At 44.2% G+C, this 72,089-nt stretch overlaps 1 protein-coding gene across 1 annotated transcript; it reads right to left on the bottom strand.

Annotated features, from left to right (window-relative positions):
• Positions 1-14,605: 14,605 nt before the first annotated feature.
• LOC140206437 (calcium-activated chloride channel regulator 1-like) lies at positions 14,606-67,018 on the bottom strand. The gene is given in 18 exon segments (XM_072274805.1): positions 14,606-14,773; positions 15,313-15,428; positions 15,463-15,708; positions 19,640-19,867; positions 27,027-27,194; positions 27,663-27,902; positions 30,404-30,410; positions 37,439-37,660; positions 37,747-37,853; positions 53,060-53,141; positions 55,260-55,481; positions 56,296-56,461; positions 61,735-61,843; positions 64,108-64,131; positions 64,134-64,254; positions 66,537-66,680; positions 66,855-66,925; positions 66,928-67,018. Coding segments are annotated over 18 exon segments (2,532 nt in total).
• Positions 67,019-72,089: the final 5,071 nt, after the last annotated feature.

The following is a 72,089-nucleotide window of genomic DNA, read 5'->3' as shown; positions in this document are numbered from 1 at the left end:
GGAAATTACGCCATTAAAAAGAAATAACGTAGGGTTGAACAGTGTTGAAATGCTGTCTACAAATTACATTGAGAGAATGAAAATGCAAAAGGGAAATGTTACAAGAGCCATGTGGAATTTCAGTATGCACAATAGATTGGGAAAATTAGGTTGGTGCTGAATCCTGAGAGGGGAAATTTCTAGAATCTCTATCAGAATTCTTTTGAGAACAGGTTGTAGTTGAGCCGAATTGGGAATCAGCTATTCTGGATTGGATATTGTGCAATGAACAAAATTGATTAAAGATTTTAAGGTAAAAGAACCCTTTGGGACGAGTGATCATAATATGACGGAATTCACCCTGAATTTGAGAAGGAGAAGCTAAAGTCAGATGCATCAGTATTACATTGGAGTAAAACATATTACAGGGGCATGAGAGAGGAGTTGGCCAAAATATATTGGAAAATAACACTGGCAGGAATGTCAGCAAATCAGCAATGGCTGAAATTTCTGGAAGCAATTCAGAAGGCACAGGATATATACATCCCAAAAAGGAAGAAGTATTCTAAAGGCAAGATGACACAACCGTAGCTAACAAGAGAAGTCAAAGCCAACCTAAAAGCCAAAGAGAGGGCATATCACAAAGCAATAATTAGAGAATTGGGAAGCTTTTAAAAACCAAAAGAAGGTAACTAAATAAAAAGTCACTGAGGAGAAAAAGATGGAATACAAAAGTAAGCCAATAATATTAAAGAAGATAACAAAAAATTTCTTCAGATGCATAATGTGTAAAAAGAGAAGTGAGAGTGGATATCTGACCACTAGAAAGCATTGCTGGAGGGGTAGTAATGAGAGACAAGGAAATGGCAAAGAACTTTTTTGCATCAGTCTTCACTGTGGAAGACACCTACAGTGTGGTGGAAATTCTAGAGTGTCCAGGGCCAGAATTGTGTGAAATTGCCATCACTAAGGAGAAAGTTCTCGGGAAACTGAAAAGTCTGAAGGTAGATAAGCCACCTGGACTAGATGGTGTGCATCCCATAGTTCTGAAACAGGTGGCTGAAGAGATTGCAGAGGAATTAGTAATGATCTTTCAAAAGTCACTGAATTCTGGAATGGTTCCAGGAGAGTGGAAAATTCCAAATGTCTCTCCACGTTGTAAAAAGGGAGAGAGATAGAAAAAAGGAAATTATAGGCCACTTAGTCTGACCTTAGTAGTTGGGAAAATGTTGGATTCGATTGTTAAGGATTTGGCTTCAGGATACTTGGAGGCACATAATAAAATAGGCTGTAGTCAGCATGGTTTTCTCAAGGGAAAATCGTGCCTGACAAATCTGTTGGAATTCTGTGAAGAAATAACAAGCAAGATAGACAAAGGAGAATTGGCTGATGTAGAGTACTTGGATTTTGATAGGCATTTAACAAGGTGCCACACATGAGACTACTTAACAATTTACAAGCATATGATATTACAGGAAAGACGCAGCAAAGAATTTTCTGTTTATAATGTCATGTGAGTGCTCAAAAAAATTTAAGACTTCAGAGGTTTTTGGATTATGACATAAGGTGTACTCAACTTGCAGAACCACCAATCAAGTGAGGAGCATTGTAGTATCTCTACCCATTTGGCGAACTTACATTCAGTTCCACACAAGGAAATGATGGGTAAGTTCATAGCTGGAAACACTGTAAACCAGGGATGGCCAAGATATGGCACATGCGCCCAAAGTAGCACATTGGATGATTAGAAGTGGCGCATTGCAACCCAGTGATAATAATAAAAAAGTAAGCCTACTCATACAAAAAGTATTAACCAAAAACCGATTTGTAGAAAAAAATCTATAACAGGAATTCAAGTAGCTTAGAGATAGAAATGGGTTTTACTGAGAATAAATCTAAAACTTAGCAATTGTTTTTAATGATTTTATTATTTTGTGCACATCTTTTGGCAAATGTTATCTTCTTTCACATCAGCTGTTTTCAATTTTTAAAAAAATGTTCAATGAGTCAAACTAGGAAAGAAGGACTTTTGTTCTGCAGTTGTTCCATAACTATTCAATACACATTTGATACTTGTTTGATCGTGAGGTGCCAGGCGTCTGCACCAGCGGTGCGTCGCAGGTTTTTGCCAGTTTACAATTGACACTCGTGCGCTACGGAGTTGTGCTTTGTTCGTCCTTTGCGAACATTCGCAGTTTTGTACTTTTTTGAAAATTAAGCCTTGTTTTTACATTCAGTTACCCATCACAAAAGAAAATAAGCAAAAGAAAAGCAGAAAGTGATAGTAAGTATGAATTCAATGAACAGTGGGAAAATGAGTTCTTATTTATAGTGGGTACGTCAGGAAAACCATTGTGCATTGTTTGTGAAAACACTTCCTCGATGATCTTAATAGACACTATAAAACACAACATCAGACTGAAATAGAAGGAAAACTGAAGCTAGTGCTCGGGTCTGAGTTACGGAAAGAATATATGATTGCAAAAAAGGAAGAAATCAAAAGAAGACAAAATATATGTGTTAAGTCTCATTAAGGTAAGTAATGTTTATCTTGTTTTTATATTAAATCAATATATCAAGTAAAAATGCTAAATATGTCTATATTAACATATTTTTACAAGAACTGAATGGGGGTACAAGAGTTGTATGGCGCATCTGAACTAGTGCGTGAAAAATTGACGCATGGAATATAAAAGGTTGGCCACCCCTGCCATAAACCATCATGTGGACGGTTATCTAGGATTGCAAAGGCAATGGATTTTGTCACTTGTAGACCTCAGTCAGTTCAGATTGACAGAATCGTCTCCTCCACAATCTTCATTGACATAGGAGCACTGCGGGAATGTGTACTTAGTCCCCTGCTCTACTCGCTTTACACCTATGACTGTGTGGCTAAGTACAGCTCCAATACCATCTCCCAGTTTGCTGATGACGACACTGCTGTGAGCTGTATGAAAGGCGGCAATGAATCAGCATACAGGAGGGAGTTTGAAAACTTGGCTGAGTGAACCTCTCAGTTAATGTCAATAAGACCAAGGAACTGATTATAGACTTCAGGAGAGGGAAACCAGAGGTCCATGAGCGAGTAATCATCAGAGGATCAGAGGTGGAGAGGGTCACTAACTTTAAATTTGTGGGTGTTGCTATTTCAGAGGACCTGTCCTGGACCCATCATATAAATATTATAGCAAAGAAAGCACAATAGTGCCTTTACTTCATCAGGAGTCTGCAGAGGTTCAGCATGTCATTGAAATCCTTGGCAAACTTTTATAGATGTGTGATAACTGGCTGCCTTACTGCCTGATATGGGAACACCAAGGCCTTTGAGTGGAAAATCCTACAAAATGTAGTGGATTCAGCCCAGCACTTCACGGGTAACACCCTCGCAACCATTAAGCACATCTACATGAAATGTTGCCATAGAGAAGCAGCGCCAATCATCCAGGATCCTCATAACACAGGCAATATTCTTTTCTCACTGCTGCCATTGGGTAGAAAGTACAGTAGCCTCAGGACTCGCACCACCAGGTTTGAGAACAGTTACTACCCCTCAGCCATCAGGCTCTGGAACAAAAGGGGATAGCTACACTCATTTAAGAACTTTGTTATATTGTTATCAATTGCAGCTTGTAATTTAAGAATGTATTTTTGTGCAGACTGAACAAATTGTTTGGGAGATGTGTGCAGGTGTCATTGCACAAAGGTTGTCTATTACCTGGAGAAAAACAACGTCATCGACTCACATGTGCAGAAGGCAGGTTTGCCGGGTTTCTCTGGCTGCTTGGAACATACAAGTATAATTTGACATAAACCGCTAAAAGGGAAAGGCGAGACTTTGTATTTTTGGACCTCACCAATGCCTTTGGGTCGGTCTCACATAACCGCCTGTGGCGTCATTTGAATTCTCCCATGTATCAGTATGTGTTACTACCCTGGTCAAAACCTACTTTTGAGATCTTCAGTTCTCACTGATAACCATAGAGTACGACAGAGCCTGGAAGCCTGTGGAGGTAGGCCTAATGGCAGGTTGCACCATCTCTCCACTGGCATTTTCCACGGCAATGGAAACAATCATTAAAGCTTCTAAATGAGTAGTTGGAGGAAAACAACCGAAGTCAGGACTGTGCCTGCCACCAATCCGGGCATTTATAGATGATTGAACCCATCCGGGCATTTATAGATGATTGAATCATCCCATGTACCAAATGAGAACCACCATTCAAACATCAAATGGGCCCAAATGACAAATAAAACAACGAAGTCCAGGAGCATTTCTATAGTCAAGGGAAGGCTGGTTGAAAGTAATTCCTACTGTGCCAGAAATGCCAGTTAAAAGCTTGGTGCATTGGTATGATGTAAACCTCAGTTATACAAATCAAGTGAAGCATCTGAGAGAAGAAATCATCAAAGGGCTTAAAGCCATCTTTAAGACCTTGCTGCCAGGTATCCTCAAGCTCTGGTGCCTTCAGTTTGGATTGCACCCTTGGGTGTCGTGGCCACTGACTCTGTATGAACTCCCCATCACTCATGTTGAAACGTTGGACAGGACAGTTAGTTCCTTCATTAAGAAGTGGCTGGGCCTACCAAGATCACGAAGTAACATCCACCTGTATGGCAAGGGAGCTCTGGAGTTGTCTGTCAAGGGGCTGACTGAAGAGTTCAAGTGTGCCAAGGTGAGGCTTGAGATGCTTCTCTCGGAATCTGTGACAGTGTTGTCTAGGATACTGCATCCAGGAGCTTAACAGGGAGAAAGTGGTGTCCAGCAGAGTCAGCAAATCAGGCAAAAGCAGCACTCATGTTTGCAGACATGGTGGGCTAGGTACAATCTGGAAGAAGGGGCCTTGGCATAGGCTCAGATAGGCCCATTTGGCAAAGGTGACAACATAAGAGCAAAGGTGAACTATGGTGCTGGAGGAAGTACAGCCACAGGAGCAGCAGATGAGGTTTGCAAGAGCAGTGTCTCAGGCAAAATAGGGACAATGGGCAGGAGGGAAAACTTCGAGAAAAGAAAAATCAGCTGGAAAGACTTATTGGAAAAGTAAGGAAGAAAGATTAGCTACCTTATAAAAGCAGTTTATGATGTTCTCCCATCTCCAGAAAATCCGAACCAGTAGCTCGGTGAAGACCCAGCTTGTCCACTCTGTGAAAGAACAGCAAACCTCAAGCACGTCCTCTCATCTTGCAAAGTCAGACTCACTCAAGGAAGATGGACTTGGAGGCACAACCAGGTCCTCAGATGCTTGGCATCCATTGTGGAGAAGTAAAGGCTGAACAACAAGTCTAACCCCATATGAGTGGAAGAGCCATCATCCCCTTGGCCACAGATGCTGGGCAGCGTAGATGGAAGGTGTTGATTTTCCCAATAGAGTTGGCTGCAGAGAATTTGTGGCTACCTCCATGGCTACATTACTGAAGGGATTGGGTCTCCGGGGCCAGGGCCTGCGGCTTGTATAAAATAACTCTCAGAGGTAGCCGAGTGAAGCAGACACTGGTTATGGATGAAGAGAAGTGATGGCAGCTGGGCCCTAAAATGACCCATGGGTTGCCAGATGTGAAGGGAGGTACATCTGGGATGCTGGGTTGCATTGTTGAGCCCTCTGGAGATGCAGTGGGCTTAAATTGACAAAACATCTAAGGTGGGGTGCCCACCTGATGACCCCTGGGTAGTGTTTACCACCCACCAAGTGTCACCTCAAGATGTCTATGCCGTAACCCGAATTAGGATCTGCCTTTCAAAGGGATAGAATCATCTAGCCCTATGAGCTAGAAGTAATTCTTCTAAGATTTTATCACTTCCTCTGCCTCAAATTCTATTTTTCTCTTTTAGGAAAATAGCAAATATTTGAGGTTACCCTTTCTCTACTTTCTACTCTATTCTTAGAGATATGGAGAAGAATGTACTTATGCATAACCTTTGCTTAGAGAATGTTTAGTTATTAATCCTCAACAATAATAACCAATAAGGCACTATGAGAATCTCTATTACCTGACAAGTTAACAAGCACATGAAGCTATAAAACTAAATAACTGTGCATACCATCTTTGGCAAGATGCACCAGTGACCAATGGAGACATCTTGAAGACAGCTTTCAAAACTGCTGGATATTGTTCTCTTTCTTCAAAATATAATTCTAACTTGTCAGCTGGGATAAGTTGCAGCCTATAATTTAAGAACGTATATTTGTGTGGACTGAACAAATTGATCGAGGGAAGTGCACCAACACAATAGCTTGTCATCGTGCAAGGCTGCTGAGAAGATTTTAAAAGCAAGGAGTTTCTTTCAGCAGGTGATTTGTTTAGGAGAAGAGGGAGCCGTTGCTGAATAGAGTGGTCTTTGGAGTAGCGAGAGTCAGAGTAGTAGGGCTTTGGCTTATCGGGGCTTCAGCAAGGATGGGTTGAGGCGAGGCAAGGAGGTAAGTTACTTTAATGTCTCTTTTTCCCTCTAACTTAAGAATAGTGGGTATGATGGCAAGGCCAGTTTTCTGCTCTGGGTGTCAGTTGTGGGATATCCGGGAGACTTCCAGCCTAACTGATGGCCACACCTGTGCCAGGTGCATCGAGCTGTAGCTCCTTAGAGGCCGAGTTGAGGAATAGCGGCTGCAGCTCAATGACTTTTGTCTTGTTAGGGAAAGTGAGGAGGTGATCGATAGCAGCTGCAAGCAGGTTGTCACATTGGGGCCACAGGAGACAGCTAAGTGGGTGACTGTCAGGTGAGGGAAGGGAGAGCAACACACACAAAATGCTGGAGGAACTCAGCAAGTCAGGCAGCCTCCAGGAACAGAGTACAGATGACGTTTTGGACCAAAACCCATTGGCAGGACTGATAAAGGGTTTCGGCCTGAAACGTCGTCAGTACCCTTTTCCTAGATGTGGACTGGCCTGCTGACTTCCTTCAGTATTTTGTGTATGTTGCTCAGATTTCCAGCATCTGTAGATTTTCTCTTGTTAGGGAAGGGAGGGCATTAGGAAATGGAAAACACCCCAATGGCTGACCCCCTTAACAATAAGTACTCCATTTTGAGTACTGTTGGAGGGGACGACCTGCCTGGTGGAAGCAACAGTGGCCATGCCTCTGGCACTGTGTCTGGACCTGTGGCTCAGAAGGGTATGGAATGGAAGAGGATGGCAGCAGTAATTGGGGACAGAAAGGCGATTTTGTAGGCATGAAAAATAAACACCTTCCAGGTGCCCAGGTTCATGATGTTTCTGAAAGCATCCACAATACGTATCCTGAAAAGGGAGGGTGAGCAGCCAGAGACCGTGGTACATATTGGTACCAACGACATAGGTAGAAAAAGGGAGGAGGTCCTGAAAACAGATTACAAGGAGTTAGGAAGGAAGCTAAGAAGCAGGACCTCAAGAGTAGTAACCTCGGGATTGCTGCCTGTGCCACGCGACAGTGAGTATAGGCATAGAATGAGGTGGAGGATATATATGTGCCTGAGGGATTAGAGCGTGGGCAGGGATTCAGATTTCTGGATAACTGGGACCTCTTCTGGGGCAGATATGACCTACTCAAAAAGGATGGGTTGCACTTGAATCGAAGAATGAACCAATATCTTGGTAGGGAGGTTTGCGAATGCTATTGGGGAGGGTTTAACCTAGATTTGCAAGGGGCTGAGAAGTGAAGTGAAGAGGCAGAGGATGGGGTGGTTGGCACACAAGTAGAAACAGCTTATAGGACGTTTGTGAGGAAGGATAGGCAGGGGATAGAGCAAAGATGCACTCAGCCTGATGGTTTGCAATGTGTCTATTTTAATGCAAGGAGTATCAGAAACAAGGCAAATTAACTTAGAGTGTGTATTAATATGTGGAAATATGATATTGTGGCCATTACAGAGACTTGGATGTCTCAGGGGTAGCAATGGCTTCTTAAAGTGCCAGGCTTTAGATATTTCAAAAAGGACAGGGAGGGAGACAAAAGAGGTGGGGGCATGGCATTGATAATCAGGGATAGCGTTACGGCTGCTGAAAAGGAGGAAGTCATTGTGGGATTGTCTAGTAAGTCAGTGTGGGTGGAAGTCAGAAACAGAAAGGGTCAATAACTATACTGGGAGTTTTTTATGGATCCCACAGTAGTCACAGAGACTTCAAGGAGCAGATAGGAAGGCAGATTCTGGATGATGCAATAATTATAGGGTTGTTGTGATGGGAGATTTTAACTTTCCTAATATTGACTGGCAGCTCCTTAGAGCAAGGGATTTCAATGGGGTGGAGTTTGTTCGATGTGCTCTGGAAGGTTTCCTGAGGCAATATGTAGATAAACAAACGAGAGGAGATGCTGTACATAGAACATATAACATAGAATAGTACAGCACAGTACAGGCTCTTCGGCCCACAATGTTGTGCCAACCCTCAAACCCTGCCCCCCCATATAAGCCCCCACCTTAGATTCCTCCATATACCTGTCTAGTAGTCTCTTCAACTTCACTTGTGTATCTGCCTCCACCACTGACTCAGGCAGTGTATTCCATGCACCAACCACTCTCTGAGTAAAAAACCTTCTTCTAATATCCCCCTTGAACTTCCCACCCCCTACCTTAAAGCCATGTCCTCTTGTATTGAGCAGTGGTGCCCTGGGGAAGAGGTACTGGCTATCCACTCTATCTATTCCTCTTACTATCTTGTACACCTCTATCATGTCTCCTCACATCCATCTTCTCTCCAAAGAGTAAAGCCCTAGCTCCCTTAATCTCTGATCATAATGCATACTTTCTAAACCAGGCAGCATCCTGGTAAATCTCCTCTGTACCCTTTCCAATGCTTCCACATCCTTCCTATAGTGAGGTGACCAGAACTGGACACAGTACTCCAAGTGTGGCCTAACCAGAGTTTTATAGAGCTGCATCATTACATCGCGACTCTTAAACTCGATCCCTCGACTTATGAAAGCTAACACCCCATAAGCTTTCTTAACTACCCTATCCACCTGTGAGGCAACTTTCAGGGATCGGTGAACATGTACCCCGAGATCCCTCTGCTCCTCCACACTACCAAGTATCCTGCCATTTACTTTGTACTCTGCCTTAGAGTTTGTCCTTACAAAGTGTACCACCTCACACTTCTCCGGGTTGAACTCCATCTGCCACTTCTCAGCCCACTTCTGCATCCTATCAATGTCTCTCTGCAATCTTTGACAATCCTCTACACTATCTACAACACCACCAACCTTTGTGTCATCTGCAAACTTGCCAACCCACCCTTCTACCCCCACATCCAGGTCGTTAATAAAAATCACGAAAAATAGAGGTCCCAGAACAGATCCTTGTGGGACACCACTAGTCACAATCCTCCAATCTGAATGTACTTCCTCCACCACCACCCTCTGCTTTCTGCAGGCAAGCCAATTCTGAATCCACCTGGCCAAACTTCCCTGGATCCCATGCCTTCTAACTTTCTGAATAAGCCTACCATGTGGAACCTTGTCAAATGCCTTACTAAAATCCATATAGATCACATCCACCGCACTACCCTCATCTATATACCTGGTCACCTCCTCAAAGAACTCTATCAGGCTTGTTACACACGATCTGCCCTTCACAAAGCCATGCTGACTGTCCCTGATCAGACCATGATTCTCTAAATGCCTATAGATCCTATCTCTAAGAATCTTTTCCAACAGCTTTCCCACCACAGACGTAAGGCTCACTGGTCTATAATTACCCGGACTATCCCTACTACTTTTTTTGAACAAGGGAACAACATTCGCCTCCCTCCAATCCTCCGGTACCATTCCCGTGGACAACGAGGACATGAAGATCCTAGCCAGAGGCTCAGCAATCTCTTCTTTTTTGTATTTTAACAACTCCAACACCTCCTCTCCCTTAATATCAACATACTCCAGAACATCAACCTTTCTCATATTGTCCTCACCATCATCAAGTTCCCTCTCATTGGTGAATACCAAAAAGTAGTATTCATTGAGGACCTCGCTCACTTCCACAGCCTCCAGGCACATCTTCCCACCTTTTTCTCTAATCGGTCCTACCTTCACTCCTGTCATCCTTTTTTTCTTCACATAATTGAAGAATGCCTTGGGGTTTTCCTGTACCCTACTCGCCAAGGCCTTCTCATGCCCCCTTCTTGCTCTTCTCAGCCCCCCTTCTTGCTCTTCTCAGCCCCTTCTTAAGCTCCTTTCTTGCTTCCCTATATTCCTCAATAGACCCATCTGATCCTTGCTTCCTAAACTTCATGTATGCTGCCTTCTTCCACCTGACTATATTTTCCACCTCACTTGTCACCCATGGTTCCTTCACCCTACCATTCTTTATCTTCCTTACCAGGACAAATTTATCCCTTACATCCCGCAAGAGATCTCTAAACATCGACCACATGTCCATAGTACATTTCCTTGCAAAAACATCATCCCAATTCACACCTGCAAGTTCTAGCCTTATAGTTTTATAATTTGCCTTTCCCCAATTAAAAATTTTCCTGTCCTCTTTGATTCTATCCTTTTCCATGATAGTTATAAAGGCCAGGGAGCGGTGGTCACTGTCCCCCAGATGCTCACCCACTGAGAGATCTGTTACCTGTCCCACTTCATTACCTAGTACTAGATCTAGTATGGCATTCCCCCTGGTCAGCCTGTCCACATACTGTGACAGGAATCCGTCCTGGACACACTTAACAAACTCTGCCCCATCTAAACCCTTGGAACTAATCAGGTGCCAATCAATATTAGGGAAGATAAAGTCACCCATGATAACAACCCTGTTATTTTTGCACCTTTCCAAAATCTGCCTCCCAATCTGCTCCTCTGTATCTCTGCTGCTGCCAGGGGGCCTATAGAATACCCCCAATAGAGTAACTGCTCCCTTCCTGTTCCTGACTTCCACCCATACTGACTCAAAAGAGGATCCTGCTACATTACCCTCCCTTTCTGTAGCTGTAATAATATCCCTGACCAGTAATGCCACCCCTCCTCCCCTTTTTCCGCCCTCTCTATCCCTTTTAAAGCACTGAAATCCAGGAATATTGAGAATCCATTCCTGCTCTGGTGCCAGCCAAGTCTCTGTAATGGCCACTACATCATAATTCCATGTATGTATCCAAGCTCTCAGTTCATCACCTTTGTTCCTGATGCTTCTTGCATTGAGGTACACACATTTCAGCCCTTCTACCTTACTGTCTTTACACCGTTTATTCTGTTTCCCTTTCCTCAAAGCCTCTCTGTATGTTAGATCTGGCTTTACTCCATGCACTTCTTTCACTGCTCTATCGCTCTGGGTCCCATCCCCCTCGCAAATTAGTTTAAACCCTCCCGAACCATGCTAGCAAACCTACCTGCAAGGATATTGCTCCCCCTCGAGTTCAGGTGCAACCCATCCAATCTGTACAGGTCCCACCTTCCCCAGAAGAGATCCCAATGATTTAAAAGTCTAAAACCCGGCTCCCTGCACCAACTCCTCAGCCACGCATTCAACTGCCATCTCCTCCAATTCTTAACATCACTGTCACGTAGCACTGGCAGCAATCCTGAGAACGTCACCCTTGAGGTCCTGTTCTTCAGTCTTCTGCCTAATTCCCGAAACTCACACTTCAGGACCTCATCCCTCTTCCTACCTATGTCGTTGGTCCCAACATGTATCACGACTTCTGGTTGCTTTCCCTCTCGTACCAGGATGTCATGCACCCAGTCAGAGACATCCTGGACCCTGGCACCCGGGAGGCAACAAACCATGCGGGTGTCCTTCTCACGTCCATAAAATCTCCTGTCTGCTCCCCTGACTATAGAGTCTCCAATGACGACAGCTCTCCTCTTCTCTGTCCCACCCTTCTGCACCACAGGGTCAGACTCAGTGCCGGAGGCCCTGCTACCGTGGCTCACACCTGATCGGTCGTCCCCACCAACAGTATCCAGGACAGTAAACTTATTATTCAGGGAAATGGCTACAGGGGTGCTCTGCACTACCTGTCTGCTCACCTTCGCTTTCTCCCCTCTGACTGTCACCCAATGACCTGCTTCCAACAGCCTAGGTGTGACTACCTCCCTGTAGCTCTCACCTATGACTGCCTCATTCTCCCTTATGAGTCGAAGGTCATCCAGCTGCTACTCCAGATTCCTTACACGGTCTTCCAGATCGCCCAGCCGTATGCACTTCTGGCAGATGTGACTCTGCGGGAGAGGGGCGTTCTCCCAAGACTGCCACATCTCACATGAGAGGCACATCACCATCTCAGGACACATTGTAAAAACTAATTGCGAGCTAGCTTGTCCTCCGCCTCTTCTCGTCAAAGCCTCAAAGCTCCACTCCTTCACTGGCCCATTCATGCTCTGGCCACTTTCCACTGGCTGCTTCACTTGAGCTATCCCTCTACTTATCTGTTTGAGCTTTTCAAAATGTTTGGTCACCTGTCCTCGACTGCCCAATCAGCTGCTTTCTGCTGAGTCTGAGCTATTCAAATCTTGATTGTCTAATCAACGGCTTTCTGCTGATCTATTCAAATCTTGATTGCACAGACCAACTGCCAAAACTGCCAGAATCTCTCGATCAAAGCCTCAAAGCTCCACTCCTTCACTGGCCCACTCACGCACTGGCTGTACTTGACTTGGTATTGGTAAATGAACCTGGTCAGGTGTCAGGTCTCTCAATGGGAGAGCATTTTGGAGATCGTGGTCAAACTCTATCTCCTTTACCATAGCGCTGGAGAGGGATAGGAGCAGAAGATTTGGGCATCTATTTAATTAGGGTAGGGGGAAATATGATGCTATTAGGCAGGAACTTGGGAGTATAAATTTGGAGCAGGTATTCTCAGGGAAATGCACGGCAAAAATGTGGCAAATGTACATGGTGTACAAAGGATGTGGAAAATATAGTTTAAAAAAAAGAAAAGCTTACAAAAAGTTCAATTATCTATGTACTAATAGAATTCCAGAAAATTACAAGGTTGCCAGAAAGGAGCTTACGAATTAAGTTAGGAGAGAAGGGACCATGAGAAGGCTATAGTGAGCAGGATTAAGGAAGACCACAAAGCATTCTACAAGTATAGAAACAAAGAAACATAGAAAACCTACAGCACAATACTTACCCTTTGGCCCACAACGTTGTGCCGAACATGTATTTACATTAGAAATTATCATGGCCCTCTATTTTTCTAAGCTCCATGTACCTGTCCAGGAGTCTCCTAAAAGACCCTGTTGTATCCGCCTCCACCACCATCGCTGGCAGCCCATTCTACGCACTCACCACTCTCTGCGTAAAAAACTTACCCCTGATATATCCTCTGTACCTACTTCCAAGCACCTTAAAACTCTGCCGCCTCATGCTAGCCATTTCCGCCCTGGGAAAAAGCCTCTGACTGTCCAAATGATCAATGCCTCTCATCATCTTATACACCTCTATCAGGTCACTTCTCATCCTGCGTTGCTCCAAGGAGAAAAGGAGGGACATGTTTGGCTCAACTTTGTGGGACAAAGGGCCTGTATTGTGCTGTAGGTTTTCTATGTTTCTATGTTTCACTCTACCTATTCTCATAAGTCATGCTCCAGAATCCAGGCAACATCCTTGTAAATCTGCTCTGCACACTTTCTATAATTTCCACATCCTTTCTGTAGTGAGGTGACCAGAAATGAGCACAATATTCCAAGTGGGGTCTGACCAGGGTTCTACGTAGCTGCAACATTACCTCTCGGCTCTTAAACTCAATCTCACAGATGATGAAGACCAATGCACCATATTCCTTCTTAACCACACAATCAACCTGTGTAGCAGCTTTGAGTGTCCCCTGGACTCAGACCCCAAGATCCCTCTGATCGTTCACACTGCCAAGAGTTTTACCATTAATGCTATATTTTGCCATCATATTTGACCTACCAAAATGAACCACCTCACACTTATCTGTGTTGAACTCCATCTGCCACTTCTCAGCCCTGTTTTGCATCATATTAATGTCCTGCTGTTGCCTCTGACAGCCCTCCACACTATCAACAACACCCCCAACCTTTGTATCAACAACAAATATATTAACTGATCCCTTCACTTCCTCATTCAGGTCATTTATAAAAATCACGAAGAATAGAGGTCCTAGAACAGATCCCTGAGGCACACCACTGGTCACCAACATCCGTGCAGAATATGACCCATCTACAACCACTCTTTCCTTTCTGTGGGAAAGCCAATTCTGGATCCACAAAGCAAGGTCCCCTTGATCCCATGCCTCCTTACTTTCTCATTAAGCCTTGAATGGGGTACCTTATCAAATGCCTTGCTGAAATCCATACACACTACATCTACTGCTCTACCTTCATCAATGTATTTAGTCATATCCTCAAAAAATTCAATCAGGCTTGTAAGGAACATAAGTATGTGAAGAGCAAGAGAATGAGCTATGTGAGAATATTGGAGGTGTGTACATGGAGCCAGAGGAGGTAGCAGAGGTACTTAATGAATGCTTTGCTTCAGTATTCCCCTTTGATTAGAACCTAGGCAATTGTGGGGATGACTTACAGCAGACTTACTTCAGAACTTCAAAAACATTCGCCCATCAGCATCGAGGAGAACAGCTGAATAAACATAGAGCTTTCATGAAGAGCGACCATCATGCTGGGTCCAAACTCTGCTAACCTGGCTATGCCATCATCCCCGTGGCTGCTGTAGCGAGTGAACACTGAACTCCCCTGCATTCACCTTGATGCTTCAGTCTTTCTTGACATTTCAAAATGGACGATCATGGTCCTGCGCCTGATCTCTAGTCTTCTCCACGAAGCAGCTCGCACTCTCAGTGCTCTCCAGGGAGTATAGAGCGCTAAATCATTTGAACAAATTCCAAACTGCACAAGCTTCAACAATTTCTGAAACACAATCAAGACAAAAAGAACAAGCAGAAGATGTAGAGAAAGTTAAATACTTGAAGAGATTGGCTATCTGCAAAATGTCACTCAAGGAATTGTTGTTCTCTGGCTCCATCTTGTCCAGATATCTGAAGTTTCTAAGGAAACTAAGGAGACTATGATGACGCCAAAAAATAACCTCCATTACAAACTCTTAAAAGGTGGTATCATAAAATAAAGTGATGCAGCCATTCCAGAAAATATTCATTTTATTGGTACAGAGCTACATCAAGATTATGCAATTTTACAGATTCTACCTCAGGAAAAACACCACAACATCCTCCAAAAACAGTGGCACCAATCTAAAGCATGCAATCTTCTGGTCAACCCCAATAGGCTAAGCAACTAACTTGGACTGAATTTCCAAAGAAGGTCTTCCAGTTGTCTGGAAATGACTACAGATGTCTCAGAAAATCTTCACTCTGCAACAATAAAAACTCAGAATAAAGTAAATGTTCAGATTAGTGAACTCAGCAATTGCATTGTCTATATTCTGATACTGCCTCTGGCAACCTCTTCTTGCATTTCTTCTTCACAACATAATCAGTAATCCCAATAATCAAACATACAATTACTCCCACTAACACTGCAATCCAAATACTGTGCAGAACCTGTACTTCATTGTCCTCTGGTTCGTTAGGCAAAGGCACAAAGAAAGAAAGAAACGCTGGCAACATTGGACATCTCAGAAGACTGGTCCTTTTCATCATAAGCGTGTAAAGCGAAATAGAGCGTGGTTGTGTTTTTAAGTCCTGTACTTCCAATGGTAATTGTAAATGTTTCTTTGGAGCCAAATGGTTGTGGTTTCAAATTTGTCAAATTAACCTGTTCAGCTCCTGAGAAACTGTCCCGTAGCTGCAGCAGTTTCTCACTCATTCTCATCTCATAGTAGGACGCTGATAAAGAAAGGAAATAAGTGAATGCATTGACATATTGAACGACATTGGATCAATTGTGAGAATGTGGTGAGTGCACATGCAACAGGTCAATCATGTGATGAATTGCTTGGGCCTCCTGTGTTCAGAAGGCTCTGTCTATTCATGCGAGCTTTTGAGTGCATATGTTTCCATCTCAGTGGGCCCAGTTCATCACTCCTTAAGACCATAAGACATAGGAGCAGAAGGTAGGCCATTCAGCCCATCGAGTTCACTCTGCCATTCTATCATGGCTGATCCCAGGTCTCATTCGACCCCATACATCTGCCCTCTCACCATACCCCTTGATACCGTGACCAATTAGGACCTGATGATCTGATGAAGGGTCTCAGACTGTAATGTTGACTGGTTACTCTTTTCTAGAGATGCTGCATGTCTGCTGAGTTCCTCTAGCATATTCGGATATTTTACATTCAACTGAAGTTGTTATTACAAACCAAAACAATGTAATGCATTTTAATGTTGAAACCTTATCTGTTCAATTATTTTTATTCCAGTTCAATAGATTCAGATTAGATTAGCTTTATTTGTCATATGTATAATGAAATACCAAAACATACAGTGAAATGTGTCATTTGTGTCAAATCAAATCAGGAAGGATTGTGCTGGGTTGTCTGTAAATGTCGTCACGTTTCAGGCACCAACATCGCATGCCCACAACTCCCTAACCCTAATCATATGTCTTCTGAATGTGGGAGGAAACAGGTGCAGCCAAAAGAAACCCACGCAGTCACAGGGAATACATGCACAATCCCTACAGACAGGACTGGGAACTGAACCTTGATCAGTGACCGCTTGCACTGTGAACTGATGGGCTACCTGCTGCACCACAACACAGGGAGGATTCCCTGCCTGTAACAATTCCTGCAGAAAGAGAGGCCAACTGTACCTACCTTAACTCCAGCAACGACCATGGACACCTTCAAAGCGATTGCGCAACCACCAACTGCGACTCCAGCCTTGAACTCCAGGCCGGGTCTTTATGTGCTGCTATTGTGACTCCCGTCTCCCCTTCCCCCACCACCACTCCGCAGCCCCGTCTTCCTCAGATCCCATCGTCAGCTCCTGGGCCCTCAGAGGCTCCATCTTCCTCTCACCCCAACCCTCCCCTCTCCATTGACACCCCCAGCCTCCCCCTCCCCCCTCTGATCCCAGCTCTCATCCGTGCCGGGTCTTTACCATCCCCTCCGACCTTCAACTGTCGGAGGCAGAGCGCTCTGTCCTCAGTAAGGGCCTCACGTTTGTCCCCCTTCGCCACACCTCAGCGAGTTCCGTGTTCGCCATGATGCGGAACTCTCCTTCCGCCGTCTCCGTCTCTGAGCCTACTTCTTTGGCAAGGACTCTTCCACCCCCACCGATGACCCCTTCTCCCGTCTTCAACCCTCCTCTTCTTCATGGACACCCCGCTCTGGTCTTCTGCCTGCTCTGGATCTCTTTATTGCTAACTGCCGACGGGACATAAGCCGTCTCGACTTCACCGTACCTTGTCCCCATTCCAACCTCACTCCTTCCGAACGCTCTGCTCTCCACTCCCTCCGCACTAATCCTAACCTTATTATTAAACCCGCCGATAAGGGGGGTGCTGTTGTAGTCTGGCGTACTGACCTCTACCTTGCCGAGGCACAGCGACAACTCGCGGATACCTCCTCTTATTTACCCCTCGATCGTGACCCCACTAAGGAGCACCAGGCCATTGTCTCCCACACCATCACCGACTTTATCCACTCAGGGGATCTCCCATTCACTGCTACCAACCTTATAGTTCCCACACCCCGCACTTCCCGTTTCTACCTCCTACCCAAGGTCCACAAACCTGCCTGTCCTGGCCGACCTATTGTCTCAGCTTGCTCCTGCCCACCGAACTCGTTTCTGCATACCTCGACACTGTTTTATCACCCCTTGTTCAATCGCTTCCGACCTATGTTCGTGACACTTCTCACGCTCTTAAACTTTTCGATGATTTTAAGTTCCCTGGCCCCCACCGCTTTATTTTCACCGTGGATGTCCAGTCCTTATATACTTCCATCCCCTATCAGGATGGTCTCAAAGCTCTACGCTTCTTTTTGGATTCCAGACCTAATCAGTTCCCCTCTACCACCACCCTGCTCCGTCTAGCGGAATTAGTCCTTACTCTTAATAATTTCTCCTTTGGCTCCTCCCACTTCCTCCAAACTAAAGGTGTAGCTATAGGCACCCGTATGGGTACTAGCTATGCCTGCCTTTTTGTTGGGTTTGTGGAACAATCTATGTTCCGTGCCTATTCTGGTATCTGTCCCCCACTTTTCCTTCGCTACATCGACGACTGCATTGGCACTGCTTCCTGCACGCATGCAGAACTCGTTAACTTTATTAACTTTGCCTCCAACTTTCACCCTGCCCTCAAGTTTACCTGGTCCATTTCCAACACCTCCCTCCCCTTTCTAGATCTTTCTGTCTCTGTCTCTGGAGACAGCTTATCCGCTGATGTCTACTATAAGCCTACTGACTCTCACAGCTATCTGGACTATTCCTCTTCTCACCCTGTCTCTTGCAAAATCGCCATCCCCTTCTCGCAATTCCTCCGTCTCCGCCGCAACTGCTCTCAGGATGAGGCTTTTCATTCCAGGATGAGGGAGATGTCTTCCTTTTTTAAAGAAAGGGGCTTCCCTTCCTCCACTATCAACCCTGCTCTTAAACGCATCTCCCCCATTTCACGTACATCTGCTCTCACTCCATCCTCCCGCCACCCCACTAGGAATAGGGTTCCCCTGGTCCTCACCTACCACCCCACCAGCCTCCGGGTCCAACATATTATTCTCCGTAACTTCCGCCACCTCCAACGGGATCCCACCACTAAGCACTTCTTTCCCTCCCCCCCTTCTCTGCATTCCGCAGGGATCGCTCCCTACGCAACTCCCTTGTCCATTCGTCCCCCCCATTCCTCCCCACTGATCTCCCTCCTGGCACTTATCCGTGTAAGCGGAACAAGTGCTACACATGCCCTTACACTTCCTCCCTTACCACCATTCAGGGCCCCAAACAGTTCTTCCAGATGAGGCAACACTTCACCTGTGAGTCGACTGGGGTGATATACTGCGTCTGGTGCTCCCGATGTGGCCTTTTATATATTGGCGAGACCCGACGCAGACTGGGAGACCGTTTCGCTGAACACCTACACTCTGTCCGCCAGAGAAAGCAGGATCTCCCAGTGGCCACACATTTTAATTCCACATCCCATTCCCATTCTGACATGTCTATCCACGGCCTCCTCTACTGTAAAGATGAAGCCACACTCAGGTTGGAGGAACAACACCTTACATTCCATCTGGGTAGCCTCCAACCTGACGGCATGAACATCGACTTCTCTAACTTCCGCTAAGGCCCCACCTCCCCCTCGTACCCCATCTGTTACTTATTTTTATGCACACATTCTTTCGCTCACTCTCCTTTTTCTCCCTCTGTCCCTCTGAATATACCTCTTGCCCATCCTCTGGGTCCCCCCCCCTTGTCTTTCTTCCCGGACCTCCTGTCCCATGATCCTCTCGTATCCCCTTTTGCCTATCACCTGTCCAGCTCCTGGCTCCATCCCTCCCCCTCCTGTCTTCTCCTTTCATTTTGGATCTCCCCCTCACCCTCCAACTTTCAAATCCCTTACTTTCTCTTCCTTCAGTTAATCCTGGCGAAGGGTCTCGGCCTGAAACATCGACTGCACCTCTTCCTACAGATGCTGCCTGGCCTGTTGCGTTCACCAGCAACTTTGATGTGTGTTACAGATTTTAATTGTTCTTGTTCTTTCTTCCTGGGGAATGTGTTTTAGTTGTGTCAACTGGTCAGCAGATTTCCCAACTATCGAATCACTTCATTGCTGGGAAGAAAAATTCCATGTAAGTTATTAAAACACAGGAACATTTACCTGTTCCTTGATCCATGTCTGCTCCTGGTGCTGTCCACTGCAGCTCAATTTTGTCCTGATCTATGGTTGCATGAAAGTCTGTGACTTTGCACGGTGGAAAGTTGATGGTGGGTGTATCTGGGGGAATAGAAAGTGCTCCTCCTGATTTCACCCTGCTGAAGATTCCTACCTGAGCTGCAGAATGTCTTTTACTAACTGGAGGCCTTGGTGGATTTGTGTGGATAACACCTATGTGGAAAGAAAGGAACTCAAATTGAAATTCGAATTGGTTTATTCTCATCACGTGCTGAGCTACAGTGAAAACCTTGTTCATACAGATCAATTCATTACACAGAGCGTTGAGGTAGAACAAGGTAAAATAATGCCAATGCAGAATAAAGTGTAACTGCTACTGAGCAAGTGCAGTGCAGATAAACAATAAAGTGCAAAATTCTTCCAGAATTTTCTAAACGTCAGCCAACCCAAGTCTTAGGTCATCTTTGACCTGCACAAGCTGTGACCTGAGCTTCCTTACTGGTTATGGGTGGTATAAATCTTGGTATTTTTTCAGGAACTTAGTGATCCTTCCAGAAACTGTGAAAACATATGAATGACAAGTGGTAGCGACAGGTTCCTCCTTGTTATTAGGTTTCCTGGTTTTTCTGTTAATTGAGGGCCCAATTGATTTCCTTCACCTTGTAGCTATTCTGTAGGAACATTTTGCATAATTGTCTTATTTCCTCAGGAAAACTCTCCAGGTCCTAAATAGTTTTTTCATGGTTAATCAAAGTTCTTCCTAACAACAATAAGGAACCCACTGCCTGTCTTCTCTATATTTCCACAGTTACTGGAAGGATCACCAGGATCCTGAAGAAATACCAGATTACAGGTGTCCCCCGCTTTTCGAACGTTCGCTTTACGAAACCTCACTGTTATGAAAGACCTACATTAGTACCCTGTTTTTGCTTTCAGAAGGTGTTTTCACTGTTACGAAAAAAAATTCAGCACGCAAAAAAATCAGCACGTGATAAAAGGCAGCGCGCGCCCCGAGCAGCCGCTCTCCCCCGGATTGTGAACTGCTTTGCTTTAACACGTGCCTGTGAGCTGCCGTTTGCAAGATGAGTTCTGTGGTATCGGAAAAGCCTGAAAGAGCTCGTAAGGGTGTTACACTTACAGTAAAACTGGACATAATTAAGCATTTTGATCGTGGTGAAGGAAGTAAGGACAACGTGAGTTTGGCTTGTGGAAGCTGACGAACATGATGTTGAAGAGGTTTTGGCATCCCATCACCAAGGACTGACAGATGAAGAGCTGATGAAATTGGAAGAAAAAAGGATAACAATCAAAACCAAATGAGTAATGATAAAGTACGACTTTAATTTTGAAAGGATACGTCAGTTTAGGAGATATTTGCAGGATGGTTTGAGTCCTAATTAAAGAACTGTGTGATAGAAAAATACGCGAGGCTCAGCAGTCAAGCAAGCCTTCCACATCAGCCACAGCAGACGACGAACCTCAACCTTCGACATCGAAGCAGGCAGTCACAGGAGAAGATGAGCTGCCTGCTCTAATGGAAACAGACAACGAGATGACACCCCAGTGTCCCACCGCCCCAACCCCCAGGCCACGGACAGATACCGATTCGAGGAGAATGCAACGGTAGCCGGGACGCACACAGCACATCTTTAAGAAAAAAGCAGCAATAAACATGCTAATTAATTAGGTGCCGCCAACATGTAATTGTCAGAGATGACGCAATCGGAAATCGGCACTGATCTGGGCGGACAATTACGTGTCAGGCGGCACCTAACTAATTAGCTTGTTTATTTCGGCTTTTTTCTTAAAGATGTGCTGCGTACCTCCCAGCTACCACTGCATTCCTGCATACTTCACAGCAATTTATCGCTCGGCGGCCTGGAGGGTGGGGGCCACTGCACCACCCAACCTGTGACGACTCAGTCTAACACACCATCATCAGTGTGCTCGGCAAGCTGTCTTCCCGATTCCCGTAAGTGATACTACACTGTACATACATTATTTCTACTTTATATATTTCTACTTGGTATGGACCAAGTATGTCCAGAGGGGCAGATAGTCAGACAGTGTATACATCTTTTGCAAACCCTTCAGTAGTTGTATAGACACCTGAAGAGCAGACTATCTGTTGGATGGAAGTGACTGGTAGAGGCAGATGCCAAGTTTTTAAGCTCACCAGTGGGAGGTTGTGCTTTAGCACTGCTGGCCCACCACCCCGAGGGAGTCTTGATCATAAGCGGGCCGAAACTCCTGAGGAAAGGTGGCGGATAAACTGATGATCCCACTGGTGATAGCACAGGACAGTTAACATCTTAGTCCACGTGTATTCTGTAACTCTAGGCTGCGTATTTTTACGTGTTATTTGGTATGATTTGACAGCTTCATAGCTTAAAGGTTACTGGAGAGAGTGTTCTTGCCAACAGCGCTTGTGTGAGATTTTCACTATGGAGAACAGTTCAGTAATGATTGTGGGAAAGTATTTCTACTTTATATAGGCTGTGTATTTATCATATCATTCTTGCTTTTACTATATGTTACTGTTATTTTAGGTTTTATGTGTTATTTGGCATGATCTGGTAGGTTATTTTTGGGTCTGCGAACGCTCACCAAATTTTCCCATATAAATAAATGGTAATTGCTTCTTCGCTTTACGACATTTCGGCTTACGAACCATTTCATAGGAACGCTCTACCTTCGGATGGCGGGGGAAACCTGTAATACCATCCACGAATCCGTAAGGAAGCTCAAGTCACAGCTTATGCGGGTCAAAGATGACCCGTGATTCAGGTCGGCTGGAGTTCACATGATTCCTTATGAATGCTGAGCACCATACATGGGCCAGGTGGGACACACAGTGGAAGGCCATATGAAGGAACACAGGGGATGTATCCTTTTGGGTTACCCGGAAAAACTGGCGGTAGCAGAACACGGCATTCACAATAGCTTTGGATTGAATTAGGTGGCACAAACTAAATTTTCCTGTCCTCGTTGATTCTATCCTTTTCCATGATAATTATAAAGGCCAGGGAGCGGTGGTCACTGTCCCTCAGATGCTCACCCACTGAGGGGGATGGGACCCAGAGCGATAGAGCAGTGAAAGAGGTGCATGGAGTAAAGCCAGATCTAACATACAGAGAGGCTTTGAGGAAAGAGAAGCAGAATAAATGGTGTAAAGACACTAAGGTAGAAGGGCTGAAGTGTGTGTACCTCAACGCAAGAAGCATCAGGAACAAAGGTGATGAACTGAGAACTTGGATACATACATGGAATTATGATGTAGTGGCCATTACAGAGACTTGGCTGGCACCAGGGCAGGAATGGATTCTCAATATTCCTGGATTTCAGTGCTTTAAAAGGGATAGAGAGGGTGGAAAAAGGGGAGGAGAGGTGGCATTACTGGTCAGGGATACCATTACAGCTACAGAAAGGGTGGGTAATGTAGCAGGATCCTCTTTTGAGTCAATATGGGTGGAAGTCAGGAACAGGAAGGGAGCAGTTACTCTACTGGGGGTGTTCTATAGGCCCCCTGGTAGTAGCAGAGATACAGAGGAGCAGATTAGGAGGCAGATTTTGGAAAGGTGCAAAAATAACAGGGTTGTTATCATGGGTGACTTTAACTTCCCTAATATTGATTGGCACCTGATTAGTTCCAAGGGTTTAGATGGGGCAGAATTTGTTAAGTGTGTCCAGGATGGATTCCTGCCACAGTATGTGGACAGGCCAACCGGGGGGAATGCCATACTAGATCTAGTGCTATGTAATGAACCGGGTCAGGTCACAGGTCTCTCAGTGGGTGAACATCTGGGGGACAGTGACCACCGCTCCCTGGCCTTTATAATTATCATGGAAAAGGATAGAATCAAAAAGGACAGGAAAATTTTTAATTGGGGAAAGGCAAATTATGAGGCTGTAAGGCTAGAACTTGCGGGTGTGAATTGGGATGATGTTTTTGCAGGGAAATGTACTATGGACATGTGGTCGATGTTTAGGGATCTCTTGCGGGATGTAAGGGATAAATTTGTCCCGGTGAGGAAGATAAAGAATGGTAGGGTGAAGGAACCATGGGTGACAAGTGAGGTGGAAAATCTAGTCAGGAGGAAGAAGGCAGCATACATGAGGTTTAGGAAGCAAGGATCAAATGGGTCTATTGAGGAATATAGGGAAGCAAGAAAGGAGCTTAAGAAGGGGCTGAGAAGAGCAAGAAGGGGGCATGAGAAGGCCTTGGTGAGTAGGGTAAAGGAAAACCCCAGGCCATTCTTCAATTATGTGAAGAAAAAAAGGATGACAGGAGTGAAGGTAGGACTGATTAGAGATAAAGGTAGGAAGATGTGCCTGGAGGCTGTGGAAGTGAGCGAGGTCCTCAATGAATACTTTTCTTCGGTATTCACCAATGAGAGGGAACTTGATGATGGTGAGGACAATATGAATGAGGTTGATGTTCTGGAGCATGCTGATATTAAGGGAGAGGAGGTGTTGGAGTTGTTAAAATACATTAGGACAGATAACTCCCCGGGGCCTGACGGAATATTCCCCAGGCTGCTCCACGAGGTGAGAGAAGAGATTGTTGAGCCTCTGGCTAGGATCCTTATGTCCTCGTTGTCCACGGGAATGGTACCGGAGGATTGGAGGGAGGCGAATGTTGTCCCCTTGTTCAAAAAAGGTAGTAGGGATAGTCCGGGTAATTATAGACCAGTGAGCCTTACGTCTGTGGTGGGAAAGCTGTTGGAAAAGATTCCTAGAGATAGGATCTATAGGCATTTAGAGAATCATGGTCTGATCAGGGACAGTCAGCATGGCTTTGTGAAGGGCAGATCATGTCTAACAAGCCTGACAGAGTTCTTTGAGGAGGTGACCAGACATATAGATGAGGGTAGTGCAGTGGATGTGATCTATATGGATTTTAGTAAGGCATTTGACAAGGTTCCACACGGTAGGCTTATTCAGAAAGTTAGAAGGCATGGGATCCAGGGAAGTTTGGTCAGGTGGATTCAGAATTGGCTTGCCTGCAGAAGGCAGAGGGTGGTGGTGGAGGGAGTACATTCAGATTGGAGGATTGTGGCTAGTGGTGTCCCACAAGGATCTGTTCTGTGACCTCTACTTTTCGTGATTTTTATTAACGACCTGGATGTGGGGGTAGAAGGGTGGGTTAGCAAGTTTGCAGACGACACAGAGGATGGTGGTGTTGTAGATAGTGTAGAGGATTGTCAAAGATTTCAGAGAGACATTGATAGGATGCAGAAGTGGGCTGAGAAATGGCAGATGGAGTTCAACCCAGAGAAGTGTGAGGTGGTACACTTTGGAAGGACAAACTCCAAGGCAGAGTACAAAGTAAATGGCAGGATACTTGGTAGTGTGGAGGAGCAGAGGGATCTCGGAGTACATGTCCACAGATCCCTGAAAATTGCCTCACAGGTGGATAGGGTAGTTAAGAAAGCTTATGGGGTGTTAGCTTTCATAAGTAGAGGGATAGGGTTTAAGAGTCACGATGTAATGATGCAGCTCTATAAAACTCTGGTTAGACCACACTTGGAGTATTGTGTCCAGTTCTGGTCACGTCACTATAGGAAGAATGTGGAAGCATTGGAAAGGGTACAAAGGAGATTTACCAGGATGCTGCCCAGTTTAGAAAGTATGCATTATGATCAGAGATTAAGGGAGCTAGGGCTTTACTCTTTGGAGAGAAGGAGGATGTGAGGAGACATGATAGAGGTGTACAAGATATTAAGAGGAATAGATAGCGTGGATAGCCAGCGCCTTTTTCCCAGGGCACCACTGCTCAATACAAGAGGACATGGCTTTAAGGTAAGGGGTGGGAAGTTCAAGGGGGATATTAGAGGAAGGTTTTTTACTCAGAGAGTGGTTGGTGCGTGGAATGCACTGCCTGAGTCAGTGGTGGAGGCAGATACACTAGTGAAGTTTAAGGGACTACTAGACAGGCATGTGGAGGAATCTAAGGTGGGGGCTTATATGGGAGGCAGTGTTTGAGGGTCGGCACAACATTGTGGGCCAAAGGGCCTGTACTGTGCTGTACTATTCTACGTTCTATGTTCTATATTCTAAAATTACTGTGCCACTTTGGGACTGCCTGGTAAAGGAACCATTGAAATAAAACTAGAGGAAAAGAATTTTTGACAAAGATGAAGGTCCCGCTCTAAGTAAGAACTGGAATTTGATTGTAAACAAGATGGGAGAGCAGAAACCTGATTGGATGATGTCAAACTAATCAGGAGGGATGAACTATGGGGGTATAATTACCTCCGGACTAGACATACCTAAGCACCATACCTGAAGAAGATGACAGAGTCTGTTATTGAAACGCTGGTTATAATCGATACGTGTACCAGGCTGGAAGCCTGAGAAGTGTCTATTCATCAGGACCAGATGAGTTTGAAGGGATCATGCCAGTCAGTGCCCGAGTAAGCGGATGGAGAACATGATATCTGTCATCGAGTGAGTCCAATACGGGACCACTGGCATTTCCAATTAGACCAATAGCAGATTTTCAGAGTTTTACTTTTGGATCCAAAGTCTGGGTAACATAGCCTTCACAATGTACAACTTTGGAGTGAATGAGGATGAAGGGATGACTTTGACAAAGGTTTACAAGTTGATAAGAATTATAGATTGAGTGGATAGCCAGAGACTTTTTCACAGGATGCAAGCAGCTAATACAAAGGGGCATAATTTTAAGGTAACTGGCCTAAAGTTCAGGGGGGATATCAGAGTTAAGTTTTTGACACAGAGAGTGATAGATGCTTGGAACCCCTGCCAGGGGTGGTATTAGAGGCAGATACATTCGGAATATTACAAAACTCTTAGATAGGCACATGGATGATAGAAAACTGGAGGGTTATATAAGAGGGAAAGGTACATTCATTTTAGAATAATTTAAAAGGTCAGCACAGCGTCGTAGCCCAAAGGACCTGTACTGTGCTGTAACGTTCCATGTTTGATGTTTGAAAACACCAGACAGTAATTCACAGCAGCCCACATATTGTAAGCAGGCAGCGAGTAATCTGAAAACTATCCCATTAAGCAGGGCAGATGGAGGTGTGGGGTTTTGCTCTTCCTGATGATAAGTGATTGGACAAACACAGGTAAAAATGCTGGGGGAATGGGCACCAGTTCACAAAGTAAGCATACAACTCAATGGCTCACCCTGACATTACATCACAAGAAAGGAAAGGTTTAGATGGATGTAAACCAATGAAGACAAAAGGCATTAGCCCAGTCAGACAATTGGGATAGCATGGACAAGTTGGGCCTAAGGGCCTATTTCCATCCTGTATTGCTCATGATTCTCTAACTGTAACCACTGCAATGACAAAAGAAACCTATGTTGTCTTATTATGAAATGCCAAATATTTATTACCATTTTCTGTGTATCCTGGTATGTACATGGCGCTCCCATCTGTTCTGTTTTTCGTCGTGGTAGACCCTTCCTTTCCCTCTACCCGCACCTTGAAGTTGTATCTTCCATGTTCAGTAATGTTCAGGAAACACTTAGAGTAAATCCCATCATTGCTGACAATATCAGCACCTAAAAGTAAGTAAAGGTCAATGATTTTCAGCCCAGGAGAGAATGCAACACTAATAATACAATTTGGTTAAAAGCTGACTATAGACGCTTCCTAATCTCATCTCATTGGTAGTCCATTACGATATCATCAGTGAATGATCAGGTCAAGAACAAACTTCAAATTTTAAATGTTTTCATTGCTGTGTACGCTGACAAATGTGAGATATGTTGAGCAGGAACACTTCTGCGGCAGCATTCAGGAATGGCAACTTTTCCATTAATTGGTCTGTTCCGTCACATCCACTGAAGGTGTGACCTCTGAATGGGTCACAAAAAAATCCCAGACAGACACTGAATGCATACAGCACAAAGCCCTATGGCTGCCTTGAATATTCATCATCGGTCAAGTTCAATACCAAACTTATTTTACATGGTTATGATGTACATGTGAGAAATTCTATTTCTCAAAGAGAATTTTATATGACTTACCTGATCCATTATCTAAAAGCACTTCTTCTGTATGACCCGTGGCTGCTTCAACAATGATCATCACTCTCGCAGATAAGACTGGTAAAAATTCTTGGGAGAGTTTCACATAAATGACCACTGGACTAGTGAGATCCTTTCTGGTGACTGTGACAGGGGGAACGTTCTCATTCACTGCTCGGGATGTTACTGCAACTGTTACTTGCTGCTTATTTCCAGTATTCATGATATTGTAAGTCCATCCTGGAAGATGATTATGGTTAGTTTTATGAAAACCAAAGGCAGGAATAACTTCTCAGTGATATTTAAAATCATTAATACTGGACACGTGGTTTGACTGATATCTCTTTGATGGGGACCATTGAGAAAGTAGTAGTGAGTCATTATCTTCAGTGCTGTAAAGATACTATAAGATCATAGGACATAGGAGAAGAATTAGGCCATTTGGACCATCAATTCTGTTCCCCTATTCCATTATGGCTGATTTATTATCTTTTCTTGCACTCCTCCCGTAACTTTTGATGCCTTTGGTAATCAAGAACCTATCAAACTCTGTTTTAAATATACTCAATAACTTGGCCTTCACATCCATCTGTGACAACAAATTCCACAGATTCACCCTCCTCTGGCTAAAGAAATTCCTACTCATCGCTGTACCAACGGGACGTTCTAATGTCATGGTTTTGAAGGGAATTAATGCAAATAAGTGTAGTTCGGTAACCTAACCCAAATATATTAACCAGCATTCTGCTGAATCCAGGCCCATTTCCTACCACTGGAAGATTACTCTAGTCAGTTTGTAATTTAAGAGAGGTAATGGCTGGTAATGATACCAAGAATGCATCATGTTGGAAGAGCAATATTGCATGAAAGAATCACAAAGTGATACAGCTCAGAAACAGCATCTTTGACCCATCAAATCCAAACCAACCATCAAGCAACCATTTAACACTAACCTCAAACCCTATTTTATCTTCTTCACGTTCCCAACAACCTCTCAAAGTCTAACCCTATGACCGTGCTGTGAGAGGTGGGAACATGTAAGGCTGGACAACAGGGCTCTGGTGAAGCTGTACAGGACAATCCCCTGTACAGTGGATACAATGGATTACAGAAACAGGTAGAAAGGTAGAATGTTGTGCCGACCCTCAAACCCTGCCTCCCATATAACCCCTCAGCTTAAATTTCTCCATATACCTGTCTAGTAGTCTCTTAAATTTCACTAGTGTATCTGTCTCCACCACTGACTCAGGCAGTGCATTCCACGCACCAACCACTCTCTGAGTAAAAAACCTTCCTCTAATATCCCTCTTGAACTTCCCACCCCTTAGCTTAAAGCCATGTCCCCTTGTATTGAGCAGTGGTGCCCTGGGGAAGAGGCACTGGCTATCTACTCTATCTATTCCTCTTAATATCTTGTACACCTCTATCATGTCTCCTCTCATTCTCCTTCTCTCCAAAGAGTAAAGCCCTAGCTCCCTTAATCTCTGATCATAATGCATACTCTCTAAACCAGGCAGCATCCTGGTAAGTCTCCTCTATACCCTTTCCAATGCTTCCACATCCTTCCTATAGTGAGGCGACCAGAACTAGACATAGTACTCCAAGTGTGGCCTAACCAAAGTTTGATAGAGCTGCATCATTACCTTGCGACTCTTAAACTCTGTCCCTCGATTTATGAAAACTAATACCCCAGAAGCATTCTTAACTACCCTATCTACCTGTGAGGCAACTTTCAGGCATCTGTGGACATGTACCCCCAGACTAGATTTTCCACCTCACTTGTCACCCATGTTTCCTTCACCCTACCATTCCTTATCTTCCTCACCGGGACAAATTTATCCCTAACATCCTGCAAGAGATCCCTAATCATCGACCACATGTCCACAGTACATCTCCCTGCAAAAACATCATCCCAATTCACACCCGCAAGTTCTAGCCTTATAGCCTCATAATTTGCCCTTCCCCACTTAAAAATTTTCCTGTCCTGTCCGATTCTCTCCTCTTCCGTGATAATGCTAAAGGCCAGGGAGCGGTGGTCACTGTCCCCCAGATGCTCACCCACTGAGAGATCTGTGACCTGACCCGGTTCGTTACCTAATACTAGATCTAGTATGGCATTCCCTCTAGTCGGCCTGTCAACATACTGTGACAAGAATCCGTCCTGGACACACTTAACAAACTCTGCCCCATCTAAACCCTTGGAACTAATCAGGTGCCAATCAATATTAGGGAAGTTAAAGTCACCCATGATAACAACCCTGTTATTTTTGCACCTTTCCAAAATCTGTTTCCCAATCTGCCCCTCGTTATCTCTGCAGCTACCAGGAGGCCTATAGAAAAACTGTAGGCTTCATCAACCAGTGGCTGAGAAGGATCCTAAACATCACATGGACTGACAAAGTAACCAACCAGACACCGTGGGAAAACATCAACCAGGAATCCACAGAGGAACAAAGACGCAAACAGAAATGGACGTGGATTATTCACACCTTGAGGAAGACAACAGCATTAGGAGGCATTCATTAAAAAGGAATCCATGGAGGAGAGACATAAAGACCAAAAGTCGGCAATGAGGACATTCTTGGTCCACCCACAAAGAACAATGGAGACAGGAGGTTATCAATGGTCTATGCTCCACTGGGAGATAATGACCCAAGAAGTAGAATAAGACATTCCCATTAACTTTGTCCTGATACTCATATTCACCTACATACAAGGGCGATTTGCACTGGCCAAATCACTACCATTCTGTGCGTGGGATGTGGGAGGAAAGTGGAGCATCCAGAGGAAACCTACACAGTCACAGGGAATGTTATTGAGCCACAGAGAAGAGGAACACAGAACTAGGTCCTTGGGCACAACTCGTACTGCTTGTCAGCATTAAGACCATATTTCTCTAGTTTTTTTCTATCCAAGTACCTGTCCAAATGCCTCTTAAGGCAAGGAAGGAGAGGGCAGTTGTGATAGGGGACTCTATAGTAAGGGGGTCAGATAGGCGATTCTGTGGACACAGTCCAGAGACCCGGATGGTAGTTTGCCTCCCTGGTGCCAGGGTCCGGGATATTTCTGATCGTGTCCAAGATATCCTGAAGTGGGAGGGTAAGGAGCCAGAGGTCGTGGTACATATAGGTACCAATGACATAGGTAGGAAAAGGGATGAGGTCCTGAAAGGAGAACATAGGGAGCTAGGAAGGGAGTTGAGAAAAAGGACCGCAAAGGTAGTAATCTCGGGATTACTGCCTGTGCCACGCGACAGTGAGAGTAGGAATGCGATGAGGTGGAGGATAAATGCGTGGCTGAGGGATTGGAGCAGGGGGCAGGGATTGAAGTTTTTGGATCATTGGGACCTCTTTTGGCGCAGGCGTGACCTGTACAAAAAGGACGGGTTGCACTTGAATCCTAGGGGGACCAATATCCTGGCAGGGAGATTTGCGGGGGCTACTGAGGTGACTTTAAACTAGAATGGTTGGGGGGTGGGAATCAAATTAAAGAGGCTAGGTGTGAGAAGGTTAGTTCACTACAGGGGGATGGGAACCAGTGCAGAGAGACAGAGGGGTGTAAAGTGAGGGTAGAAACAAAAAGTACTATGGAGAAAAGTAAAAGTGGCAGGCCGACAAATCCAGGGCAAGCATTAAAAAGGGCCACTTTTCAGCATAATTGTATAAGGGCTAAGAGAGTTGTAAAAGAGCGCCTGAAGGCTTTGTGTGTCAATGCAAGGAGCATTCGTAATAAGGTGGATGAATTGAAAGTGCAGATTGTTATTAATGATTATGATATAGTTGGGATCACAGAGACATGGCTCCAGGGTGACTAAGGATGGGAGCTCAACGTTCAGGGATATTCAATATTCAGGAGGGATAGACATGAAGGAAGGGGAGGTGGGGTGGCGTTGCTGGTTAAAGAAGAGATTAACGCAATAGAAAGGAAGGACATAAGCCGAGAAGATGTGGAATCGATATGGGTAGAGCTGCGTAACACTAAGGGGCAGAAGACGCTGGTGGGAGTTGTGTACAGGCCACCTAACAGTAGTAGTGAGGTCGGAGATGGTATTAAACAGGAAATTAGAAATGTGTGCAATAAAGGAACAGCAGTTATAATGGGTGACTTCAATCTACATGTAGATTGGGTGAACCAAATTGGTAAAGGTGCTGAGGAAGAGGATTTCTTGGAATGTATGCGGGATGGTTTTTTGAACCAACATGTCGAGGAACCAACTAGAGAGCAGGCTATTCTGGACCGGGTTTTGAGCAATGAGGAAGGGTTAATTAGCAATCTTGTCGTGAGAGGCCCCTAAGAGTGACCATAATTTGGTGGAATTCTTCATTAAGATGGAGAGTGACATAGTTAATTCAGAAACAAAGGTTCTGAACTTAAAGAGGGGTAACTTTGAAGGTATGAGACGTGAATTAGCTAAGATAGACTGGCAAATGACACTTAAAGGATTGACGGTGGATATGCAATGGCAAGCATTTAAAGGTTGCATGGATGAACTACAACAATTGTTCATCCCAGTTTGGCAAAAGAATAAATCAAGGAAGGTAGTGCACCCGTGGCTGACAAGAGAAATTAGGGATAGTATCAATTCCAAAGAAGAAGCATACAAATTAGCCAGAGAAAGTGGCTCACCTGAGGACTGGGAGAAATTCAGAGTTCAGCAGAGGAGGACAAAGGGCTTAATCAGGAAGGGGAAAAAAGATTATGAGAGAAAACTGGCAGGAAACATAAAAACGGACTGTAAAAGCTTTTATAGATATGTAAAAAGGAAAAGACTGGTAAAGACAAATGTAGGTCCCCTACAGACAGAAACAGGTGAATTGATTATGGGGAGAAAGGACATGGCAGACCAATTGAATAATTACTTTGGTTCTGTCCTCACTAAGGAGGACATAAATAATCTTCCAGAAATAGTAAGGGATAGAGGGTCCAGTGAGATGGAGGAACTGATCGAAATACATGTTAGTAGGGAAGTGGTGTTAGGTAAATTGAAGGGATTGAAGGCAGATAAATCCCTAGGGCCAGATGGTCTGCATCCCAGGGTGCTTAAGGAATTAGCCTAAGAAATAGTGGATGCATTAGTGATAATTTTTCAAAACTCGTTAGATTCTGGACTAGTTCCTGAGGATTGGAGGGTGGCAAATGGAACTCCACTTTTTAAAAAAGGAGGGAGAGAGAAACCAGGGAATTATAGACTGGTTAGCCTAACATCGGTGATGGGGAAACTGCTGGAGTCAGTTATCAAGGATGTGATAACAGCACATTTGGAAAGTGGTGAAATCATCGGACAAAGTCAGCATGGATTTGTGAAAGGAAAATCATGTCTGACGAATCTCATAGAATTTTTTGAGGATGTAACTAGTAGAGTGGATAGGGGAGAACCAGTGGATGTGGTATATTTGGATTTTCAGAAGGCTTTTGACAAGGTCCCACACAGGAGATTAGTGTGCAAACTTAAAGCACACGGTATTAGGGGTAAGGTATTGGTGTGGGTGGAGAGTTGGTTAGCAGACAGAAAGCAAAGAGTGGGAATAAACAGGACCTTTTCAGAATGGCAGGCGGTGACTAGTGGGGTACCGCAAGGCTCAGTGCTGGGACCCCAGTTGTTTACAATATATATTAATGACTTGGATGAGGGAATTAAATGCAGCATCTCCAAGTTTGCGGATGACACGAAGCTGGGTGGCAGTGTTAGCTGTGAGGAGGATGCTAAGAGGATGCAGGGTGACTTGGATAGGTTGGGTGAGTCGGCAAATTCATGGCAGATGCAATTTAATGTGGATAAATGTGAAGTTATCCACTTTGGTGGCAAAAATAGGAAAACAGATTATTATCTGAATGGTGGCCGATTAGGAAAAGGGGAGGTGCAACGAGACCTGGGTGTCATTATACACCAGTCATTGAAAGTGGGCATGCAGGTACAGCAGGTGGTGAAAAAGGCGAATGGTATGCTGGCATTTATAGCGAGAGGATTCGAGTACAGGAGCAGGGAGGTACTACTGCAGTTGTACAAGGCCTTGGTGAGACCACACCTGGAGTATTGTGTGCAGTTTTGGTCCCCTAATCTGAGGAAAGACATCCTTGCCATAGAGGGAGTACAAAGAAGGTTCACCAGATTGATTCCTGGGATGGCAGGACTTTCATATGAAGAAAGACTGGATGAACTGGGCTTGTACTCGTTGGAATTTAGAAGATTGAGGGGGGATCTGATTGAAACGTATAAAATCCTAAAGGGATTGGACAGGCTAGATGCAGGAAGATTGTTTCCGATGTTGGGGAAGTCCAGAATGAGGGGTCACAGTTTGAGGATAGAGGGGAAGCCTTTTAGGACCGAGATTAGGAAAAACTTCTTCACACAGAGAGTGGTGAATCTGTGGAATTCTCTGCCACAGGAAACAGTTGAGGCTAGTTCATTGGCTATATTTAAGAGGGAGTTAGGTATGGCCCTTGTGGCTACGGGGATCAGGGGGTATGGAGGGAAGGCTGGGGCGGGGTTCTGAATTGGATGATCAGCCATGATCATAATAAATGGCGGGCAGGCTCGAAGGGCCGAATGGCCTACTCCTGCACCTATTTTCTATGTTTCTATGTTAAATGCTGCAACTGTATCGGTTTCTTACCATCTCTTCTGACAGATTGTTCCAGACATTTACCACCACTTGTGTGAAAGCATGCTCCTCAGATCTCCATGAGACTATAAAATGGGCCATCTGGGCCATCAAGTCTGCCCAGTGAATTTTCCAAAAACCTGTCTTCTCCCTATAACCTTCGACACCCTTAGTGATGAAAAAATATTAATCTCCACTTTAGACAAGCGCAATAATTTAGAATCTACAGCTGTCTGTGACAATGTGTTCCACAGATTCACCACCCTCTGTCTAAAGAAGTCCTCCTCATCTCCATTCCAAACGGACAACCTTGTATTTTGAGTGTGCCCTCTGGTCGTTGTCTCCCCCACTGTTGAAAACATTCTCTCCAAGTCCTCTCTAAATAGGCCTTTCAATATTCAGTATTTTTAGTGAGATCCCTCCTGATTCTTCTGAACTCCGGTGAGTACAGACCCAGAGCCATCGAATGTTCCTCATATAGCCTTAGACTCTCCCAACATAGGAAACATCCTCTCCACATCCATTTGGCAAGCATCAAGTTAGGTAAGTCACCGGGACCGGATGAGATGTACCCAGGCTACTATGAGGGGTGAGGCTGCAGATTGTTGATCCTCTGGCAATGATCTTTGCATCATCAATGGGGACACGAGAGGTTCCAGAGGATTGGAGGGTTGTGGATGTTGTTCCATTATTCAAGAAATGGAGTAAAGATAGCCCAGGAAATTATAGACCAGTGGTTGGTAAGTTAACGGAAAAGATCCTGAGAGACAGGATTTATGAACATTAGGAGAAGTATGATATGATTAAGAATAGTCAGTATGGCTTTGTGAAAGGCAGGTCGTGCCTTATGTATCTGACTGAATTCTTTGAGGATCTGGCTAAACACATTGATGAAGTTAGAGCAATAGATATAGTATATACAGATTTCAGTAAGGCCTTTGACAAGGTACCTCATACAAGGCTTATCAAGAAAGTGAGGAGGCATGGGATTGAAGGGGACATTGCTTTGTGGATCCAGAACTGGCTTGCCTTCAGAAGGCATGGACTGGCTATAGATGGGTCATATTTTGCATGGAGGTCGCTGACCAGTGGTGTGCCTCAGGGATCTGTTCCGGGACCCCTACTCTTCATGATTTTTATAAATGACCTGGATGAGAAAGTGGAAGGATGGGTGATAAATTTCCTGATGATACAATGGTTGGAGGTGTTATGGATAGTGTTGAGGGCTGTCAGAGGTTACAGTGGGACATTGATAGGATGCAAAACTGGGCTGAGAAGTGGCAGATGGTGTTCGACCTAGAAACGTGTGAAGTGGTTCATTTTGGTAGGTCAAATATGATGGCAGAATATAGTATTAATGGTAATACTCTTGGCAGTGTGAAGGAGCAGAGGGATCTTGGGGTCTGAGTCCATAGGACTCTCAAAGCTGCTGCACAGGTCGACTCTGTGATTAAGAAAGCATACGGTGCATTGGCCTTCATCAATCATGGGATTGAGTTTTGGAGCCAAGAGGTAATGTTACAGCTATATAGGAACCTGGTCAGACCCCACTTGGAGTACTGTGCTCAGTTCTGGTCACACCACTACAGGAAGGATGTTAAAACTATAGTAAGGGTGCACAGGAGATTTACAAGGATGTTGCCTGGATTGGGAAGCATGCCTTATGAGAATAGGTTAAGTGAACTCGGCCTTTATTCCTTGGAGCGACGGAGGATGAGAGGAGACCTGATAGAGGTGTATAACGTGATGAGAGGCACTGATCTTGTGGATAGTCAGAGGCTTTTTCCCAGGACTGAAATGGCTAGCACGAGAGGGCACAGATTTAAGCTGCTTGGAAGTAGGTACAGAGGAGATGTCAGGGGTAAGTTTTTTACGCAGAGAGTGGTGAGTGCGTGGAATGGGCTGCCGGCGACGGTGGTGGAAGCGGATATGATAGGGTCTTTTAAGAGATTCCTGGACAGGTACATGGAGCTCAGAAAAATAGATGTCTATGTGTAACCCTGGGAAATTTCTACGGTAACGTTATGTTTGGTACAGCTTTGTGGGCCGAAGGGCCTGAATTATGCTGTAGGTTTTCTATGTTTCTATGTTTCATTGTTCAAAAGAGTACAAAATGTGCAAATATAATAGAGAAAAAAAACATGAGCAACAAATATCAAGGACATGAGATAAAGAGTCCTTGGAATTGAATTCATAGGTTGTGGCAACAGTTCAATGATGGGGTAAGTGATGTTGAGTGGAGTTATTGCATCTGGTTCAAGATCCTGATGGTTGAGGGGTAATAATTGTTTCTGAACCTGGTGCTGTGGGTCCTGAGGATCTTGTATTTTCATCTTGATGGCAGCAGAAAGCCTGGCATGCGTGGTTGGTGTCCCTAATGATGCTGAATTCCTGTGAGAGCGTTCTGTGTAAATTTGCTCAAACTGGGGAGGGCTTTACCTGTGATGGAATGAGCCATATCCACTACTTTTTGTACGAATGCCTGTTCAGGGGTGTTTTGTTTTCATGATACAACCAGTCAATATACTCTCATATAATCTATCAAGATTTCTCCAAGTTTTTGATGTCATGCCAAATCTTTGCAAACTTCTAAGGAAGTAGATTTACTGCACTTACCTGCTGGGCCCCGGACAAATCCTCTGAAATGCTAACCAAGGAATTTAACATTGCTGTGCCTCTCCACTATGATTCCCTGATGAGGACTGGCTCATGGACATCCAGTTTCCTCCTCCTGAAGTCAATAATCAACTCTTTGCTACCTGACATTGAGCGAGAGGTTGTTGTGGCACCACTGAGCCAGATTTTAATCTCCCTCCTCTCTGCTGATTCGTCACGACCTCTGATCTGGCCAATAGTGATATCATCAGCAAACATCAGTATGGTACAGGCATTGTACTTAGCTTCACTGTCATAAGTGTAAAGCAAATGAAACAAGTGTAGTGTGATAAACATAACTGTATATAATAGTCCAATTTGATCTGTAGAATAGAAAGTGTATGACAGTTCACAGATAACGCTCAGTCAATAGAAACTGAATGAACATGACCAAATAATGGACATTGACTGCAATGTTAACAGAAAGTAAAACTAGAAAACTCTGTGGAAACTGAACAGGTCCGTCAGCATCTGTGAAGAGAGAAATAGAGATAACCTTTCAGGTACATAGGAGAATACCTGGGCAGTGCCCTCAATTTCGAGCCGTGCGGTGTGTATGTTCTCTTCTATCTCAAAGTCATTGCTGCTGTATACTTTTCCATTGGGGTCACGTACAAATACTTGTGGTGTGGACATCTCCCAAGTGAACACAAAATGTGTGTTGTTTCCAACAGTTTTATCGATGACAAGTGAATCATTAAACCAACTGTTTTCATCAACTTTTCTTCCTTTACTTTCAAGCTAGAAATGAGGAAATATTATACATTATTACAGAGCACTTAGTACCAGAAGAATAATTTGAAATTAATTCTCTAAGGTAATCAAACCTGGATTGACTGTTGGCTAATGTCACCATCTCCTGATACTAATTCACTGAATGCATCAGTTAGTCCATTTGCGTCCATGTTGTCAGTGGCTGCAAACTGTAAACCTCCTAGTTAATGGAAAAGGAAAAATAATAAATAATTCAGATATTATCCATGGTTTCCTCCTTTATCCCTGTTCAGTCCAATCTTCATTCTAGTTATCCACATACATCACATACATACGTATCTTTTCATATGTATAGAACAACTTGGGGTGTTCCTTAATTTGACTAGCCAAAGCCTTCTTGTGTCCCCTTCCAGCTCTCCTTAGAGCATTTTAAGCTCCTTCCTGGTTACCTTATAAATCTAGAAGTCTGTCTAAACCTTGGTTCCTAAACCTTAAGTAAGCCTTTTTCTTCCTCTTGACTCGATGTTCCACATCTTTTGTTTCTTCAACTTACTATCCTTACCCCGCCTCAATGGAACAATCCTATCCAGAACCCCGTGCAAGTGCTCCTGCCATTGCCTGCGAGGACTTTGTACATTTTCCATGTTTCAGAGTGAGTTTCCTCCAGATGCTGCCATTTCCTCCCACAGTCCAAAGACGTATTGGTTGGTAGGTTAATTGGTCATTGTAAATTGTCCTGTGATTGGGCTAGGGTTAAATGGGGAGTTTGGGTGGTGGCGCGACTCAAAGGCCAGAAGTGCCAATTCTGCACTGTATCTCAATAAATAAAATATATAAATAAGCAACCTCCAGATTACCGTTGTGCATTTCCCTGAGTACTTCTGTTCCCATTTTATGCTCCCAAGCTCCTGCCGAATAGGATCAAAATTCTCCCCTCCCCCAAGTCAGTGGCCTTTCTATTCTGATTGCTCCTAAACTGTCCAAGGTCAGAGGTCAGAGTTGTTGTCGCTCCTTCGAAATTCTGGCCCTCCAAGAGATCTGTCGCCTCACCAGGTACATTACTAGTACCAGATCCAGTATGGCCTCTCCTCCAGCCAGCCTGTTTACATATTGTATCAGTAATCTATTCCAGATGTACTCAACAAATTTTGCCCCATCAAAACTCTTTACGAATCGACCTTGGCTGCCGCCAGTCGTGAGTCCGCGAAGTGCTACTTCTGCGGACTGGAGAAGCACCCCCAGAAATGCTGCCCGGCCCGAGAATCTACCTGCTCCAGCTGCGGAAAGAAGGGCCACTTCGCGAAGGTCTGTAAGTCCAAACCACGAGCGGGATTGAGCAGCACCGTGTGCGATATAGGGGGGTCGCTATCTTGCCTGTCGCCATCTTCCCTGCACGCCGCCACCACGTGCGAGACATGGGGGCCGCCATCTTCCTTGCACGCCGCCACCACTTGCGAGACATGGGGGCGGCCATCTTGGTCGGCGCCACCTCCCACCGTCTATGACCAACAGGTGCTCACGGGGCACCCCGCCGTGCTGGACCAAGACAGCGACCCAACCCTGGCTTCCGTGACCCTCAACCAAAGCGCTCCCCACCAGCTCGCAAGCTCGATGATGGACATCCTGGTGGAGGGGCGCAAGACAAGCTGCCTGTTTGACACAGGCAGCACGGAGAGTTTCATCCACCTGGACACAGTGCAGCATTGCGGACTCATGATATGGCCGGTAAGTCAGAGGGTCACCATGACTTCCGGGTCGCATACAACAGACATCCGGGGGGGGGTTGTGTAGCGACACTAGTGGTGCAGGGCACAGAATATCGGGACTTTAAGTTACTGGTCTTGCCTCAACTGTGTGCCCCTGTGCTGTTGGGGTTGGACTTCCAGAGCCACCTGAAAAGCGTGACAATGAAGTATGATGGGCCCCTCCCACCAATTACTGTCGTAAATCCCCAGTTTTGTAGGGATACATCACACACCTCACTACTGACCACACACACACACACCGACCCGCGCATCCCACCCAACATCATGCCAACTGCCGCACTACTGACGCCACTTGCGGACTCTCCACCCTCAGGATCCCTCCCCCACCGCTGTTCGCCAGCCTGACCCCCGACTGTAAACCCGTGGCAACTAAAAGCAGGAGGTATAGCGCGGGGGACAGAGCTTTCATTGTCGGAGGTGCAGCGGCTGCTCAGGGAGGGGGTCATTGAGGCAAGCACAAGTCCTTGGAGGGCGCAGGTGGTCGTTGTTCGGAACGGGGAGAAGAATAGGATGGTCGTGGACTATAGCCAGACCATCAATAGGTTCACGCAACTTGACGCGTACCCTCTACCCCGCATCGTGGATATGGTCAATCAGATAGCACAGTACAAGGTGTACTCGACCATAGACCTAAAATCCGCTTACCATCAGCTTCCCATCCGCCGGGAGGACCGCCCTTACACTGCCTTCGAGGCGGACGGCAGGCTTTATCAATTCCTGCTCGTCCCCTTTGGTGTCACGAATGGTGTATCTGTCTTCCAGAGGGCAATGGACCGGATGGTGGACCAGTGCCAACTGAAGGCCATGTTCCCATATCTGGATAACATCACCATCTGCGGTCATGACTGGCAGGATCACGACAACAACCTCCAAAAGTTTCTCCAAGCGGCCAAAGCTCTCAATCTCACCTATAACAAGTGTGTATATACACAAGTGTGTACTCGGGACCACCCGACTTGCTATCCTTGGGTGTGTCATGGAGAATGGAGTCATTGGCCCTGACCCCGACCGTATGCGCCTCCTGTTGGAACTCCCTCTTCCCAACACCCTCAGAGCCCTCAAAGTGTGCCTGGGCTTCTTTTCATATTACGCCCAATGGGTCTCTAACTATGCAGACAAGGCCTGCCCCCGGTCAAGTCCACCACATTCCCCCTCTCAGCCGAGGCCCGTGAGGCCTTCAGCCGCATAAAAGGGGACATTGCCAAAGCAGCAATGCATGCGGTGGATGAGGCCATTCCCTTCTAAGTAGAGAGTGACGCCTCCGACTTTGCAGTGACTGCTACCCTCAACCAGGCAGGAAGACCAGTGGTGTTCTTCTCCTGTACTCTTCAAGGCCCTGAACTTTGGCACTCCGCAGTGGAGAAAGAGGCCCAGGCCATAGTGGAAGCTATTAGGCACTGGAGGCACTATCTTGCCGGCAAAAGGTTCACCCTGCTAACTGACCAGCGCTCAGTCGCATTCATGTTTAATAACCAACAGCAGGACAAATCGAAAACGATAAAATTCTGAGGTGGAGAATCGAACTCTCCACCTACAACTATGACATCATGTACTGGCCTGGGAAGCTCAACGAGCCCTCCGAAGCCCTATCCCGGGGAACATGTGCCAGCAGGCAGATCGACCGGCTATACGCCCTACATGTAGAACTTTGCCACCCGGGAGTCACCCGGCTTCTCCACTTTGTGAAAGCCCGGAACCTGCCTTACTTCCTTGAGGAGATCAGGATGATGACCAGGGACTGCCAAGTCTGTGCAGAGTGCAAACCGCACTTCTACCGACCCGAAAAGGCACCACTCAGCAAGGCCACCCGCCCCTTTGAGTGACTGAGTGTTGACTTTAAGGGCCCCCTTCCCTCCACTGACCGCAATGTATATTTTCTTAACATTATCGACGAGTACTCGCAGTTCCCCTTCGCCATCCCCTGCCCTGACACCACTACCACGTCAGTTATAAAAGCCCTGCACAAGCTCTTCACTCTGTTCGGATACCCATGCTATATCCACAGTGACAGAGGGTCCTCGTTTATGAGTGACGAGCTGCGCCAATACCTACTGGCGAGGGGAATTGCAACTAGTAAGACCACGAGCTATAATCCCCAGGGGAATGGACAGGTGGAGAAGGAGAATGGCACAGTGTGGAAAGCCACACTCTTAGCCCTCAGGTCAAAGGGACTGCCGGTCTCCCGCTGGCAGGAGGTCCTTCCCGAGGCACTCCACTCCATCCGCTCCCTGTTAAGCACAGCCACCAATGCCACCCCTCATGAGCGGCTCTTTTCATTTCCCAGAAAGTCGACCACTGGAACCACCCTACCAACTTGGCTGTCATCCTCGGAGCCAGTGCTGCTCTGGAAACATGCGAAGAGCAATACATACTCCCCGATGGTCGAGAGGGTTCACTTACTCCATGTGAACTCCCAGTGTGCCTATGTGGTTTTACCTGATGGGCGGGAGGACACAGTCTCCATCCGTGACCTGGCGCCCGCAGGAGCACCGGCCCCCTACCCTGAACACTCCATGGTGACTGTTGACCCCGTACCCACCAATGTATGTACCTACGAGACACCGCGCACTCCAAACCCTACACAGACACCACACGACACCCCCATACCGGATGCAACGCACACGCACGAAGGATTAACAACGCCTAACGCGCTGGCACTTCAAGTCAAGCCGAAGCCAGCACAGCCGCCGTCGCCGATGCAATCACCACTGGTGCTACGTAGATCACAGCGATGGACTCGACCGCCTGACAGACTTGACCTGTAAATATACTTGTTTTAAATATTGTCAGTCACTTCACCCTGTGGGACTCTTTTTAAAAAAAGGAGGGATGAATGTGGTAAACCATGTATATGTTGTAACTGAGTTAACTGTCTGGACACACCCCTCTGCTGACTGCCCCTGTGACTCCTCCCACAGATCCTGTATAAAGGTGTTTTGCCTTGCCCCTCCCCCTCAGTCCGGGGGCAGACACTCACCTCTATTGAGAGGGTTTGAGTTTCCATCATGGTTAAGCTAAGTCCTCCCACACCTGTGCAGTTTACTGGCAATCCAACTGATAATTGGAAATGCTTCAAACAGTGTTTAAATTTATATTTAGCTGCTAGCAGAGCGGGAGAGGGCGACGAAAATTTGAAAGTGACTATTTTTCTGTATGTAATTGATGAAGGTGCTTTGGACATCTATAACAACTTGCAAATTGATGAGACAACTTTTACGTTGCTCACTCTGATAAGAAAATTGGAGGATCATCACATCTGAGAGATATGTTTTTTTCCCTGTGACCAGAAACAAAATGTTAGCTTTGACCAATACCTAGCTGAGCTTCACACACTGAGTAAATCCTGTGAATTTAGTGATTTGAGAAACTCAGTTGTTAGAGAGGGAATATTTTAAGGAGCTGCACAGGGCTGACACAACAGTGGTGTCAAGAAAACAACCTCTCCCTCAATATCGCAAAAACAAAGGAGCTGGTTGTGATCTACAGGAGGAACGGAGGCAGTCTCACCCCTATTGACATCTATGGATCTAGGGTTGAGAGGGTGAACAGCTTTAAGTTCCTCGGTATACACATCACCAAGGACCACATGTAGTCTGTAAATACCCTCGCATTAGGCTGTGTGGTGAAAAAAACACAACAGTGCCTCTTTCACCTTAGATGGTTGAAGAAGTTTGGCATGAGCCCCCAATTCCTTAGAACTTTCTACAGGGACAGAATTAAGAGCATCCTGACTGGCTGCATCACTGCCTGGTATGGGTACAGTACTTCCCTCAATCGCAGGACTCTGCAGAGAGTGGTGCGGACAGCCCAGCACATCTGTGGATGTGAACTTTCCACTATTCAGGACTTTTACAGAGACAGCTGTGTGGAAAAAGGCCCGAAGGATCATTGGGGACCTGAGGCACCCCAAGCACAAACTGTTCCAGCTGCTACCATCCAGGAGACGGTACCATAGCCTAAAAGCCAGACGCAACAGGCTCCAGGACAGCTCCTTCCACCAGGCCATCAGACTGATTAATGCACGCTGACAATTGTATTTCTATGCTATATTGACTGTTCTGTTGTACATACGATTTATTACAAATTACTATAAATTGCACTTTGCACATTCAGAGGGAGACATAATGTAAAGATATTTACTCTTCATGGATGTGAAGGATGTAAGAAATAGTTAATTCAATTCAATTCAGTGCATGGTGTGAAATCAGAGGAGCAGTGCACAAGGCGTTTCCCAAATCAACAGCAAGGCACAGAGGAAGGCGCAGACTGCAAATGCAGCAGATGTGAGGTAGTCACATCCCAAAGATGTAACCTGCCTATGGGCAGTCCTTCAATAATTGTGGGAAGAAGAATTATTGTGCAAAGTGCTGCAAGGCTGAGGCTACCAAGGGAAAAGGGGACACAGGTGAAGGAAATGGAGGAAGTCTTTGTGATTTTTCTACAGCAGGATTTCTCAGCTGGGGTTCCACAAGAGGTCATAGAACACAGAATAGTACAGCACAGTAGGGGCCCTTTAGCCCACAATGTTGTGCCGACCCTCAAACCCGGCCTCCAATATAAGCCACAAACTTAAATTCCTCCATATACCTGTCTAGTAGTCTCTTAAACTTCACTAGTGTATCTGCCTCCACCATTGACTCAGGCAGTGCATTCCACGCACCAACCACTCTCTGAGTAAAAAATCCTTCCTCTAATATCCCCTTGAACTTTCCACCCCTTACCTTGAAGCCACGTCTTCTTGTATTGAGCAGAGGTGCCCTGGGGAAGAGGCGCTGGCTATCCACTCTATCTATTCCTCTTATTATCTTGTACACCTCTATCATGTCTCCTCTCATGCTCCTTCTCTCCAAAGAGTAAAGCCCTAGCTCCCTTAATCTCTGATCATAATCCAAACTCTCTAAACCAGGCAGCATCCTGGTAAATCTCCTCTGTACTCTTTCCAATGCTTCTACATCCGTCCTATAGTGAGGCAACCAGAACTGGACACAGTACTCCAAGTGTGGCCTAACCAGAGTTTTATAGAGCTGCATCATTACATCGCGACTCTTAAACTCTATCCCTTGACTTATGAAAGCTAACACACCATAAGCTTTCTTAACTACCCTATCCACCTGTGAGGCAACTTTCAGGGATCTGTGGACATGTACCCCCAGATCCCTCTGCTCCTCCACACTACCAAGTATCCTGCCATTTACTTTGCCTTGGAGTTTGTCCTTCCAAAGTGTACCACCTCACACTTCTCCAGGTTGAACTCCATCTGCCACTTCTCAGCCCACTTCTGCATCCTATCAATGTCTCTCTGCAATCTTTGATAATCCTCTACACTATCTACAACACCACCAACCTTTGTGTCGTCTGCAAACTTGCCAACTCACCCTTCTACCCCCCCACATCCAGGTTGTTAATAAAAATCACGAAAAGTAGAGGTCCCAGAACAGATCCTTGTGGGACACCACTAGTCACAATCCTCCAATCCGAATGTACTCCCTCCACCATGACCCTCTGCCTTCTGCAGGCAAGCCAATTCTGAATCCACCTGACCAAACTTCCCTGGATCCCATGCCTTCTGACTTTCTGAATAAGCCTACTGTGTGGAACCTTGTCAAATGCCTTACTAAAATCCATATAGATCACATCTACTGCACTACCCTCATCTATATCCCTGGTCACCTCCTCAGAGAACTCTATCAGGCTTGTTAGACACGATCTGCCCTTCACAAAACCATGCTGACTGTCCCTGATCAGACCATGATTCCCTAAATGCCCATAGATCCTATCTCTAAGAATCTTATCCATCAGCTTTCCCACCACAGACGCAAGGCTCACTGGTCTATAATTACATGGACTATCCCTACTACCTTTTTTGAACAAGGGGACAACATTCGCCTCCCTCCAATCCTCCAGTACCATTCCCGTGGACAACGAAGACATAAAGATCCTAGCCAGAGGCTCAGCAATCTCTTCCCTCACCTCGTGGAGCAGCCTGGGGAATATTCCGTCAGGCCCCAGGGAGTTACCTGTCCTAATGTATTTTAACAACTCCAACACCTCCTCTCCCTTAATATCAACATGCTCCAGAACATCAACTTCACTCATATTGTCCTCACCATCATCAAGTTCTCTCTCATTGGTGAATACCGAAGAAAAGTACTCATTGAGGACCTCGCTCACTTCCACAGCCTCCAGGCATATCTTCCCACCTTTATCTCTAATCAGTCCTACCTTCACTCCTGTCATCCTTTTGTTCTTCACATAATTGAAGAATGGCCTGGGGTTTTCCTTTACCCTACTCACCAAGGCCTTCTCATGCCCCCTTCTTGCTCTTCTCAGCCCCTTCTTAAGCTCCTTTCTTGCTTCCCCATATTCCTCAATAGACCCATCTGATCCTTGCTTCCTAAACCTCATGCTGTCTTTTTCCACCTGACTAGATTTTCCACCTCACTTGTCACCCATGGTTCCTTCACCCTACTAATCTTTATCTTCCTCACCGGGACAAATTTATCCCTAACATCCTGCAAGAGATCTCTGAACATCGACCACATGTTCATAGTACATTTCCCTGCAAAAACTTCATCCCAATTCACACCCGCAAGTTCCAGCCTTATAGCCTCATAATTTGCCCTTCCCCACTTAAAAATTTTCCTGTTCTCTCTGATTTTATCCTTTTCCATGATAATGCTAAAGGCCAGGGAGCAGTGGTCACTGTCCCCCAGATGCACATCCACTGAGAGATCTGTGACCTGACCCGGTTCATTACCTAGTACTAGATCTAGTATGGCATTCCCCCTAGTCGGCCTGTCCACATACTGTGACAGGAATCTGTCCTGGACACACTTAACAAATTCTGCTCCATCTAAACCCTTGGAACTAATCAGGTGCCAATCAATATTAGGGAAGATAAAGTCACCGATGATAACAACCCTGTTATTTTTGCACCTTTCCAAAATCTGCCTCCCAATCTGCTCCTCTGTATCTCTGCTGCTACCAGGGGGCCTATAGAATACTCCCAATAGTGTAACTGCTCCCTTCCTGTTCCTGACTTCCACCCATATTGACTCAAAGGAGGATCCTGCTACATTACCCACCCTTTCTGTAGCTGTAATAGTATCCTTGACCAGTAATGCCACCCGTCCTCCCCTTTTTCTGCCCTCTCTATCCCTTTTAAAGCACTGAAATCCAGGAATATTGAGAATCCATTCCTGCCCTGGTGCCAGCCAAGTCTCTGTAATGGCCACTACATCATAATTCCATGTATGTATAAAAGCTCTCAGTTCATCACCTTTGTTCCTGATGCTTCTTGCATTGAGGTACACACACTTCAGCCCTTCTACCTCATTATCTTTACACCATTTATTCTGTTTCTCTTCCCTCAAAGCCTCTCTGTATGTTAGATCTGGCTTTTCTCCATGCACTTCTTTCACTGCTCTATCGCTCTGGGTCCCATCCCCCTAGCAAATTAGTTTAAACCCTCCTGAACCATGCTAGCAAACCTACCTGCAAGGATATTGCTCCCCCTCGAGTTCATGTGCAACCCATCCAATCTGTACAGGTCCCACCTTCCCCAGAAGAGATCCCAATGATCCAAAAATCTGAAACCCTGCTCCCTGCAGCAACTCCTCAGCCACACATTCAACTGCCATCTCCTCCAATTCTTACCATCACTGTCACGTAGCACTGGCAGCAATCCTGAGAACGTCACCCTTGAGGTCCTGTTCTTCAGCCTTCTGCCTAATTCCCGAAACTCACACTTCAGGACCTCATCCCTCTTCCTGCCTATGTTGTTGGTCCAGCAGAACAACATGAGAGAGGTCTGGAGTGGGATGAGGACCATCACTGGGTTCCGGCAAACTAGCAACAGAGGAGCTGAAGGCAGTGTGGACAGGGCCAACAAACTTAACCTGTTCTTTAACAGATTTGACATTGTGGCCCCTGCCCATCCCCCACATGAGCCACCTGTTGTCGGCCCCCAACCAACACATATTCCACTCTCCCCTCCCACCCCTCCTCACAGTTCCCCACCCTGCTCTCATGACTATACCCCTTCCCCACACGAAACCACCATGGTGGGCTTCACATCTGAACAGGCGAGAAGACAGCTGAAACGTCTCAACCCAAGCAAGGCTGCAGGACCGGATGGTGTCAGTACCAGAATGCTCAAAGCCTGTGCCCCTCAGCTATGTGGAGTACTTCGCCATGTATTCAACCTGAGCCTGAGGCTCTGGAGGGTTCCTGTGCTGTGGAAGACGTCCTGCCTCGTCCCTGTGCCGAAGACGCTGTGCCCCAGTGGCCTCAATGACTACAGACCGGTAGCATTGACCTCCCACATCATGAAGACCCTGGAGAGACTTGTTCTGGAGCTACTCCGGCCTATGGTCAGGCCACACTTAGATCCCCTCCAGTTCGCCTACCAGCCCCGACTAGGAGTTGAGGATGCCATCATCTACCTGCTGAACCGTGTCTACGCCCACCTGGACAAGCCAGTGAGCACTGTGAGGGTCATGTTTTTTGACTTTTCCAGTGCGTTCAACACCATCCGCCTTGCTCTGCTGGGGGAGAAGCTGACAGTGATGCAGGTGGATGCTTTCCTGGTGTCATGGATTCTTGATTACCTGACTGGCAGACCACAGTACGTGTGCTTGCAACACTGTGTGTCCGACAGAGTCATCAGCAGCACTGGGGCACTACAGGAGACTGTCTTGTTTCCCTTTCTCTTCACCATTTACACCTCAGACTTCAACTACTCCACAGAGTCTTGTCATCTTCAGAAGTTTTCTGATGACTCTGCCATAGTTGGATGCATCAGCAAGGGAGATGAGGCTGAGTACAGGGCTACAGTAGGAAACTTTGTCACATGGTGTGAGCAGAATTAGCTACAGCTTAATGTGAAAAAGACTAAGGAGCTGGTGGTAGATCTGAGGAGAGCTAAGGTACCGGTGACCCCTGTTTCCATCCAGGGGGTCAGGGTGGACATGGTGGAGGATTACAGATACCTGGGGATATGAATTGACACTAAACTGGACTGGTCAAAGAACACTGAGGCTGTCTACAAGAAGGTTCAGAGCCGTCTCTATTTCCTGAGGAGACTGAGGTCCTTTAACATCTGCTGGACGATGCTGAGGATGTTCTACGAGTATGTGGTGGCCAGTGCTATCATGTTTGCTGTTGTGTGCTGGGGCAGCAGGCTGAAGGTAGCAGACACCAACAGAATCAATAAACTCATTTGTAAGGCCAGTGATGTTGTGGGGATGGAACTGGACTCTCTCACGGTGGTGACTGAAAAGAGAATGCTGTCCAAGTTGCATGCCATCTTGGACAATGTCTCCCATCCACTACATAGTGTACTGGTTGGGCACAGGAGTACATTCAGCCAGAGACTCATTCCACCGAGATGCAACACAGAGCGTCATAGGAAGTCATTCCTGCCTGTGGCCATCAAACTTTACAACTCCTCCCTTGGAGGGTCAGACACCCTGAGCAAATAGGCTGGCCCTGGACTTATTTCCTGGCATAATTTACATATTACTATTTAACTATTTATGGTTTTATTACTATTTATTATTTATGGTGCAACTGTAACGAAAACCAATTTCCCCCGGGATCGGTAAAATATGACTATGACTATGACAACATGTATCACGACTTCTAGTTGCTTTACCTCTCATACCAGGATGTCATGCACCCGGTCAGAGACATCCCGGACCCTGGCACCCAGGAGGCAACAAACCATGCGGGTGTCCTTCTCACGTCCACAAAATCTCCTGTCTGCTGCTCTGACTATAGAGTCTCCAATGATGACAGCTCTTCTCTTCTCCATCCCACCCTTCTGCACCACAGGGTCAGACTCAGTGCCGGAGGCCCTGCCACCGTGGCTCACACCTGGTCGGTTGTCTGCGCCAGCAGTATCCAGGACAGCCAACTTATTATTCAGGGGAATGGCTAAAGGGGTGCTCTGCACTACCTGTCTGCTCACCGTCGCTTCCCTCCCTCTGACTGACACCCAACGACCTGCTTCCGACAGCCTCAGTGTGACTACCTCCCTGTAGCTCTCATCTATGACTGCCTCATTCTCCCTTATGAGTCAAAGGTCATCCAGTGGCTGCTCCAGATTCCTTACACGGTCTTCCAGATCGCCCAGCCGTATGCATTCCTGGCAGATGTGACTCTGCGGGAGAGGGGAGTTCCCCCAAGACTGCCACACCTCACATGAGAGGCACATCACTGTCTCAGGAGGTATTGTAAAGACTAATTGCAAGCAAGCTTGTCTTCCGCCTCTTCTCGTTGAAGCCTCTCAACTCAAAGCCTCAAAGCTCCACTCCTTCACTGGCCCACTCACTCACTGGCCACTTTCCACAGGTCACTAGGGGTTCTGCAACAGTTAGTGATTTATAATAATAAAATCATTTTTGAACTTTGCGCGATGTGCAATGCTAGCACTTGCAGTGGTGGGCAGTTACCAAATAGCCCCGTTAGCAATCTCATTAGGTCTCCAGCCCAGTATGGCAGTGCTCAGTAGGACCACGTTTGAGTCCTCTCCCTTCCGAATTACCTTCCCCAAATTCCCCTTACGTGCCACTGACTGACTTATGGGAGCAAACAAACTCTACTGGTGTAGTGAAAAATTGCAGCGAGATTTTCATTCTAAAGATGGTCCAATGTTGTGATTTGGCTGCAGTTTTCAGCTTCTTACCTGTGTGAACAAGCTTTTTCTTCTTTATCAAGTATCAAGAGCAAGGATATAAATTGTCTTATTTCAGCTGAAGGTGAAATCTGTGTGTGCTTATCTCAAGTTTGATCCAGAATTGAATACTTGTGCAGCAAGAAACAAGCACAGGTTTCACATGTTCACCCTATCTTTAAGCCTGATCATGTCACTGAGTAAAAAAATGTTTTTTTGAAGTCTTGTATAAAATTCTGTGTTTTAGGCTATATTTTTATTCATATGGCTTTGGCTTATGGTTTTCAGTAAGTTTAATATTCAACATTGTGAATCAATTTTCATGTTGTAAATAACATTGATTAAAATCAATTTACAACCTTTACTTAAATTAAATCTATGGAGCCTCCCTTTAGAAAAATAAAATTCCATTTTGTCTTAAGCCAATTCCTTAACAGAAATTTATTATGTTTGCCTTAAAAGTTTTTAAAATTTATGGAAAGAAAGAGATGAATTTCAAGAAAGGTAAGCTAAGCTTATCTGCCAGTTTCAACCTCTCACTGCTTTGCGCAGAATTTCCTGCTTGTTTCAAAAAGGCAACAATTATACCAGTGCCTAAAAAGAATAATATGAGCTGTCTTAATGACTATCGCCCAGTAGCACTCACATCTACAGTGATGAAATGCTGTAAGAGGTTGTCCATGACTAGACTGAATTCCTGTCTCAGCAAGGGCCTGGACCCATTGTAGCTTGCCTTTCGCCACAATAGGTCAACTGCATGTGCTATCTCAATGGCTCTTCACACGGCCTTAGACTACCTGGACAATAAAAACACCTATGTCAGGATGCTGTTGATCAACTATGGTTCAGCATTTAACACCATCATTCCAAAAATCCTGATTGGTAAGCTACAGAACCTGGGCCCCTGTATCTCCCTCTGCAATTGGATCCTCGACTTCCTAACCGGAAGACCACAATCTGTGCGGATTGGTGATAATATCTCTTCCTCACTGACGATCACCACTGATGCACCTCAGGGGTGTGAGCTAAACTCACTGATCTACTCTCTCTATACCCATGCCTGTGTGGCTAGGCATAGCTCAAATAGTATCTGTAAATTTGCTGATGATACAACCATTGCTAGTAGAATTTCAGATCGAAAGGAGAGGGCGTACAGGCGTGAGATATACTGACCAGTAGGGTGGTGTTGCAGCAACAACCTTGCACTCAAGGTCAGAAAGACGAAAGAGCTGATTGAGGGCTTCAGGGTGGGTAAAACGAAGGAATACATAACAATCCTCAAGAAGAGATCAGAAGTGGAGAGTGAGCAGTTTCAAGTTCTTGGGTGTCAAGATCTCTGAGGACCTAATCTTCTCCCAACACACAGTATCGATGAAGTAATTAAGAAGGCAAGACAGCTACTATACATCATTTGGAGTTTGAAGGGATTTTGTATGTCAACAGAAACACTCATAAAACTTCTATAAATGTACCATGGAGAGCATTCTGACAAGCTGCATCACTGCACAGGACCAAAAGACACTGCAGAGAGGCATAAGTTAGGTCGGCTCTGTCTTGAATACTAGTCAACAAAGTAACCCAGGCATCTTCAAGGAGTGGTGTCTCAGAAAGGCAGCGTTCAGCACCCAGGGCATGCCCTTTTCTCACTGTTACCATCAGGTAGGAGGTACAGAATCCTGAAGGCACACACTCAATGAATCAGGAACAGCTTCTTCCCCTCTGCCATCCAATTCCTAAATGGACATAGAATCCATGAACACAACCCATTGTTTTAATATATATTATTTCTGTTTTTGCATGATTTTTAATCTATTCAATATCTGTATACTGTAATTGATTGATTGATTTTTCTTTTCTATTTTATATTGTATTGAACTACTGTTGCTAAGTTAACAAATTTCACAAAAATAGGCCAGTGATAATAAACTTGATTCTGATTCTGTTTTTTTTCAAGAAAGTTTGGCTAAAAAATCATTCTCCACTCAAAAGAGTATTGACAGTTATTTTTCGATTTTTATATCTACAACTTAATGATCACGCTAACATACCGTGAGCTATAGATACAATAATATTTACCCAGGGGTTCCCTGAAACCTGAACATTTTTTCAAGGGTTCCCTGAAGACAACAAAGTTGAGAAAGGCTGCTCTAGAAGATACATGAAGGGCATCTTGGTGTGGAAAAATGTAAACAGAGCTCATGAAGTGATGTACTGGCCAAGAATGAATGAAGATGTCAGCCAGACCATTGCTTCATGTGAAATATGTCTTAGCTCCAAACCAAAGTAGCAAGCAGAACCACTTACATGACATCCTGTACCAGACAGGCCATACTGTACTTCAAAGTTACAGTGGATTTCTCTCGTTGTAATGGGAAGCATCATATTGCTATAACAGACCACTTCTCCAATTACCCAGAGGTTGCAATACTGAAAGCAACATCCAGTAAAGCCAACATTGTTTTCCTGAAAAAGTATTTGCAAGGCATGGAGTTCAATGTGAAGTAGTATCAGACAATGGTTCACAATTTTTGAGTTGTGAATTTGAGTCCTTTGCCAACGTTTGTTGGTTTTGACATACAAACTCAAGCCCACCTCACTCAAAATCCAATGGCCTGGCAAATAGTTCAGTCAAGGTTGTGAAGGTCTTCATGAAGAAAGCACAAAATGGATGAGAGGATTTCTGTAAGACTAATGTTTTACAGAAGTGCACGACTACAGAATGGCCTTTCACCAGTCCAAATGCTAATGGGTCAATGCATATGCACTAATCCTCCAGTCAATAAAAACCTGTTGACACCTAGAGAAGCACACAAGGTTAAATTGGCTAAAGTGAAAGAGAAAGAAAAACAGCAGCAGTATCACAACAAGACTGCGAAAAGTGTACTAGTCCTGAAGCCTGAACATCAAGTGCGAATCCAAGATCACGATTCTGGCACATGGTCCATGCAAGGATATGTGCAAGAAGAAGTAGCTCCACATTCTTACCAGATCCAAATGGAGCAGGGGACACCTCTGAGAAGGAGCTACATGGATGTACAAGCTCCAACCCATAGCTGTGACACATTACCTGTCAATACATCAAAGGGGCCAGCATATCCAGAAAGTGAACATGTTGGTCAGAGTTCTCAGAAAGACACAAATATTAATAAGCAAATGCAAGCAACATACATGTGGAAACAAATAGTAGACCAAAAAACATCATCAAGTCACCTCAGAGACTGATTGAAAGTTGATGAGTGGACAGAGGTCTGTTGTTGTTCATTACAATGGTGAACAGTTGAAAATTCAAAAAAAAAGGACAGATTGGCTACGGAATGTAGATAATTTTGTTGGAAAGGTTTATTGTTCCTTGCAGGTTTATAAGGACTTAGTATTGTGTTTGTTTTTGTTTCTTTGGGTGGGGGGGTGGGGGAAGATGTGCTATTATTTGTGCATAATGAAGAATTTCAGTTCAGTTCCATTTGAGCATGGCGAGCAGCTCACCCGGAACCAGAGGTGACGACGGTGATGGGTTTGAGAGCGCGCAGTGTTGAGCAGTTCAGTAACAAAATGTTCTAATGACAGCCTACGCCATTTGTCTTTACTAAGCCCAGCATAACATATACCACTGAGCACTACCACTGCCCTTGCAATAAACTAGCAGAGTTGAGGAAAAAGGTAAAATGTTACCTTGCTTTCCCAGTTGCTGCTCACCCAACTCACTGAATCCTGGTGTTCACTAAAGCCAGCACTTTAACCTAATGACAGCACTGCACCATTATACACTGAAAGACTGACAAACAAACAGAGAAAGCTGTCCATTTGGCCAGAAGATCCATTTTATTTAAGTGGAAAGATTTTCCTCCCCTGACTACACTTCAATGGTTTTCTCAAACCATAGCTTGTTTAAACCTAGAAAAAATCAGGAGTAGCATAGTTAATTCCTCAATTAAATTTGAGGAAACTTGGGAGTACTTTATTCAATATTTCCATACATATGACTTAAGTTGATTTTCCTTTTGAATCCTTTTTCAATGGGAGTGTAGGACAGAATAATTATAATTGACAAGTTATGGCAGCCCAATTTTTTTCTGTTTTGTTTTCTGTTTAGTTTGGGGGGGGGGGTTATTTTTTTTTGTTTTTTTTCTTGAACAAATCTTTTGAACATATTTTCGGTTTCAATTATTAAGAGATCGGGAGGACCTGTCTGGATATGATATTTTAAACTTATGTTTGTATATATTATTGTAATCCTGTTCTCTTGCTATTGTTATTATTGATATGTTCATTTAACTGATTATAATGCAATAAAAAGATTTGAAAGGAAAGAAAGCTGTCCATTTTATCCAAGAATCTCAGTTTCCAGTTGAGGGATCAGGTTGGATAAATCGATCTATGTATCTGTTTGGAATGTCTAAAGATGTGTCCTCAGCATAATGTAGATTGTGACACTGTCCTAAGTATGTAGTTGCTTTGAGTTGCTGTATTGTTTACAGCTGGTTAAATGGGAAAAAAAATTCTTCATCTCCACAACTCTATTCTACCATTGTCTAGCCATTTGATTATAAAACCTCACTGAATGTTTGGGTCCAAGGCATTGTCCATGCATCAGGGTTAGCATTCTGTGGTTTCTCTGAGTAGTACCAAGGATTATAGATTTGAAGAAATTAAGGGCAGGGAGCTCAGGTAATAAGATGGTAAAGCTGCCGAACTGATCATTTACACACATCAGCCAAAAGCTCACCCCATCACTGAGTGAATGCTGTCTCTTAGTCCAACAGGAATGTTAAACCCACTTCAACATTTTGCAAAAATTTGAAACAAATTGTTTCTACACACATACAGTAAATGAAAGTGAAATATTATAGACAAAAAATTGCACGGTTCCCACTCTGAGGCCTCTCGTCAAGCATCAATGTTGAACTTTAATGGCCATATACATTTACGTATCTTAGGAGTTTGCTGTGGTGTGTTGCTCAGGGCACAAAATGCACCAAAAAACAACATTCAACAATTATAACAAATAATGAATTATATAAAGTAAAGAATTATATATAACTAAGAATGCTAATGAAGTTAGAGGTTAAAAGATGGGAATGGAATAAAATATGCATAAATAAATAAATATCAGAATGCATTTACAATGTCACTCTCTTATTACCCTATCTACACAATTCATCGAATGGCCTGATCATAAAGACCTTACCTCATTCATGCTTTTTGAAACGTCAAGGACTAAGCAAAGCACACGTTCCTTGGCCTGTAGAAGTGTGAACGTTGGGATGGTTGAACCAGTGTGCGACGAAGAAATGTTCCTGAAATCTTCCGAGTGGCTGATCACATCCCAAGTGCTCCTGTAATTACACATAGTGTTCTGCATGTTGGGTGCTTCTGTATTGTGGGTCTTGTCAGTGCAGAATTCAGCTGCCTAGAAAAAAATATAATATGTTAAAGAGCTGAGTAGCTAAAAGCAGGTCCTCATCTGAAGGTTACAATTGATCTCTGAGAGCTATATCAAAGAGTAGCTGGGGGATAATTCCTAGTTTATACCTAATAGTTATCCTTCAATCAACAACACAAACAGGTTATCTGATCAAAGACAAAAATGTGCCTTATGAACTACCAAGTCAATGCAGATTTTTTTTGCCCTTCTACACTGATACCATTTGTTCCCATCTGAGCCGTACATGTCGAACACTGGGTGTATTTATAGGCATTTGATTGATAGGTATTTAATTAGTAAAGGCATCAAAGGCTGTAGGGAGAAGGCAGGAGAATGGGGTTGAGAGGGGAAAAAAATCAGCCATGATTAAATTGCAGAGCAAAGCAAGTGGGTCAAATGGCCAAATTCTACTCCTATGTCTTAAGGTCCTATTGGATTTCCCAAAATGTTAAGGATTGTGAGTCATGGAAAATCCTCTTTGACAAAGCAAAAGATGCTCTGTTGTGAATAAGGATATTGCCTGGATTGGACTATACTAACCAACATGTAGGGTGGCACTGTTGCGTAGCAGTTAGTGCAATGTTATTACAGTGCCAGTGACCGAGGTTCAATTCATGCTATTGTCTTTAAAGAGTTTGTATGTTCCTGATATAAACCTGATTCTGAAGCAGCAGAATTCAGGCTGGCCTGGGATATTGCCTTGACGATGCTCTGCAGTGATCAACTGTAACTAATACAATGAGCTGTAGGTAGAAAATTTCATCATCAGTTTGGAAAGCAGTCCGGTGTCTCCACTTACATTCTTCAGTCCTTGATTATACATTATTGAAGATGATGTATTCTGGTTCTTCTCTGGATAAAATGCACAATGTCCATCTGGCAATCCTGTCTTTTTATTAATGGTACAGTCGAAACAGTCACCTTCACTACAATCTTTAACCAGTCCTTCTACTTCCTTTGAACACCTGAAAGTCCAACGACAAAAATAAATCAGATTTGTTTCTGAATGACAGTTCTATCATTAACCATTGAGTAATTGTATGCCAGCTTTATAGAACAGGCCGAGAACTGGAATTTCCTTCAGGTGGGAGGTATACATAGAACACAGGAGAGCTCAGCACAGGAACGGGCACTTCAGCACACATTGTCACTGCCAAACATGATGCCAAGCTAAACAAATGCCATCTGTCTGCACATGATCTCTATTCCCTCCAATGCCCACCTGTCCAAATGCCTCTCCAAGATCACTATTGTATCTGCTTCTACCAGTTTCCCAGTACGGTATTCCAGGCATTTAACATTCTCTGTGTAAAAAATCTTAACTCGCACATTTCCTTTAAACTTGCTTTGTCTAATCTTAAATGTGTACTCTCTATCACCCTGGGAAAAGGCTGACAATCTACCTTATCTATGCAGCACACACACAAAATGCTTCAGGAACTCAGCAGGCCAGGCAGCATCTATGAACGAATATGAACAGTTGATGTTTCTTCATCATGTTCAATAAAGCTGTCCCATAAGATGATATGACCATAAGACATAGGGGCAGAATTAGGCCGTGTGGCCCATCAAGCCTGCTCCACTATTCTATCCTGGCTTATTTATTATCCTTCTCAACCCATTCTCCTGTTTTCTCCCCATAACTTTTGATGTTCTGAGTAGTTGAGAACTTATCAACCTTCATCTTAAACATACCCAATGACTTTACCTTCAAAGGTGCCTGTGGCAATGAATTCCACAGATTCACCACCTTCTGGCTAAAGGGACTCCTATATATCTCTATTCTAAAGGGACATTCTAATTTCATGGCAGCACACACAAATGCTGAGAAACTCAGCAGGCCAGGCAGCATTTAGGGAAAGAATTAAAAAGTCAACCTTTTGGTCCAAAGACGTCAACTGTTTACTCTTTTCCATAGATGCTGCCAGAGTTCCTGAGGTAACTCGTGTGTATTGCTTTGGATTTCCAGCAGCTTCAGATTTTCTCGTGTTTGTGATTCTAATTGTCCGATTTTCAATTAACAGCTTATCAACTTCTACTTTAAATACACTCAATGTTTTGGCCTCCGCAGTTGTCTGTGGCAACAAAGGCCTGAAATATAAACTGTTTATTTTTCTCCACAGATACTGCCTGAACTGCTGAGATCCTCCAGCATTTTGTGTGTGTCCAGATGTCAACCATCTGCAGGGTCTCTTTTCTAACCTGTTTGTGCATCTTATAGTTTTACATATTTCTATCTGGTCAACTCCAGATAAAATAATCCAAATTTTCCAACTTATGGATGATTCAAGGAACATCCTGGCTAATGGCTTCTAGACGCCGTCCAAAGCCTTCCTTTGTGCGGTGACCAGAGCTGCACACAATATTCCCAAACTGACCCATCCAAGCTTTATACAGCTGTAACATGACTTCCCAAGAGGGAGAAGGTAGAAACATTCAGGAGCGAGAGAGTGTAGGAGAGGTACGAAGTGAATCCTTTGAGATGGTATCCAGCAAGAAGAAGGACATGGAAGACTGTGAGATCAGCCTGGGGTATGTTAATATTCTAGAGCATTTTGATATCAAGAACCATCTGCAGGATCTCTTGTGTAACCTGTCTGTGCATCTCATTGTTTTATGTACTTCTATCTGGTCAACTCCAGATAAACTAATCCAAATTTTCCAACGTTCACTTATAGATGATTCAGGTACAACATACTGTTTAACGTCTCCTATACCCTCTCCAAAGCCTCCGCATCCTTTCTTTAATGTGCTGACCAGAACTGCACACAATATTCCCATTATGACCTATCCAAGCATTTATACAGCAGTAACATGACTTCCCACATGGTAGACGGTAGAAACATTCAAGGAGAAAAATTATGCTAGGAGCCGGAGGAAGTGGATGAAGGACTAAATGAATACTTTGATGGTATCCAGCAAGGAGAAGGACATGGAAGACAGTGAGATCAGTGCAGGGGATGATTATATTCCAGAGCAGGTTCATATCAAGAAGCACGTGGTGTAAGGTCTCTTAAAGAACATTAAGGTGGAAAATTCCCCAGGGATGGGATCTATTCTAGATTATTGACAAAGGAAAGAAAAGCGATTGCTGGAGCCTTAACAGAGATCGTTCATTAGTGGAGATCCAAGTCATTTATTTAGATCATAAATGACAAAGGATCCAGCACTGAGCCCACAGACTTCCAATCATTGAAATTTCTAATCCACAGAGATAGAATTTATTGCCCTATCATCATCAATCATCCTTGTTACCTCCTTAGAAAACTCCTAAATCACCATCTTCTTGGCCAAACCAATTTTGAATCCATGAATCTCATATGTGTTAATCTTCCAGATCAGCAGGCCATGAAAGACTTTTGTCATAAGCTTTCCGAAACTCCAGAGCAACACACAAAAAATGTCGTTTTTTCCTGGGAACTTGTCTCTACCACAATCAGCAAATCCTAAGAACTGTCTATAGGGGCACATTTTGAGAGCATCCTGACTGGCTACATCACTGCCTGGTATGGAAACTCCCTAAGTCGCAGGACTCTGCAGAGAGTGGCGTGCACAGCCCAGCACATCTGTAGATGTGAACTTCCCACTAGTCAGGACGTTTACGTAGACAGGTGTGTAAAAAAAAAAGCCCAAGGATCATTGAGGACTCATGCACCCCAACCACAAACTGTTCCAGCTGCTACCATCCGGGAAGCGGTACCGCAACATAAAAGCCAGGACCAACAGGCTCTAGCACAGCCTCTTCCATCAGGCCATCAGACTGATTAATTCATGCTGACACAACTATATTTCTATGTTATATTGTTGTACACACTATTTATTATAAATTACTATAAATTGCACATTGCTCATTTAGATGGAGACGTAATGTAAAGATTTTTACTCCTCATGTATATGAGGGATGAAAGTAATAAGGTCAATTCAATTCAATTCAAGTTTGTTTGGGTGTTGCTGACTTACTAAAATCCATGCAGACAACATTCATTGCCCTCCCCTCATTAATCATCTTTGTCACCTCCTCTAAAATCTTATTCAAGTTCATAAGACCTGGCCTGCTCTACCCAAAGCTATGCTGGCTACCTCAATAAATCACCAGTTTTCCAAATACAAATAAATCCTATACCCAGGAATCCTCTCCAATAGCTTCCCTGACATTGATGTGTGGCTCACCTGCCTATAATTTGCCAAATTACTAATTGCTATTGTTAAGCAAAGGAACAACAAAGACTATTGTCCAGTTTTTGTAACATCGGGCACTAAGTGTGTTGTAGAAAACTGGTTTGCAATCATTAATAAGAGCTTTATTAAGGTGGGCACATATACAATCCAATAGAAAGTTCTAATCATTTTGTACTCCACCGCTAGATACCTCAACACAGCCATAATTACAGAATAAACACAAGAGATTCTGCTGATGCTGGAAAGCCAAAGTTACACCCACAAAATGCTGGACTGATGAAGGATTTCAGCCAGAATCATCAACTATTTCCTCTCCAAAGATGTTGCCTGACCTGCTGAGTTCATCCCACATTTTGTCTGGAATAACAGCAATTAATAATCTGGGAATATTAATAGATTGTGAAGAATTTCAACATCTTGGATGGCAGTCACTTCCAGAAATTAAGTGTTTCTTGTCCATAAACCAGAAAAAGCACAGACGAAACTTGGAATAAATAAGCCAGTGCCAGAAATACTCAGAAGGTCTGTCAACATTGCAGAAAAAGACAGCTGGTTAAGAGTGAGCTTATATCAGCACTGGGAAATGATAACTATAAAACAAGTAGGTAGAACAAAGGGATCTGGGAATATAGGTCCATAATTCACTAAAAGTAGCGGCACAGATAAATAAGGCTGTAAAGAAGCTTTTAGCACAAAGCTTTCATAAATCTAGAGGCAGCGTGTTACGTTGACATTGTATAAGACATTTGTGAGGCTTAATTTAAAGGCCTGAGTTAGAAGGAAAGATTGAATAGCTGCCACTCGACTTGGAGAACAAGAGGCTGACAAGTGGGCTGGAGAAGGAGAAGTCGGCAAATGGCTGGGAGAAGGAGAAGCCAGTGGCCGGCCGGGAGAAGGAGCAGCCGGTGGATGGGCCAGAGAAGATTTGGAGGAGCTAACCTGGGTGCTACTCGAAGACATCAGAGTTGGTGCACAAAAGCAGTGTGCAGTGTAACTGTGAGTGACTGTCTCGGACTTTTCCCAAGCAATCGAAAGACCAGTTGGATATTGTTAATGTGAGATGCCACAGGCCTGTTTCACTTGTTTTGGTGGTGAGACCGGCAACGAGGCAGCAGTGTGGCCTCGGTTGTAACGAGGACTAGATCCTCAAACGGGTTTGCCTGCTTCTGCGGTCCAGGTGAGACAATGCTAGAGGCTGTGTAGCCTGTTGTCTGTACTTGATCATAAAATTTAGAGTCATAGAATCATAGATGGTACAGCACAGAAAAGGGCCGTTTGGCCCATTTAGTCCATGGTGAACCATTGATGCACTTGTCAGTGCTGCCCTCCAGTGTTTGACCAATGGAATGACAGGCTGGATTGCCAGGAGCTGTACCATCAATTTGCACATGTCGCTCAAGGACTTGGACTATACATGTATTTTTCTTGCATAACGCTGTGTTTGCATGTGTTTTTTTTCCTCTCTCTCTCTCTCTCTCTCTCGCTATTTTGAATGTATATTATGCACCTTGGCCCAGACGAACACTGTCTCGTTTGACTATCCATGTATGATTTGAATGACAATGAAACTTGATTTGATTTGATTTATTCCTTGGAACATAGAATATTGAGAGAGTTTTGATAGAGGTATACAAAATTATGAGGTGTAGAGATAGGGTAAATACAAGCATGTTTTTTCCACTGAGGTTGGGTGGGATTACAACCAGAGACCATGAGTGGAGGGTGAAAGGTGATAACTGTTAGGGGAACAGGAGGGGAAACTTCTTCACTCAGAGGGTCGTGAGAGTGCAGTGAATGCAAGCTTGATTTCAATGCTTATGAGAAGCCTGGAAAGGTGCAGGGATGGAAGGGGTATGGAGGGCATTAGTCATGGAGCAAATCGATGGGAAAAGGCAGTTTCAATGATTCAGCATGGACTAAATGGGCCAAAGGGCCTTTTCTGTGCTCTACCTTTCTATGATTCTATGACTCTAAATTTTCTGGTGCAAAATTAGCTTGGTTGGGGAAGGATGGAGGGGAATTAAATATGATATGCAAAAAATAATTTGAAGTGCCTCACCTTGTTGCCTCAAGGTTTCCATCACTAGATCTGTAAAAGGGCATCTTACCGTCATATTCATTAAATACACCCCACTGGAGATGGGCCCATTCATGAACAAATGTTCGTTCTGTAGGAAAAGAAGTGTACTTTTTTTAGTGTAATGCATTAATTTTTAATTTTTTTTTAGATACAGCACAATAACTTCATCTTCTGGCCCAGCAAGCCTGCACTGCCCAATCAAACCCATGCAACCAATTAATCCTCGAACAAACACACCTTTGGAATGTGGGAGGAAACCACAGTGCCTGCAGGAAACCCAATCAGTTACGGGAAAAGTTTACAAACTCCTTACAGACAGCAGCAGGATTTAGTAAGGAAATAATACAGAGGTTTATAAGACACTAGTCAGGCCGTGCTTGGAATATTGTCAATAGTTTTGGGCCCCTTATCTCAGAAAGGATGTGTTATCATTAGAGAGAGTCCAGAGGAGGTGCATAAGGATGATTCCGGGGAATAGAGGGGTTGACATATGTGAATGTTTGGCAGCCTTGGGGCTGTATTCATTGGAATTTAGAAGAATGCAAGGGATCTCATTGAAGCCTACCGAATGTTGAAAGGACTAGGTGGGGTGGATGAGGAAAGGATGTTTCCTCTGGTGGGGGTATCCAGAACTAGAGGGCATAGCCTCAGAATTAAGGGGCGACCTAGTATGAAATATTTCAGCCAGAGAGTAGTTAATCTGTGGAATGCTCTGCCACAGACTGCGTTGGAGGCCAAGTATGTGGATATATTTAAGGTGGAAGTTTATATTTTCCGGATTGGTCAGGGCATCAAAGGATATGGTGAGGAGACAGGTGTATGGGGTTTAGTGGGATCTGGGTTCATGATCAGCTATGATGGAATGGTGGAACAGACTCGAAGAGCTGAATGGCCTAATTCTGCTCCTATGCCTTATGGTCATATGGTCTAAAAATAGCTTACGCTAGATTACCCTATCCGAAAGCAAACTAACACTAGGGTACTAATCTGCTGGAAAAAGATCACAAATAGTGTAAAAACTGAAAACCATTTCCCTTCACTGTCAGTGTCATCCATTCTCTGATGATAAAGATAAAGATCAGCTTTATTTATCACCTGTACTTTGAAACATAGAGTGAAATGTGTCATTTTGCTTTCTTCTGAAGATGTGCTGGGGCAGCTCACATGTCTCACCGTGCTTCCAGCACCAATATAGCATGGCTACAACTCACTAACCCTGACCGTACTTCTTTGGAATGAGGAAGGAAATTGGAGAAGCAGAGGAAACCCATGCAGTCTTCGGCAGAATGTACAAACTCCCCACAGACAGCAGAAAAATTGAACCCGGTTCACTGGCATTACAATAGTGTGACATGCAGATTGTTAACAACACTTCTCACAATGTTTAACTATTGGTATGATATTTCTCATATCTCTTATTTCTATAACATAGAAAAAGGACATTTTACCCTTTGTGTCTATGCCAGGTCTCAGATGAATACCATCAGTATTTCCCCATTCCCAACCCACTTCTCACATGCCCCAGTCATACCGATCAACTCCAACCTTATTCTCTGCAGTTGGAGGTGTGTTTGTGTGCGTGTGCGTGCGTGTGTGTGTGTGTGTGTGTGTGTGTGTGCGCGTGCGTGTGTGTGTGAAGTGAGGGGGGTAGTAAAGGAGTTTGTTTCATTGTTGAAGCCTGGTGTATGTTGTCTCCGTGTTGTACTGCTGAACATAGTGGGTGAGCTTGCTATGTTGGCTTCAGAATGTGTGATGACTCTTACGGGCTGCTTCCTGTACATCCTCAGATTGCGTTATTTGTTAACACTAAAGACACACTTCACTGTATGTTTTGATGTACATGTGGTAAATAATAAAGAAATCTAAATCTAAATCCCAACACCTACCTAGATTCATCTATCTTGTACTTTATTCACACCCAGCAACTCCAGCATCATCCTCCTGACACCCACCAAAAAAGTGCATTTTTCCAGTGTAATACTTTAATTTACTGCAATTAAAAATCACATTTCTGAATGTTTAAATACTGCAGTGATATGTCTCATCTCTCTTACGAGGAGATTTGGCCCAGTGAGGCGTGCCAGCTCTCAGATTAGTACCATTAGTATTTCCACATCCCTGATCCACTTTTCCATGTCCTAGTCAAGCCCCCCCACCCCAACTCCATCCTTATTCTCCTGTCACCATCTGAACAAAGGGTAGTTTATAAGAGTCACTTAACATACCAACCGGCACAAGCTTTTCACCCTAACCGCTAACTTCCTATTTTGTTTCCCCAGGGTGTTGTCACTGGAAACAACTAGACACAGTTTCATCAGATTCAAAGCAGATGCTGTAAAGATGTTAATTTACCTTTTTTGCTATAAACTTGAACTTGTTGCTCAGTAGGAAGTTCGGCGTAAGGTGAATGTGGAGGCCCTTCTCCCCACATCCTCCATTCTGCAGGGTGTATGGGGTGTCTCCATGCAGAGGATTGGGTTCAGCAATGATCACATTTGCCTGTGAAATATAATTGCCCATTTCCATGTGAAAATCATTGTAATAATTACACTTTGCACAATGTGCCTGTCAGAATAAAAGGTAAAGATAACAAGTGTCGGGCACTTTAGTTTTCAGTAGATATTGAGGCCCTGGTGATAGAAAATAAAGGAGGTATGGGCAGGCAGGAACAAATTAGGCGCTTATGGAATATAAGAAATGGAAGCGAACACTTCAGAAAGAAATCAAGGCTGAAAGAAGGCATGATAATGTGGTTAACTGGATCAGCAAATTTGTGGATGACACCAAGACTGGGGGTGTAGTGAACAGTGAAGAAGGTTATCATGGCTTGAGGGGGATCTGCATCAGCTGGAAAAATGGGCTGAAAAATGGCAAATGGAATTTAATGCAGACAAGTCTGGGGTTTTGCACTTCGATAGGACCAACCAGGGTAGGTCTAACATGGTGTACGGTAGGGCACTGTGGAGTGCGGTAGAACAAAGTAATGTGGGAATACAGGTCCATAATTCATTGAAAGTGGTGTCACAGATAGGGTTATAATAAAGAAAGCTATTGGCCTTCTTATACTTATTGGAATTTAGAAGATTGAGGGGGGATCTTATTGAAACGTATAAAATCCTAAAGGGATTGGACAGGCTAGATGCAGGAAGATTGTTCCCGATGTTGGGGAAGTCCAGAATGAGGGGTCACAGTTTAAGGATAAAGGTGAAGAGGGAGTTTGATATGGCCCTTGTGGCTAAAGGGATCAGGGGGTATGGAGGGAAGGCTGGTACAGGGTTCTGAGTTGGATGATCAGCCATGATCGTACTGAATAGCAGTGCAGGCTCGAAGAGCCGAATGGTCTACTCCTGCACCTATTTTCTATGTTTCTATAAATCAATATATTGAGTGCAGGACATGGGATATTATGATGAATTGTGTAAGATGTTGGTGACGCCTAATTTGGAGTAGTATGTGCAGTTTTGGTCACCTGCCTGTAGGAAAGAAGTAAACAAGATTGAAAGAGAACAAAGAAAATTTACAACGATGTTGCCAGGTCTGGAGAATCTGAGTTATAAGGAATGATTACATAGGTTAGGACTTTATTCTCTAGAATATAGAAGATTGAGAGGAGATTTGATAGAGCTGTACAAGATTATGAGGGGTGCAGACAGAGTAAATGCAAACATTTTTTTTCCACTGAGGTTGAGTGGGACTACAACCAGATATCATAGGTTAAGGCTGAAATGTGAGCAGTTTAAGGGGAACTCGAAGGGAAAGTTCTTCACTCAGAGGGTTGTGAGAGTGTGGAATGAGCTGCCAGCACACATGGTATATGCTACTTCGATTTCAATGTTTATGAGAAGTTCAGGTAGGTACCTGGATAGGAGGGCTATGTTCTGCTGCAGGTCAATGGGACCAGGAAGTTTAAATAGTTTTGGCACGAACTAGATGGGCCGGAGGACCTGCTTCTGTGCTGTATTTTCCTATGACTCGATGAATCATTTAGCCATTCCTTCCCACATAGCCCTCCATTTTTTATTATCCATGTGTCTATCTGAGAATCTCTTAAATGTCACCAATATATCAACCTCTACCAACACCGCTGTCAATATGTTCCACACATCCATAGCGCTCCATGTAAAAACTTACCTCTTCCCACTACGCACTCCTCCAATCAACTTACAATTCTGTTGCCTCATATTAACCATTATTGCCCTTGGAAAAAGTTGCTGTCTGTCCACTCTGTCTATGCCTCTCATAATTCTATGCACCAGGATCAAATCACCCCTCATTATCTTTTGCTTCAAAGAGAAAAGGCCTAGCTAGCTCAATCTATCCTTATAAGACATGCTCTCTGATCCAGACGGCACCTGGGTAAATCTCAGAGCCTCATGACTGGCTGGTTTTCAGACCAGTGTCCGGTTGAGTTGAAGGGAGAACAGAAATGGGGCACTGGTGAGTTTTGGAGAGGGGTTGCAAAACTTAACCAGTTAGCAGATGCTAAACCATCAGGATTTCTAAATGATTGAATGGCAAATTACTGGTGTTATATTGTATATACTTCAGTCTTTCACTTCACCTGTAACTTGCTGCCTATTCAGCAGGTCCAGCTACAAACGTACATTAGCGTATACTATCACCCTCTCACACTTTGCCACTCCTTCATCCATAAGTTTATAAATGTTATCCAACACATCTATTTCAGTATTGAACCCTGGGCAACTAGATACTAGCTCTCAACCATTATTAAATCTGATATACAACCATTTACTATCACCGTCTGATTTCTTTGTTCTTACCTTCTCATACGATTGATTAGTTGGTCTTTGAACCAAGCTGGAGTTAACTGGCCAGATTTTAGGCAAAAGGATTTTAACATCTGAAAAATAGAGCCGCTGTTTGGTAGTTTGATGCAGGAAGGAGGAGGCTTCAATCATCATTGCCTAAAGGAAACACAAGTTTAAAACCAATGCTTCATTGTATTTTAATTATGATACCAGAGCAATTACGGACACATATTCTTTTAACTCTTCCTCCTGTCATCAAATCCTAATTTCAAGGAAATGCAACACATCATCGTCATAAAGCAACAGGTATGAATTCATTTTAGATCTTACCTGGATTTCTTTAGGAAGCTTCTCATCATATGGGATACTTGGTTTAATTGCAATCACAATGTCTTTATATCATTATCCACCACATGTATTCCACAGCTCCACTCAACATAAACACTTAGGAGATAGCTGAACATCATGGCAAAGTTTTTTCGCAGAACAATCATTGTACTGAAGTTTTGCTCCACTCCACTTACTTCCTGTGTTTAACAAAGACACCTTTGCCAGCGATTCAGAAAAAAAATAAATAAAATATTATACCCTCATCACAAAAAGTGTATGATATTGGTTCAGCATTTCTAATTTGTGTTAGTCTTTCAGCATCAGCAGATCTTAACATAACAAGCAATTACATCAGACACAGAGCTACAAGAATAGGTCATCATGGAATTAGCTTAAGCAAAATCCTTCTTTGAGTAACAAATTCAACTTGCTTTGTGACTTTTCTCAGGTTTAAATGCAAGAACCTAAGGAACATTATGTACTGTAGATGGAATAGAGAAGGTAGGTCTTTCTTGCAATGGATAAGCTGTGAGGAGAGATTGTGGAGGGATTTAGCCCTGAAGGAAACAAGAACAGATGAAAAGACTTTGAGTCATAAAGTCATTGAAAAGTACAACAGAGAAACAGGCCCTTCAGCTTACCTGGTCTGTGCTGATCTACTAACCTGCCTACTCCCATCGAACTGCACTCTGAACATACCCCTCCCATCCATGTACTTACCCAAATTTCTCTTAAAATTTGAAATTCAACCCACATCCACCACTTGCACTGGGAGCTCATTCCACACTCTCACAATTCTCTGTGAAGAAGTTCCTCCTCATGTTCCTCTTCAGTACTTTTCCTTTCACCCTTAACCCACGACCTCTAGTTGTAGTCGCATTCAATCGAAGTGGAAAAGGCCTACTTGCATTTACCCTATTTCTACTCCTGATCATTTTGTATACCTCTATCAAACCTCCTTTGGTTGTCCTACGTATCAGGGAATGAAGTCCTAATTTGTTCAACCATTCCCTTTCGCTCAGGTCTTCAAGTCCCGGCAAAATTATTGTACCATCTGCAACCAATCTAATGGCTTTGTCCACAAAGCCAATGTCTAATCCAATTTACTCCCGAGTAGCTGAATGCCAAGCAGCTGAAACTTCCTGAGCAACCTCTCGTGCAGGACCTTGTCAAAGATCTTGCTAAGATCCATGTAGACAACTTCTACTGCCTTGTCTTCATTAATATTCATCTTAACACCCACAAAAAAACTCTTGTGAGATGTTTTAGACATGATTGATCATACTTAAAGCCATGTTGACTATCCCTAATCAGTACCCACCCATTCAAATACTTATATATCTGATCCCTTAGAATGCCTTCCAATAACTTTCCCACTACTGATGTCAGGTTCACCAGCCCATAATTTTCTGACTTATTTTACGAGCTTTCCTTAAAGAACAAAACATTAGTTAACCTCCAACCCTCCAGTATTTCACTTGTTGCTAGGGCCCCTACAACTTCAGCCATGTACATTGACAGAATTTATTTGACCAAAGAATCAAAAGTGATGAGGGGATTATTTTTCCACATAGTGGACTGAACTGCCAAGTGAAAGAATCAAAGAGGAATATCAGCTTTATTTTTCACATGTACATCACAACATACAGTGAAATCAATTGTTATTTAAAAGCCATGAAGAGAGTAAAGATTAACTATGAAAGTAAGCTAGCCAATAGAAAGAGTAAAAGAGAGATGAGAGTGAATATCGGACCACTGGAAAATGACTGGAGAGGTAGTCATGTGAGAAAAAGAAATGGTGGATGAATTGAATAAGAATCTTGCCTTGGTCTTTTTTGTGGAAGAAAGATCAGAAATGCAGGAGTGTCAGGGGGCAGAAGTGATTATTGTTGCTATTACTAAGGAGAAAGTGCTTGGGAAGCTGAAAAGTCTGAAGGTAGATAAATCACCTCGACCAAATGGACCACGTTGAAGGTTCTGAAAAGGGTACCTGATGAAATTGTTGAGGCATTAGTAATGATATCTCAAGAATCTACAGGTTCTGGAATGGTTCCAGAGGCCTGGAATTTTGCAAATGTCATTCCACTCTAGGTAGAGAGGCAGAAGAAAGCATATTATAGGACAGCTAACCTGACGTTCGTCGCTGGAAAGATGTAGGAGTCTATTATTAAAAATGAGATTTGGCGTACTTGGAGGCACATGATATAATGGGCCAAAGTGAGCATAGTTCTCCAAAGGGGAAATCATGCCTGATAAATCTGTTGGAATTCTTTGAGGAATTAACAGGCAGGATAGACAAAGGAGTCAGTTGATGTTGTTTACTTGGATTTTCAGAAGACCTTTGACAAGATGCCACACATGAGGCTGCTAATGAGATAAGATCCCATGGTATTTCAGGAAAGGTACTAGTTTGGACAGAAGATTGGCTGACTGGCTAAAGGCCCAGAGTAGAAATAAAGTGGGCCTTTTCTCGTTGCCTGTGGTAACTACTGTGCTGCAATGGTCAGTGTTAAGACCACTTCTTCTCACATTATATGGCAACGAATTAGGAATTAATAGCTTTGTGGCCAAGTTTGCAGATGATGCGAAGATAGGTGAAGGGAAAGGTAGTGTTGAGGAAGCAGGATGTCTGCAGCAGGACTTACACAGATTCTGGGAATCGGCAACAAAGTAGTAGATAGAACAAGGAACCTGAGCATTTTTATTTCTGTGAATGCTCATGGTTGCAGAAGGCAAGCTGCATGTGGCATGATTCAAATGCCTTCCTCTGGCAACATAGTCTGATGGTCCAATTTCAATGCATTGTTGGGATGGAGAATGACATAGAATCATAGAGCAATCTAGCACAGAATCAGACCCTTTAGCCCAACCTTTCTATGCCATCCAAAGTGCCTACCAAAGTATTTGGCTATATTTGACCCATATCCCTTGCAACTCTTCCAATCCATTAACCTTTTAAATGTTCTTACTGTACCTACCTCAACTAATTTCTCTGGTGTATATGCACCACCCTCCAAAGTTGGCTCTTAGACACTTTAAAGTCTTTCTTCTCTCACCTTAAAGCTTTGCTCTCAAGCATTTTATTTCTTTTCCCAGGGGGAAAAGGAGACTGTGTGCCTTCATCCTGTCCTTGTCCCTCGAGATTTTATACATTGTCAGAAACTTCTTACTCCCCAATGCCCCAATGAATAAAGACTTAGCCTTCCCAATCCCAGCAACATCCTTGTTAATCCTCCTTGCACTCTTTCAAACTTAACACCACCTTTCCCATAACAGGCAAACAAAACTACAGACAATTTCCAAAGTGTGGCCACACCAGCATCTTGTACAAATACAACATAACATCCCAGCTCCTATACTCTGTGCCATGACTGATGAAAGCTAACATGCCAAATGCCTTTTTCACCATTCTACCTACCTGTGACAGCAATTCAACAAATTATGTACTTAATCTCCGAGGTCATGGATAGCTACATGGATGAAATAAAAATGGAAGGCTATGTGTGAGGGAAGAGTTAGATTGATCTTAGAATAGGTTAAAAAGCACAACATTGTGGGCTGAATGAACTGTACTGTGCTGCTCTAAGCCACTCAATACTCCCTGTCTATTTATTGTACAAGTCCTATCCTGATTTGATCTGCCAAAATGCAATACCTCATATTTATCTGGATTTAAATCCATTGGCCGTTCCTTGGTCCGCTTACCAAGATGATCAAGAACCCATGTGATTTTTGATCACCATCTTCACTGTCTGCAACACCTATGTCATCTGCATACTTATCAAACAATGATTGTGATTCAATTCCTACTGCTGTCTGTAAGGAGTTTGTAAGGTTTTCCTCGTGATTGCACATTCCAAAAACATAGTTAAGGTCAGTGATTTGTGGGCATGCTATGTTGGCATCGGAAATGTGGCCATACTTGTGCGCTGCCCCCAGCACAATCTGGGTGATTTGATTTGATACAAACAATGTGTTTCTCTGTAGTTTTTTCAATGTTTCCGTGTACATGTGACAAATAAGTCAAAGTAATTTTTTTTATCATAGAACAGTTCTATGTCCGATGTGTTAACTTTGAGATCCACATTGTAATTTTAGAAGTTCTGTTGTGCAGTGCATATAAACATTAAACCATGTGATAGAGAGCATCTCCTGCATGGTCCAGAGTCCCTGATGATGGATGCAGCTTCACAGCTACAGGAAACGTGAGGTTGATGTTCTGGAGCATGTTGATATTAAGGGAGAGGAGGTGTTGGAGTTGCTAAAATACATTAGGACGGATAAGTCCCCGGGGCCTGATGGAATATTCCCCAGGCTGCTCCACGAGGTGAAGGAAAAGATTGCTGAGCCTCTGGCTAGGATCCTTCTGTCCTTGTTGTCCACGGAAATGGTACCCAAGGATTAGATGGAGGCAAATGTTGTCCCCTTGTTCAAAAAAGGTAGTAGGGATAGTCTGGGTAATTATAGACCAGTGAGCCTTACATCTGTAGTGGGAAAGCTGTTGGAAAAGATTCTTAGAGATAGGATCTATGGGCATTTAGAGAATCATGGTCTGATCAGGGACAGTCAGCATGGCTTTGTGAAGGGAAGATCATGTCTAACAAGCCTGATAGAGTTCTTTGAGGAGGTGACCAGGCATATAGATGAGGGTAGTGCAGTGGATGTGGTCTAGATGGATTTTAGTAAGGCATTTGACAAGGTTCCACACGGTAGGCTTATTCAGAAAGTCAGAAGGCTTGGGATCCAGGGAAGTTTGGCCAGGTGGATTCAGAATTGGCTTGCCTGCAGAAAGCAGAGGGTGGTGGTGGAGGGAGTACATTCAGATTGGAGGATTGTGACTAGTGGTGTCCCACAAGGATCTGTTCTGGGACCTCTACTTTTCGTGATTTTTATTAACGACCTGGATGTGGGGATAGAAGGGTGGGTTAGCAAGTTTGCAGATGACACAAAGATTGGCGGTGTTGTGGATAGTGTAGAGGATTGTCGAAAATTGCAGGGAGACATTGATAGGATGCGGAAGTGGGCTGAGAAGTGGCAGCAAAGGCAGAGTACAAAGTAAATGGCAGGATGCTTGTGGAGGAGCAGAGGGATCAGGGAGTACATGTCCACAGATCCCTGAAAGTTGCCTCACAGGTAGATAGGGTAGTTAAGAAAGCTTATGGAGTGTTAGCTTTCATAAGTCGAGGGATAGAGTTTAAGAGTTGCGGGTAATGATGCAGCTCTATAAAACTCTGG

This window comes from Mobula birostris, chromosome 12, assembly GCF_030028105.1.
Source record: "Mobula birostris isolate sMobBir1 chromosome 12, sMobBir1.hap1, whole genome shotgun sequence".
Classification (NCBI taxonomy): domain Eukaryota; kingdom Metazoa; phylum Chordata; class Chondrichthyes; order Myliobatiformes; family Myliobatidae; genus Mobula; species Mobula birostris.
Note: the sequence above shows the minus strand (reverse complement) of the source record. Positions and strands in the feature narration are given on the sequence as shown.